Source organism: Petromyzon marinus, chromosome 41, assembly GCF_048934315.1.
Source record: "Petromyzon marinus isolate PM22_M1 ecotype Great Lakes invasive population chromosome 41, UKy_Petmar_22M1.pri1.0, whole genome shotgun sequence".
Taxonomy (NCBI): Eukaryota; Metazoa; Chordata; class Hyperoartia; order Petromyzontiformes; family Petromyzontidae; genus Petromyzon; species Petromyzon marinus.
Window position 1 is genome coordinate 3937739 of NC_133707.1, and position 52224 is coordinate 3989962.

At 54.4% G+C, this 52224-nt stretch overlaps 1 protein-coding gene and 1 long non-coding RNA gene across 4 annotated transcripts; one reads left to right on the top strand and one right to left on the bottom strand.

Moving 5' to 3' along the window:
• Window positions 1–9346: 9346 nt before the first annotated feature.
• LOC116950907 (uncharacterized) lies at window positions 9347–26300 on the bottom strand. The gene is made up of 3 exons (XM_032969073.2): window positions 25733–26300; window positions 19606–20741; window positions 9347–12451 (listed from the first exon to the last, which is right to left on the bottom strand). The coding sequence occupies exons 1-3, from the start codon at window positions 25998–26000 to the stop codon at window positions 12260–12262; spliced, it is 1596 nt and encodes a 531-aa protein (XP_032824964.2). The 5' UTR covers window positions 26001–26300; the 3' UTR covers window positions 9347–12259.
• On the top strand, window positions 19803–45896 carry LOC116950908 (uncharacterized). Of its 3 annotated transcripts, none has more exons than XR_012946504.1 (4): window positions 19803–19925; window positions 20126–20403; window positions 44149–44367; window positions 45193–45896. It is a non-coding gene; the product is annotated as an uncharacterized LOC116950908 (long non-coding RNA). The 3 variants fall into 3 exon arrangements; XR_004404088.2 differs by having other exon boundaries at window positions 19809–19925; window positions 20176–20403; XR_004404087.2 differs by having other exon boundaries at window positions 19842–19961; window positions 20176–20403.
• The last annotated feature ends 6328 nt before the right edge of the window (window positions 45897–52224 follow it).

Below are 52224 nucleotides of genomic sequence, written 5' to 3' on the forward strand. Positions count from 1 at the left end.
ATGCACACGTACACACGTACACACATGCACACATACATACACACGTACACACGTACACACGTACACATATACACACGTACACACATACACACGTACACACGTTCACACACATACACGTACACACGTACACACATACACACGTAAACACATACACACATACACACGTACACACATACACACGTATACACGTACACACGTTCACACATACACACGTACACACGTACACACATACACACATACACACGTGTACACACATTCACACGTATACATGTACACACGTAGACACATACACACGTACACATGTACACACGTACACATACACACGTACACGTACACACGTACACACATACACACATACACACATACATGCACACGTACACACGTACACACATGCACACATACATACACACGTACACACGTACACACGTACACATATACACACGTACACACATACACACGTACACATGTTCACACATATACACGTACACACGTACACACATACACACGTAAACACATACACACATACACACGTACACACATACACACGTATACACGTACACACGTTCACACATACACACGTACACACGTACACACATACACACGTATACACGTACACACATTCACACGTATACACGTACACACGTACACACATACACACGTACACATGTACACACGTATACACATACACACGTACACACGTACACGTACACGCGTACACACATACATACACACATACACACGTACACATGTACACACATGCACACATACACACGTACACACGTACACACGTACACACATACACACGTACACATGTACACACGTATACACATACACACGTACACACGTACACGTACACGCGTACACACATACATACACACATACACACGTACACATGTACACACATGCACACATACACACGTACACACGTACACACATACACACATACACACGTGTACACACATTCACACGTATACATGTACACACGTAGACACATACACACGTACACATGTACACACGTACACATACACACGTACACGTACACACGTACACACATACACACATACACACATACATGCACACGTACACACGTACACACATGCACACATACATACACACGTACACACGTACACACGTACACATATACACACGTACACACATACACACGTACACATGTTCACACATATACACGTACACACGTACACACATACACACGTAAACACATACACACATACACACGTACACACATACACACGTATACACGTACACACGTTCACACATACACACGTACACACGTACACACATACACACGTATACACGTACACACATTCACACGTATACACGTACACACGTACACACATACACACGTACACATGTACACACGTATACACATACACACGTACACACGTACACGTACACGCGTACACACATACATACACACATACACACGTACACATGTACACACATGCACACGTACACACGTACACACGTACACACGTACACACATACATACACACATACACACGTACACATGTACACACATGCACACGTACACACGTACACACGTACACACGTACACACATACATACACACATACACACGTACACACGTACACACATACACACGTACACACGTACACACGTACACACATACACACGTACACAGGTACACATATACAAACGTACACACATACACACGTATACACATACAAACGTACACACGTACACACATACACCCGTACACACATACACACGTATACACATACACACGTACACAGGCACACACATACACACGTACACAGGTACACACGTACACACATACATACACACATATACATATACACACATACACACGTACACCCATACACACGTACACACGTCCTCAACGTACGTCTGGAGCTGAGCTGGAGCGTGCCGTCTGCGATGAGGACCCCTGCGAGGGATCCAGGGGGTCCGCTCCTTCCCTCCAGGGCCCCCGCTCCTCGCCTCTCCCCGGCCCCCCTGCACGCAATCACGTGATCAATTATGACCCCCCGACCTAAGAGTTCCGTGACCCCAGTGACCCCTGCAGGGCCCACACAGAGGCCACCACGTGCCCAGTGGGGGTCACCCTTACCGGGATACCCCGCAACTTGAAGCACCCCCCCCCAACTCCTTCTTCATGAGCCTCATCGTCCCCAGCACCCGGGATGAAGGGTCAAGGTTCAAGTCGCATCAGGGTTAGGACTCGAGTCAGAGATTTGTACTGGGGTCAGAGTCATGATCCGCGTTTGGTACTCGGGTCAGGCTTAGACTTGAGTCAGGGTCAGAGATGTGAACTGGGGTCAGGGTCATAGGTTAGGCATGGGTCAGGGTTAGGGGTTAGCGCTGGAGTCAGGGTTAGAGGTTAGGAGTGGAGTTAGGATCTGGTTTAGAGATTTGAACTAGGGTAATGGTTAGGGGTTAGGGCTGGAGTCAGGGTCAAGGTTAGGGGTTAAGGCTGGAGTCAGGGTCAGGGGTTAGGGCTGGAGTCAGGGTCAGGGGTTAAGGCTGGAGTCAAGGTCATACTTAAGAGGTTTTGACTGGAGTCAGGGTCAGGGTTAGGGGTTAGGACTGGGGTCTGGGTCAGGGTTAGGGGTTAGGACTGGAGTCAGGGTCAGGGTTAGGGGTTAAGGCTGGAGTCAAGGTCATACTCAAGAGGTTTTGACTGGAGTCAGGGGTTAGGACTGGGGTCAGGGTCAGGGTTAGGGGTTAGGGCTGGAGTCAGGGTCAGGGTTAGGTGTTAAGGCTGGAGTCAAGGTCATACTTAAGAGGTTTTGGCTGGAGTCAGGGTCAGGGTTAGGGGTTAGGACTGCGGTCAGGGTCAGGGTTAGGAGTTAGGGCTGGAGTCAGGGTCAGGGTCAAGGGTTAAGGCTGGAGTCAGGGTCAAGGGTTAGTGCTGGAGTCAAGGTCATACTTAAGAGGTTTTGGCTGGAGTCAGGGTCAGGGTTAGGGGTTAAGGCTGGAGTCAGGGTCAGGGGTTAAGGCTGGAGTCAAGGTCATACTTAAGAGGTTATGACTGAGTCAGGGTGAGAGTCAGGGTCGTTTGAAAGATGTAAAAGCAGTATCGGTTCCTGTCGCGAACGCCACTGGCTGGGCGGAGTTTACTCTGCAGCGTCTCGCAGTCGGAAGGTCGCGAGTTCAACTCCTGGATGGGGGGTTGACTCAGCCCCATCGTCTCTCTGGGGTCGATACAATAAATACCACTTTGTGTGGAAGTCAACAGCGGTTGTCCTATGGGTAGACTCGCTCCTGCCATAGCAATGTGGAATTTCCACCGCTGGCTCTGCAGGGGTGTAAACAGGAGATGAGCACCAATCCCTCGATGCTCTTTAGAGCTGAATTAGCACTCTGACTAATCTTGATTTGAAGCTTGCGTGACCGCAAGAATACATACTCTCTGGTTCTTTCGGTAAAGTCACGTAGATAGAAAAATCATAATAATAATACCAGAACACGACGTTTCGGTCGCAACACAAGCGTCCGTCATCAGGCGTGAAATGACGGACGCTGGTGTTGCGGCCGAAACATCGTGCAAGCACTCTGACTTTGAATCATGCCGAAGCTCCAATAAATTTTCATCACGATGAATGATCACCCTCGTTGTGGTTAAATTATAATCATGATCATCATCGTCATCATGATCCTTGCAATCATCAACATATCGTATTCACTATTATTACCAGCATCATCTTTGTAATCACGAGATCATCATAATCGTCAGCATATCTTCAGCCATAGGATTACAGGAGTATAAGTCTGCCTTGTTAATCTCGTGGTACATTGCATTCGGCTAATTGCATCCGTTACAGATTTAAAATGTTGTATAGGTGTCGCTACGTGTTACCTTTGTATGCACGTGCGCGCACGTGCGTGTGTGTGTATAGTGCACCTAGCATGGTACAAAGCGCCGCGGTGACGTCACGGCAGTGCAGTGGTTAACGCAGTGCCCGACGAACCCAGCGTTTCCGCGAGTTCGATCCCACCTCGCGGCCAACTCCGCAGACAAACACACTCGAACCGGTCGTGAGCCTCCGCCAAGGTCGACTCAGCCTTAAATAATGCGGCGCGTAAAAAAACATCGCCACGTGGGGTGAGACAAAGGTCGGCCCTGGCTCGGTGCTAGCTAGCCGCACCGCCTCTTCGGTTTTGCTCGCTAAAAACGACTTTCCCCAACAGTCCGCTGAGACTACAGGGCGGACCCTTTGCATGTACGTCGTGTGTGGGTGCGTGTGGTGTGCGCGTGCATGTTTGTATTTGGGGAGCGGCAGTGTAGGGGGTGAGCGCGCTGCGCCACGAACGAACCCGGCGACCCGAGTTCGATTCCCGCTCACGGCCACCGCCGACAGCCGGGGACGATTGTCTGAAACGGTCCTGGGCCTCCCCTAGGTTGACTCAGCCCCGAATGAATACAGTCCCTGGTGCGCTAGGTAAACATCGCCACACACCGCTGTGCGTGCCGTGGCGACCCTCGTTGGGGTCGCAGCACTTACCCCAAAGCTCTGTTCAGGCTATACGGGCGACCTTTGTGTGTATGCAGAGTGCACGCGCGTGCTATGCAAATGCCACCTGCTGCTGCGTGAGCATCAAGGCGCACTGCAGGTGAGATATCAAATGCGTCGTAAAATAAACCCACGAGCTGCTCACCTGTGCGGTTTCCTCCTCCTCCTGCCCCTCCTGCTGCCCCTCCTGCTCCACCTCCTGCTCCACCTCCACCTGGCGCGCTAATCCCAGGTCCCACGTGAGGAGCCCCGCGGGGTTCCGCGTCGCTCCACGACACCGCCAGCGCGACCAGAAGCAGCAGCGGCAGCAGCGGCAGCAGCGGCGGGGGTCCTTGAAGGGTCCCCATAGCTCCCCTTAATCCCCTCGGTCCGGGTCCAGACCCGGTCCCTCGTGCTCCGTCTCCCGCGCCACCATGGCCGACGGCTCGCGGCGAGGGGATCGGGATCGCTTGGGTCCCCGAGAGGGGGTGGTGGGGGGGGGTTAAGTGAAGGGGACACGAGGGACGGGGAGGGGGGGTCAGAAGAGAGGCTGGGGGGCGGTGTGGTGGTCGTGAATCGCAGGGATTAGAAAAAAGTTACAAAAAGGGGTTCGGAAAAAATGGGGGGGGGGGGGGAGGGTGGAGGGGGTGGGGGTCCCCTCGCCCTCGAGTCAGAAGAGGGACACAGGGGGTCTGGGTCACAGAAAGGGGAGACACGGAGCAAGGGACTGGACGAGACGCCACCGGCTCCCTCACTGCGCCGAGTATTTGGAGACAAATTCAGAAATGCCTGCAGCCCAGCCGATGAATTTAGCACCCGGGCGCTCCGGCCAATGAGACCCCGTGCCCCTTGTCCCTACCCCCACCACACTCCTCCTCCCTCGTTGCCCCCCAACCCCTATCCCCCACGTCTTCCCCGTCTCTCACTCCCGGCTCTCTCCCATCATGCCCCCCCGTCCGTCTCCGACTCCGTCGATTCTCTATCCACGTCTCCCACGCAATATCTCCCACCCCACGTCTCCCACCCCCACGTCGCCCACCCCCACGTCTCCCACCCCCACGTCTCCCACCCCACGTCTCCCACCCCCACGTCTCACACCCCCACGTCTCCCACCCCCACGTCTCCCACCCCACGTCTCACACCCCCACGTCTCCCACCCCACGTCTCACACCCCCACGTCTCACACCCCCACGTCTCCCACCCCACGTCCCCCACCCCACGTCTCCCACCCCCACGTCTCCCACCCCCACGTCTCCCACTCACTGACTCCCACCCCCACGTCTCCACCCACCCCCCCCCCCCCCCCCCCCCGCGAAGCCTGGTTCAGTTCGGCACCTGTGTAGCTGCACGGGATGATGATGAGATGATGATGATGTTGTTGATGATCATTCGAATTTTGTATCATCAGCAGCCATGGTCAATCCACGCCACTGCTGGATGAAGACATCGCCAAGCCGGTTCCATAATTCACGATCCTGCGACGGAGCCAACAACAACAACACCACCACCCCTGCCATTCGCCACGAAGCAACGGTGCCAGGCCAGGTGCACTTTGAGGAGCAATCCGCTTGTCACCTGCAACACGACGAGCTGCTCTCGTCGCTGTATCTCCTCCACGGGGGGCGTCCTCTTTGACGCGTTCCACCCCTTTGGCTGCCGCTCCGTTATCGCTCTTGACCATCGTCACCCACCCACCCATCGCCCCCTTCTCGTTAACGACGCCTCCTCTGTCCCAGGCCGCTCACCCCTCTCCACTTTACGTTTCTTGAAGTGCGTACGCTGTCTTAAACCCCGCGCGTGTCTCTCTCTCTCTCTCTATAATCCGCGTGCTCGGGGCCTTCTCTCCAGCCTCTCGAAGGGAATTGCAGTCCTTATCCACGTCACCACCAATGTGTGTCATCACGACGATCATCAACACGTTAACATCATCACCGCCATCATCATTTTCACACCCAAATCGCACAGTGTCACCGTGCCATGTGGCTCGGGTCACGAGTTCCATTGTAAGGTTACGTGGGAGTTGACCCAGCCCGTGCATCATCTTCTCCCACTGGGGGTCGCTTAAACGAGAACCGAAATCGTGGAATTTACACCCACTGCCTCTGCAGATCATCCGTGTAACAACTAAACACCAACCAACACGATTGACGCCACTAAGCTCTTTGGGGTTTGCGTAACCTCGACCCCTCCGCCCCACCCCTCATTCCCCCGCTCCCCCCGCCCCTCGCTTCCCAACACAGCCCCAGGTAGACAATCCAGACACACGTTGATTCGACAGATTAACTCGGGACGCGTGCCACGCAGTTTAACGCGTCAGTAAGTTAAGTGATGACATCGTCACATCGGCCAGAGCGAGGCTCCAACAGTGCGCGTGGATTTAGCATTATCGAGATATTTAATAAATTAGTTAACGGACTTCATCAGCGCTCCCTTTGCACCCTCTATGCATTTGTGGTTGTGTCTGTATTCGTGCGCGTGTGTGTGTATAGTGCTCGCTAACAGCACTTGCCCCTACAGTCTGTTAAGGCTATATGGGGGATCTGTATCTTTGTGTGTGTGTAGGTGTGGGGAGCGGGAGCGCAGTGGTTAGCTCACTGCGCCGCGAACCAGGCAGGATCGAGTTACATTCCGGTTCACGGCTCAATGTCACTGGCGGATATCTCAACAGGTCGTGAACATCCACCTCAAAATGAGTACCTGGTGCGGTGTGTAGTAGACATCGCTACTGGGGAGACAAAGGCGGCCGGGCGTGGTGCTGGCCATTCTTCATTCTGGCCTTCATTAGGGGCTCACGTGAGCTCTTTGTCTTTATTGCGTGTGTGTGTGTGTAATGTATATGACGACCGTTTGTGTTATGGTCGAAACGTCGTGAGAATTTTTTTTATTGTTTTATATATATTTTATTATCTTATTGTTTCCCTTCAACGTGAATTTACCGAAAGAGCTAAGAATATAGGCTGTATATATGTTTATGCTTAGGTATGCATAGCACTGAGTAGAGTATGAGGCATTCATCCAAGCTCATTCATCCAAGCTCTCGCAAGCCAAGTCCTTAATTAAAAATAAATATTTAAAATCACTACACAAAAAAATATTTACCAAAATATAACAGCCACAACACTGAGCTCACGTAATAACAGTGCCAGCGTGCGTGTAGGCAGGGAGGGGGGGGGGTGATTTATAAATTAATTTCCTTTGGGGTAGATCGTGTAGGGGGTATAAAATGTCAATTAAACATTTGTCTTGCATGGGCCTCCCACCACCCACGGGGCAAATAAAAAGGAATTGATTTTTAACTTTCAGCAACTCCCGAGAAGGAGAAAGAGAATAATTTTTAAATTTCGATTTAAAGCTTTCGTGACTGCAGGGATTCATAGTCTTGGTTCTTTCGGTAAAGTCACCACGTAGAAGGGAAATATAATTATTTTATTTTTTCCCTTCCACGTGACTTCACCGAAAGAACCAAGATAGAGAGGAATGTGCAAGAGCTCTCTCACGTGGAGACATGATGATGATGATGCTGCTGGATGTTATATCCAGCGAAACGTCGTTGGGTGGGGGGGGGGAGGGGTGGGAGAGGGAGTCAGACCAGGCCCCACGCTTTCTCCAAAACGTATTCACAGCCAAGCGAGACGATATTTTTCAGCAAATTGTATTCGACACGGACGTCAGCGACAGACAAAGGCATGGATATTCACGCGAGATCCCATCGTGAAAACGTCTCGGATTCTCTGACCGCGCACCGTCACATCGCGTTGCAAGCTGCGAGCTCCTCGGCCGCGCTGATGAGCGCCAATGAGGGCTACGCTAAAGCCCGGCCGCCGCTTTCCGCTGCCAGCGAATCGCCGATCGTCTCATCAGACTCGATGATGGTTCTTTCGGTCAAGTCACGGAGATAGAAAAGCACTTAGCAGGAGAACTGCTGACGTTTGTCTCGCCTGACAACGGTTGCCCGTGTTGCGATCGCAACGTCGTGATCTATTAATTTTCCTATCGACGCGACTTTACCGAGATGACCAAATAGCATTGGATTCCTGGCAGTCACGAGAGCTTTAAATCAAGCTCGACGTTTCTATGACGGGGACCTCAGGCAGAACGAGAGGGGCCTAGAGCGGTGGGTTTCGAGACTGCGCGTGAGTGTGCGACCGTGCCGCGGTTCGTCCACCGAACCATCAACCTGGCGACCCGGGGTTCGATTCCCGCTCACGGCCAACACCAACAGTGACGATTATCTGTAACCGGTCCTGGGACTCCCCCTAGGTCGACTCAAGTCTCGAACGAGTAGCTGGTGCGGCGCGTAAAGAGCGCCACTGGGGGAGACAAAGGCGGCCGGGCGTGGTTGCTGGCCACCCACCGCCCCGTCGCGTACCGTGCCGGCCTTCACAGGTGCTGCTACTCGTTAACAGCACTTGCCCCAACAGTCTGTTCAGGCTATAGGGGGGGATCTTTGTCTTTGTAGTCCCACGCGCATCGCCTGTTGACTATGAGACGCGGCCATCGCTGTGACGTCACAAAGGCAATGAACACGGCAGGGACGAATGTGAGGGCGACACGGAGAGCCGTAGACTCGGGTTACGGCGAATCGGGGCGGCTGCCCCAGACCCCGCGCCTTTGGGGGGTGGTCCTGGGGGGGGGGGGAGGTGACGGGTGGCCCCGGGGAGGGGGGAGTGGTCCTGGGGGGGGAGGTGACGGGTGGCCCCGGGGAGGGGGGAGTGGTCCTGGGGGGAGGGGGGTGACGGGTGGCCCCGGGGAGGGGGGGGGGTGGTCCTGGGGGGGGGGGAGGTGACGGGTGGCCCCGGGGAGGGGGGGTGGTCCTGGGGGGGGGGGAGGTGACGGGTGGCCCCAGGGAGGGGGGGGGGGGTGGTCCCGTGCTTTGGCGTCACGGAGTCAGATGTTAAATATTCCCCCTTTAGTTTGAAGGCGTTGGGGGGCCCCCCACGGTTTGTGAGTTGCCCCGGGCTCCTGCACCCCTCCCCTCCCCCCACCCCACCCCACTTACTATGGACGGGCCTGGCAATACGAAGGTCACGTGACAACGAGTTCGCTTAAGGGATCTCGGAAACATCGGTCAGTAAGAGCGTGGGGAAGAGAGACAGGACTGGGAAACGCAGTGGAATATTTGCACCAAGGAGAGAGAGCAATGTGTAATATATACGTGTGTATGTGTGTGTATATATATACGTGTGTATATATATACGTGTGTATGTGTGTATATATATACGTGTGTGTGTGTGTATATAAGGCTAGCGGCGGTGTAGCGGTTAGCACGCCGTGCAACGAACCCGGCCACCCGAGTTCGATTCCCGCTCACGGCCAACACCGGTGACGATCACTTGAACCGGTCGTGGGCCTCTCTCCCCTAGGTCGACTCAACCTCAAACGAGTACCTGGTGCGATGTGTGAATGTCGCCACTAGGGAGACAAATGTGCCCGGGAGAGGTGCTGGCCACCCACCCCTACGTGTGCCGTTCCAGCCTTCATAGGTGCTACTCGCTAATAGCACTTGCTCCTATCGTCCGTTAAGGCTATACGGGGGTTCTTTGTCTTGTGTATATATGCGTGTACTGTATGCACTGCGTGTATTCTGTCCGTAAGACAAACACTCTGAGACTAACCCGCTATGTTATCCTATCCGATTATAATTATTAGTTGACGCTCTATGTGATTTTTCCGTCATAACCACGCGGTCACGATATAAAAAAATAGCCTTGGCCAAAAATATAATCGATTCACGGATCGATTATCGGGCGCGACGCGTGACAATTAATCTAATCGTTAGCGGGTGACTCGATCTCACGCCGAACTGACACACGACGTCGCTTTACAAATGCTAAGTAATAACAATAATGCAACGTAGCCCATGAACGATATCATAACAGAGATAACGGCGTTAATAACAAACAAAATATAATAGTAACAACAATATTCATAATCATAATTATTTTCTATCATTAATAATTAGCGTCGACGCCACGTGCGCGCGTGCGACATAGCACGCGGTTTGTTGTCGACGTCACTGACCCCCCCCCACCTACTATCGCAGGGACGAATCAGCGCGCGCCGTGTGACGTCACCCTCCAGCTGGCAGGACGTGGTTCCTTTAATGATCCGTCCTTAATTATCTGAGCGGAGGATGCAGTTACGCGTGACGCTGATGCTGCTGATGAGCCTGCTGATGATGCTGCTGATGAGACTGTAAGAACAGACCCTGAAGGTACGTTCTTTGGGTCGACTGTTCGACGACTGTTGAGACCTGGCAGAAGGAAGGAAGCGATGGCGAGGTCCGTTGATAGTGGTAGATAGATCCACGTGACCCTTGCTGAATAGTTCACCCACGTGGAAGGTTAGGTTGGGAAGGGGGTGGAGGGTGAAGGTGGAGAGGCTGGGCTCGCATCCTCCTCCCCTCTCCACCAACTCTCCATCATCGAGCCCATCACCACTGTCAACCTCCCATCATCGCACGTCGGATAAAGCGAGCGGGGAGTACTCTTAAGTGTCACACACGTCCACGTGGCGGCGCTATTGGTCCGTGAGCTTGAGCGGCCGCGATCCATCGGCGCCCGTGCTGCTGATGATGCTGCTGATGCTGCTGATGATGCTCCTGTCGATGACGATGCTGATCCTCGTGCTGCTGCTGAGTCATCCATCATCATCATCACCACCACGAGTTCTTAATGAGGGTGACGACCACACAGCGTGGAACGATGCTCATCAAGACGTCCTCAAGAGACTCATCATCATCATCAGTTGTAAGAGCCCCCACCCCCCAGCCCCGCCCCCACCCCCCGGGTGGGTGATGAGTAAGCGACTTAATTCGCTGCACGTGTTTATCCCTTGCGGGGGGTCCTGGCGTCTCCCGCTACCCAAGGCCCCCACCCTTGTGGGGGGGGGGGGGTCTCGGGCCTCGGGCCCCAATGAGCGGATCTTGGAGGCGCGGTCTGAGCGGAAGATCTCCCCTTGTCTCTCCCTCCCCTCCCCTTGCCTCTCCCTCCCCTCCCCTTGCCTCTCCCTCCTCTCCCCTTGCCTCTCCCTCCTCTCCCCTTGCCTCTCCCTCCTCTCCCCTTGCCTCTCCCTCCCCTCCCCTTGCCTCTCCCTCCTCTCCCCTCTTCTCTACCTCCCCCTTCCCCCTCCTCTTATCCTCACTTACTCCTTCCCCACCCATCTTGTTTACTCACTCTTCTCGACCCACTCCACTCTCCTTCCCTCTTCCTCCTCTCCCCTCTCATCCCCACACCATCCCCTCTCCCGTCATCCCGTCGACTCCCCGCACCCTTTCCCTCTCTCGCACCTCCCTCCTGAGTGTCCCTCTCGCCGTATCGTTCCACTGACACGCCTCGCCACTACACAAGCTGACGCTGCTGCTGCTGTTTGTCTCGTGAGTTGGGCCCTCTAACACGGGGCGCAGCGCGAGGATCAGATCCGAAGAGATGCAGCAACGCCCCCCGGTGTCCGCGTGGCCTCACCACGTGGACCCCCCCCCACCACCACGCCCCCCTTTACTACCCGTGCCCCCTACTGCTCACCCCCCCTTCTTCCACCTGCTGGCCGTCTCGCGTCTCCCCCTGAGAGGTGCCGATGTGAAGCGCTGTCAGAGAGAGCGAGAGATGTTTGGGAAAGTCCAAGGGTGTGCCCCCCACCACACTTCGTATCCCCTCCCCCCCCGCCACTTCTCTGACCCCCTAGAATATAGACTCCCCCTTCGCTCCCCCCCCCACCCCCCCCCACATCTCCCTCTGTGTTGTCGCCGGGGCGTCGAAGGCCCGGCTATCTGCAGGCGCACGACTCAACGGACATGTTGGGGTAGAGTTTGAGGACCACGCTGTCTGCCTGGTCCACGTAGAGGATGCTGAGCGGGGTCATCTTGTCCGGCACGCAGCACGGCCCCGGCAGACCCGGCACGAGCCCCACGGCACGCATCACGCTCTGGATGGTCGCGTGGTTCGTGGGACGCACGGCCTACGGAGGGGTGGGTGAGTGGAGTGGGGGGGGAGGAGCGGTGGCGCAGTGGTTAGGACGCTGAGTGGGGGTTATCTTGTCCGGCACCAGCCCCCACGGCACGAACCACGATCCGGATGGTCGCGTGCTTCGCGAGACGCACGGCCCGTGGAGGGTGTGGGGTGGGTGAGTCGGGGGAGCGGTGGCGCAGTGGTTGACGCACCGCGCTACCGTAACCAACCGGGCGACCCGAGTTCGATTCGCGCTCACGGTCACACGAAACACGCGTACACATGATTTCGATGATTTTCACATTGACGATAAGCCACTTCGTGGTGCTGTCATTTGTGGCCAGGTCGCTCCTGAAAAAGAAGCTCATGGCTCAGTTGATCTTACCTAGTAAGATGAAAAAAAAAACATAGATTAGTTTTACTTGTGTATATTTTTTAAAGTGATTTGTTTATCTTACTTGTGATTTGTACTCCTACCTTGTTGTTGTGTTATTTGTCGCGCTACATTCTGACAGCTTGCCCCTGCTGGACAGCTGTAGCAAAAACCAGCTTCATAGCTCATCGGATTCCTCCGGTTTTTATTAATATTTAGATTCACCAACACCAGTGACGATTTATCCGAATCTGTCCTGCTGGGCCTTCCCGCTAGGTCGACTCAGACTCAAATTACTACCTGGTGCAATGCGTAAACAGTGGCACGGGGGGAGACAAAGGCGGCCGGGCGTGGTGTTGGCCACTCACACCCTTTAATTTTGAACGTCCAGTAGATAATTGACCCTTGCCGATGACGATGATGATAATTTTAGACTGACGCGTGCTTGAGAATCGATGGGAGTTTTAATTCCGATTCCATCTCACGGAGTATTGCAGTCACCTCTACAGCCACTATAGGCACTACCATCACAACCCAATGTACAGGCTGCTTCAAAAAAATATTAACACTCAAGATCATTTGTATCAACACCACGAGAAAATGTGCAGCAGCCTCCAGGCTCTGGAGATCGCCTGCAGAAGATTCCAGCGTGCGTTGACAAGAATGGCGAACAAGTGGAGACTAAATTTTGATTTAAAGCTTTCGTGACTGCAGTAATTCATATCCTCAGTTTTTTCGGTAAAGTCACGTTGAAGAGAAACAACAAAACAATATAATATATATAAAACAATAAAAATTCTCACGACGTTTCGACCATAACTCAAACGGTCATCTTCAGGTGTGTTGGTTTGCATAAATTTATTTTTAAACGGCGCATTTATTTATTTATAAAAAACGTTTGCGTCACGCGCAGCGATTTGGCAGTTTGCCCAGGACTAGTCCATCTATATTTTGAAAAGAGGAGGGGGGAGACGAAATTTTTTATAATGTATGCTGTCTGAAAGCCACTGTAAGCGTGAACCAAGATTATACGGCTTACCAAAAATACATAAAGTTGATACACCTCTTCGTCCCATAGTCTCTACTATCAGCTCCCCCACCTACAAACTAGCTCGTTTTTTGTCTGAAATCCTGCGTCCCTTCACTGGAAAGACCACCTCTGCGGTACAAAATTCTACTCACCTGGTATCGACAATCAAGGGTATTTCCCTGTCCCCAGACGACACCATTGCAATCATTGAAGACTTGGTTCATCAAGGACTAAACACTGAGGTACCCCCCCTGTTACGCTCAAATATAGACGAAGGTTCCCCGTATAGCCTAAAGAGACGGTCACGGGCAAGTGCTGTTGGCGAGCACCTATGAAGGCCGTGACGGCACACGAGGGGGAGGTGGGGCAGCACCACGCTTGGCCGCTAACATACACATACACACATATACACAAACACACATGTACACATACACACATAAACATACACACATATACACATACACACATATACACATACACACATAAACATACACACATATACACATACACACATATACACATACACACATAAACATACACACATATACACATGCACACATACACACATATACACATACACACATGAACATCCACACATAAACATACACACATAACAACAACAACAACCGCCACTCGCCACTAAGTGGCACCACGACGCTTGTGCCAGGCCATGTGCACCTTGAGGCCACGTGAAGTGTCGAACGCCCGCTGGCAGGAGGTCACGGGGCAGACCCAAGTGCCACGGGTCGACTGACTAAGATGACTGAGATGGCTGGCTGATTTACCACCTGTGCCCCCTACTGTGCCAACCTGCTGTGCCCTAGCCACCCGGCGCTCCGCTCGTTATTGTGAGCGTCGCTCCTCCACCCTCCGTTGTTGTTGGAGGGCGACTGCCTCCAACTGCCCAGTAGCGTCCTTCACGAGCCTCCTCCACAGAGGCCGATCTTGACACCGCTGGTACCAGTCATCGGCAAGTCCACTCAGCTCCACGTCCTCCCGTACCACATCACTCCATGTCTTCTCTAGCCCGTGCCGCGCCCGTTTAGCCCCCTCGATCCGGCCGAACAAAAGCTGTTTCGGCATGCGGTGGCTGGGCCTTCGGGCTGCATGACCCAGCCATCGCAGCCTTGCCTGCCGGAGGAGATCACCGATGGGACCTTACCCAGATCTTTCAAGGATTTGTGAGCTCCTCACACAATCTAGTCTGGTTAAACCCAGGATGGATCGTAGGCAGGCCAGCCTAAATGTTTCTAACTGGTGAAGATGTTCCATTAGGGGGGTGGGGGTCCACGTTTCGCAAGCGTAGAGAAGGGAGGGAATGACCGTGGCCGAGAAGACCTGAAGCTTAGTGCGGAGCGACAGACCAGGTAGCTTCCACACAGCGTTACGCAACCGATGAAAAGATATTGCCGCTCGACTGATTCGGAGTGAGACCTCTGCTGTTAAACTGGAGCCGGTCATAAGCACACTGCCCAGGTATGGGAAACTCTCCACTCTCTCCACAACTGCCCCATCACCGATTGGAGTTGTGGGGGTGGAGTGTCCGATGGTACAAAATACCCAGGCAGGTGCTTAATTTTGGTGGGGCTGATGGTAAGGCCCCACCTCTTAGTGGCACGCTTCAGTCTCAGAAGCAGTCTCCAATTCCTCCTCTGAATGAGCAGCTATTACCAAATCATCGGCATACGTAACGTGGTTGAGCAATAGGGAGCCATCTCTTGACCGCACCCGGGCATCGCATTGTATCTGTACCAGATGGAAATTACCAGATGGAAATTACAGCCATCGAAGGCTTCACGAACTACGTGGTCAAAATAGATGTTAAATAAATAAACATACACACACACACACACGTAAACATACACACATAAACATAATGCACATATAAACATACATACATAAACATACACATAATACATACATATAATACATACAAATACTACGCACATACATACACACAGAAACATACACACATAATGCATACACACATATACATACACGCAGACATATACACAGAAACATACACACATGATACATACATACACACAAAAACATCCGCACATAATACAAGCACACAATACAAACTCACATAATATATACAAAATACACACACCATACATACACACATAATACATACACAATACACACACATAATACACACATAATACATACACACATAATACATACACACATTACAGGCACAATGCTAACAGCGACAGGCAAACGGTGACACAAAAAAACACTACTGCCGCCGTTTGCCACTAAGCGATGGTGACGTGACCACAGCGCGTGTGCCAGGCTCGGTGCACTTTGATGCCATCACGTGAATTATGGAAGGCTTTCACTGCTTGCGGGTTACAAGACACAGACCCAGGTGCCATGGGTTGACTTGCTGAAATGACCGGCAGATGCGCTACCTATGTCCCGCACTATACCAACTTGCTGCGTTTTAAACGCCCGGCGCTCCGTTCGTTGTTGTGAGCGTCGCTCTTCCACCCTTTGTTGTTGCTGAAGGTCGACTGCCTCCAACTGCCCAGTAGCGTCCTTGACGAGTCTCCTCCGCAGAGGCCGATCTTGACATCGCTGGTCAAGTCATCAGCGAGTCCACTCAGCTCCACAACCTCCCGTAGCCGCATCAGCTCCATCTCTTCTCCAGCCCATGCCGCGACCGATTTATGCGGCCAAACAGAAGCTGCGTGGGCATGCAGTGGCTGGGCATGCGGGCTACGTGACCCAGCCAATGCGGCCTCGTCTGCCGGAGGAGCTCACCGATGGGAACTGTGTTCAGATCTTTAAAGGCTTTGTGAGCTCCTCACACAATGCAATGTTGTTAAACCCAGGATGGATCGTAGGCAGACCAGCCGAAATATTCCAAACCGTTTCGTAAATTATCGAGAACGGAGGGCCTAACTGGCCGAGAAGACCCGAAGCTTCTTATGGAGCGACAGGCCAGCTAGCTTCCACACAGCGTTAGGCAGCATGACAAACCGGAATTGGTCATAAACACACTGCCCAGGTAGAGAAACTTCTGCACTCTCTCCACATCTCACCCATTGCTCATGGAGACTTTGAGGGGTAGAGTATTTCATGAAATAAACTACCCGGGCAGGTGCTTTGTTTTTTTGGGGGACTGATGGGTTCAGCAGCAGCAGTTATGACACGGTTGACCAAGAGAGAGACTCCTTGACCGCACCCGGACATCGATCAGCTGTCCATTGTATCTGTATCAGATGGAAATTCCACCGGTACATCCATGGGAAGCTTCTCGAAGGACATGCCTGTCGCACGCCACGGCGAACAGGGAATGGCTCTGACTCGTGGCCTGCCCACCATCACGAAGGTCCTCAATGATCGTGAGCAGAGGGCCAGGGACCACTAAAGATCTCTGGCCTATTGGTGGTATCATGGCCCAGGTCAATAAAGCAGAGCTGTAGGTGCTGTTGGAATTCTATACACCTCTGATGCAGCAGACAGAGAGAGAATATGGCGTCTGTGCCTAAAACCACGTTGGGTTTCGCAAGCCTCTCCTCGGCGTGCTGCCTGGTAAGGCGATGTTGAATAATCCCGATCATGACCTTTCTCAGTATTTTGTTAGTTTGCTACAATCACACAAATAAACTCACACAGTGACACACACATATAAAAAAGATCAAGATCCCCCATATAGCCTGAACAGACTGTTGGGGCAAGTGCTGTTAGCGAGCACCTATGAAGGCCGGCACGTCGCACGAGGGGTGGGTGGCCAGCACCACGCCCGGCCGCCTTTGTCTCCCCAGTGGCGATGTTTACACCGCACCAGGTATTCATTTGAGGCTGAATCGACCTAGGGGAGTCCCAGGACCGGTTCAGATAATCGCCACTGGGTGTTGGCCGTGAGCAAGAATCGAACCCGGGTCGCCAAGTTCGTAGCGCAGCGCGCTAACCGCTACACCACCGCTCCCCACAACATATACACACAATGACACACACATTGACAGACACGTGTGTTACAGTCCCAATGAACTTCACTCGCTGACTCCTCCACCCGTGTTGAGGACTTGGTCCGTTCGACATTCACCGTTTCGTCTCATCCACATTGTGCAACCACCAGCGCACTGGAGGTCACAACAACTCACTCAACCACTCACTCAGCCACTCACTCACCCACTCACCAATTCACTCACTCACTACGCTGCAGATCACTTCACTTCTCTCTCTCTTTGCTTTTTCCCGTCACTTTGCCAAACATTGGAACTCCCTCTCCCATCACCACAGTCTCTTGTTCCCAAGCTCTTAAAATAACAACAACAATAATAATAATAACCTCGCTCAAATCAAGAGACGCGTTGCAGTGCTGTTTGTCGCTGGCCTGCTTGGCGTTTTGGGATTCTGGGCCTTCACTCAGTAACCGTCTTTTTTTTTATTGACTTCCGAGACCACCACGATACGATGTCTGAATTTAAATGATGATGGTGATGATGACTTTCTGATGATGTTAAGATCATCATGCTCTTTGCATTACGATGATGGTTTATAGATGATGATTGTGTTTTTTTTTATGATGGACTGTTAAGAATGAAGACGACGATCTATAAATCAGGATGATTATATTTTGTACGATGATGATCTTGAAATAAGGACGATGACATATTATTGTTAATGAAGGGCGAAGGCTGATGGATTATTCATGAGGATGGTGGACCATTTATGATGATGACGACGATGGATTATTATCGATTATTTCGTGACGATTACGCTACTGCAATGGCAGTAACGAAACTCAACTTATCCAGGAATCACACTGTGCGTGGTCCTCTATATGTCACGGTGTTATTGGGCCAATTGATTGAATGCTCTACACGTGAGACGAATATCCACGGGGTCCAGACGGGACAGGTTGGAGTCTACAATTGATGTTTTGCTGTACGGCTCCTTCTCGACGCCCACCCACGTGTTACAATTTGGCCGCTGCTTTACATTTCTCACGTGATAAGCCACTTTGTGGAGCCATCGCTTGCGGTGGGCAGGTCGCTTCTGGAAAAGAACTATATAGCTCAGTTGGCCTTTCCTGGGTTAAACAAAAAAAAGGTGAATTTAGTTTAGTTTAGGAGAGTTGTGCATTGGGGGGGGGCGGGGTTGCGGGTCCCAGGGCAACTCACAGACCCTGTGGACCCCCCGACGCCTTCACGCCCTCTCCGCCGTAGCCTGGCATCGCAACATCAGTGCGGTGGTCCACCAACCCCTCCCCCTCGCTGCTAGCTACCCCCGCAGCGTTTGAAGCACGCGGAGTTGCCCACGCCACGTGCCGAGTAGCTACGGCAAAGCAACGCGTCTACTACGGCGTTAGCTATAATTGTGCATTTTTTTTTATTTCTCCAGGTAAGGCCTACTGAGCTATATATATACATAGTTCTTTTTCAGAAGCGACCTGGTCACAAATGATGAAGTGACTTATGACGTGGAAATGACCAGGAACCCGGAGGGTCCGGAGAAAATGCACGCGACCACGGGGCGAGAGGCACGCAGACTCCAAATATACAGCAGCAGCAGCAGGCGTCAGGGTCGGGATCGAACCCACAACCTCCTGCATACCAGGCGAGGTAGTTAACATCTCATAGCCACCGTGATGATGATGAGAGAGAGACACGCAAACTCCAAATATACAGCAGCAGCAGGCGTCAGGGTCGAGATCGAAGCCACGACCCCCTGCATACCAGGCGAGGTAGTTAACATCTCCTAGCCACCGCGGCGCTGCCTCGATGCCTCCTCCCGCGCCCCGTACCTTGGACATGGGGAAGTCGCAGGTGCCGGCGCAGTAGTGCGCGAGGTACGCTTTAGGGGAGATGATCCACTTGTCCCAGCCGATGTCGGCAAAGTCCACCGTGAGGTGGCGTCGTGCGCACGGCGAGAGGGAGGGCCCCCCCCCCGCCGCGGGACCCCCGCCCGGGGGACGCCGCTTGTCCGCCCTGCGCCTCCGTTCCGCCTCGGTCTTCCCGCGACCCCGGCCGCCGCCGCCGTGGCTGCTGCTGTTGGCTCCTCCCTGATCTCTCTGCCTCTGCGCGTCTCTGGGACGAGATCTGCGCTGGGATGACGATGAAGCTGGTGAATATGCTGCTGATGCAGCTGATGATGAAGATGGTGAATATGCTGCTGCTGCTACTGCTGCTGATGATGCTGATGACGATGATGCTGCTGACGATGATGCTGCTGCTGATGATCTTCTTTCCTGTGCCATCTCTTCATCGTCATCACCATCACTGCCATCGTCATCGTCATCATGACCATCATCACCGTCCTCGTAGGAGGGGGAGGGAGCCAGGAGACGCGACCCGGGCAGTTCATTTGTCCGCAGGGACGCGTCGCGCCTCTGCCGCACCCCTTCTCCAACGTCCCCTTCGGGTTCGATCCCGACCCCGGCTCCCCTGTCCGACACGCCCTGCTCATCGTCCCCATCGGCGAGGGGCTCGGGTCCCCGCGTCCCGCGAGACTCCCCACGCGCCTGGTGCAGGGCCCGCAGGTGCAGGACGCTCGCGACGCCGCCGTCCCCCGCTAGGGCCGAGTCGAATGCGAAGACGAGGAGGTAAGGGACCTCCTCGGCACCCCTGGGGCCCGTCCGAATGTCCGCGTGGAGCCAGGGCATCCCTCGGGACCGCGCCTCGCCCAGCGGCTCCGTGACGTCCCGCGCGTGCCAGTGCGCGTAGCTCGAGGGGATGAACGAGAACGTGCGGCGAGGGCGCCCCGCGCCGGGGTCGCCGCGGGGGTGCGCCGAGCCCCACAGCGACACGGAGACGCGCTGGGGCCCACGTCCCTGTCGCCTCGGGGCGCCCGGGGGGAAGTGGAGAGACGCGGCGATGAGCGACTCGGACGCTGGGATGAGGGAGAGGTTGAAGGAGAAGTGGGGTCCTGGCGGCGAGTCTCCTGGGGGAGGGGCGGGGGGTGTGAGAGAGAGGGAGACGCGGGTCACGGGGGGATGAGGTCCTATAACTCGGATGTTTGACCAACTCCAAGAATGATACGAGCCTGGGTCAAGCGAGGGGATAGCAGGGGTCTAGAGTGTGAAAGGGGTCGCGTTTGGCCTCCCTGTGTCGGGGTTACCATCCACCCCCCCCCCCCCCGGGGCCCCCCTCTCGCCGCGCCACGCGATTCCCAAACTGCACGCCAGGGGGCGCCACTCGACCACGGTGGCGGAAGAGAGGAGGCGAGGTGCTTGTTCTTGTTTGTTTAGACAGCCACGGTTGCCGAGCACGCAAGTAGGTAGGGCTCGAATCGCCAAGCGGTCAGCAACAAACGGTACTGTTAAAGTTGTCAATGCGCTTGAGCGAGCGCGCCTCTTGAATTGGCATCAAGGTTTTTTTAAAGATCTTTGGAGAAGAGACGATGGTGTCAGAGCGAAGCAACAGGATGAGAAGTGACGTGGGCTGCAGTGTGGTGAGCGGGTGGATGGATGGGTGAGTAAGTGAGTGGGTGAGTAAGTGGGTGAGTGAATGAGTGGGTGAGTGAGTGGGTGATTGTTTGGCGAGTGAGTGGGTGAGTGAGTGGGTGAGTAAGTGGGTGAGTGAGTGGATGATTTAGTGGGTGATTGTTTGTCGAGTGAGTGGGTGAGTGAGTGAGTGGGTGAGTGAGTGGGTGAGTAAGTGGGTGAGTGAGTGGGTGAGTGAGTGGGTGATTGTTTGGCGAGTGAGTGGGCGAGTGAGCGAGTGAGTGAGTGGGTGAGTGAGTGGGTGAGTAAGTGGGTGAGTGAGTGGGTGAGTGAGTGGGTGATTGTTTGGCGAATGAGTGACGAGTGAGCGGGTGAGTGAAGTGAGTCGGTGAGTGAGTGGGTGAGTAAGTGGGTGAGTGAGTGGGTGAGTGAGTGGGTGATTGTTTGGCGAGTGAGTGGGCGAGTGAGCGGGTGAGTGGGTGAGTGGGTGGGTGAGTGGGTGAGTGGGTGAGTGAGTGAGTGGGTGATTTATTGGCGAGTGAGTGTATGAGTGAATGTTGACGGACTGACGAACCTAACTACACTACCCCTTAATGTCAGCGTATAACGCGCACACCGAACATCGTCATCTCGATCTCGTAGAGAGAGAGGACGACTCAGAGGCGCCAGGAGGAGGAGGAACCACAGACAGAATCAGAATATTAATTTTATACTGGAGGACTCCGATGAGCTATAAAGCATATTTTGTTCACAGATGTCCAGACAAGGAGCAGGAAGGCAGTAGCCACGCCGTGAAGAGCCGGCGCTACCAACAATTGTCCAAACTCTGCGGTCCTCTGTATACGAAGACGTTATCGGCTAACTAATGAATGTATGTGGGATGAAACCAGCGCGCGTGGAGATACGCCACGCGTGCGAGGGGACAACACTCTATCCCATACCGATGGAACAGGTGGATTTCCACATTTGTTTGCTGGCGAGCAGGGGTAATCGCTCCACCTCGACGCCCAAGACAGTTTCGCCAACATCTGCGTGCGATCCACCAACCCCTCGCTGCTGCTGCTGCTGCCGCTGCCTCCCCAGCACTGCGTCACAGGCAGCCAGGTGCAGCGTCGCCACGATCAGTACCTGAATGAGATCTGCCCGTATCCATTTTGCCGAACTGCACATGCGCTTCCGTGCAACACACGGAATGGGATCGATCAAATTCCACTACGCAGCTCGATGGAAGGGGGAGGGGGGGAGTGGGGGAGTGGGGGAGTGGGGGAGGGGGTGGGAGCCCCCCCCCCAAGGCCCCCACCTCGCCAGGTGCGCGCTCTACCCAGGTGGAGGAGCCCGAGGGGCACCGCCGCCGCAGCCACGCGGAGCCCACGGGGAGCCCGGGGCGGGAGGGGTCCCAGCGTCCCAGGCACGGCCAATAAAGTCTACAGCTGTGAGGTCTACATCAATACAGTCTACAGCTGTGAGGTCTACATCAATACAGTCTACAGCTGTGAGGTCTACATCAATACAGTCTACAGCTGTGAGGTCTACATCAATACAGTCTACAGCTGTGAGGTCTACATCAATACAGTCTACAGCTGTGAGGTCTACATCAATACAGTCTACAGCTGTGAGGTCTACATCAATACAGTCTACAGCTGTGAGGTCTACATCAATACAGTCTAGAGCTGTGAGGTCTACATCAATAAAGTCTACAGCTGTGAGGTCTACATCAATACAGTCTACAGCTGTGAGGTCTACATCAATACAGTCTACAGCTGTGAGGTCTACATCAATACAGTCTACAGCTGTGAGGTCTACATCAATACAGTCTACAGATGTGAGGTCTACATCAATACAGTCTACAGCTGTGAGGTCTACATCAATACAGTCTACAGCTGTGAGGTCTACATCAATACAGTCTACAGCTGTGAGGTCTACATCAATACAGTCTACAGCTGTGAGGTCTACATCAATACAGTCTAGAGCTGTGAGGTCTACATCAATACAGTCTAGAGCTGTGAGGTCTACATAAATACAGTCTACAGCTGTGAGGTCTACATCAATACAGTCTACAGCTGTGAGGTCTACATCAATACAGTCTACAGCTGTGAGGTCTACATCAATACAGTCTACAGCTGTGAGGTCTACATAAATACAGTCTACAGCTGTGAGGTCTACATCAATACAGTCTACAGCTGTGAGGTCTACATCAATACAGTCTACAGCTGTGAGGTCTACATCAATACAGTCTAGAGCTGTGAGGTCTACATCAATACAGTCTAGAGCTGTGAGGTCTACATCAATACAGTCTACAGCTGTGAGGTCTACATCAATACAGTCTACAGCTGTGAGGTCTACATCAATACAGTCTACAGCTGTGAGGTCTACATCAATACAGCCTAGAGTTTTGCTGTCCCACAGCAATAACGTCTAGAGCAATTTCGTCTCGGGAAATCCGGTCCAGCCAACTCTAGCCCAGTAGAGTCCAGAGGAATACTCTGTGGAGAAATGCATCCTTCAAGAGCACAGTCTAGCTGAACCCATCCAAGTCTCTTTGACTAACCTAGCCCTTGCGCGACAGGGTCTAGACGAGTCTAGATGACACCGGCAAACCCTATGGGTCAGATGCGGCGTGGCAGGTGAGTACAGCAAGCGGGATCGTGAACCCGTGTGTGTTGCCCGCAGCTTGTGAGTGTGACCCCCCACACACACACAGTCGTCTATAGCAGTGAGTCGCTGGGGTTTTATTTTAAACTCAAATCAACTCCTGCGACATCCTCCCACGTGGAGCCAGACTCTCATCCATCACTCATGGAGTTATTCACGGGAATTAATTGATTCTATTTGGTTACGCGCAGATGCGGGGCGCAGCCCCAAACGTCCCAAAAAAACCGTCAAGCGGCCAGCAACACCCAGCACTATCAGTCGAGTCGCAATAGACAGGAGTTCAACGCGTTTTTTTTTTATTGAGCGAGGTTATAACGGAATCGGTCAAACATCTCGAGGGATCAAGACCCTCCTGCACATGTGCCTCGAGACTCGGTGAGGATTTATGCGAATCCGTGGCATATGGGGTTAGGCGAGGGGCGGGGTCAAAAGGGGGGCGGGGGGACGCTGCACCCCTCCCCTCCCCTCAAATCCTTCCCACCTTAGACGCGCGTGTTTGGTGGCGATTGCAGATAATGCCGCTGCTGCTGATGATGATGATAATGAATATGTCATTTGTAACTCATGATGATTGATGATGGTCATCATGACCATCATCACCATCACATCCCTGCAGGAACTACACGCAGGACGGTGGTGATGTCAGGATAGGACAGGGTGGGGGTCACGTGGTGAGCGAGGGGTGGGGGTCACGTGGTGAGGGAGGGGTGGGGGTCACGTCTCGTGGTGAGCGAGGGGGTGGGAGTCACGTGGTAAGCGAGGGGTGGGGGTCACGTGGTGAGTGAGTGAGTGGGGGTCACGTGGTAAGTGAAGGGTGGGGGTTACGTCTCGTGGTGAGAGAGGGGTGGGGGTCACGTGGTGATTGAGGGGTGGGGGTCACGTGGTGAGTGAGTGAGTGGGGATCACGTGGTGAGTGAAGGGTGGGGGTTACGTCTCGTGATGAGCGAGGGGGTGGGGGTCACGTGGTGAGTGAGTGAGTGGGGGTCACGTCTCGTGGTGAGTGAGTGAGTGGGGGTCACGTGGTGAGTGAGTGAGTGGGGGTCACGTGGTGAGTGAGGGGGTGGGGGTCACGTGGTGAGTGAGGGGGTGGGGGTCACGTGGTGAGTGAGTGAGTGGGGATCACGTGGTGAGTGAGGGGTGGGGGTCACGTCTCGTGGTGAGTAAGGGGTGGGGGTCACGTGGTGAGTGAGTGAGTGAGTGGGGGTCACGTGGTGAGTGAGGGGGTGGGGGTCACGTGGTGAGCGAGGGGGTGGGGGTCACGTCTCGTGGTGAGTAAGGGGTGGGGGTCACGTGGTGAGTGAGGGATGGGGGTCACGTGGTAAGCGAGGGGTGGGGGTCACGTGGTGAGTGAGTGAGTGGGGGTCACGTGGTGAGTGAGGGGGTGGGGGTCACGTGGTGAGCGAGGGGGTGGGGGTCACGTCTCGTGGTGAGTGAGTGAGTGGGGGTTACGTGGTGAGTGAGTGAGTGGGGGTCACGTGGTGAGTGAAGGGTGGGCGCCACGTCTCGTGGTGAGTGAGAGGTGGGGGTCACGTGGTGAGTTAGTGGGGGTCACGTGGTGAGGGAGGGGGTGGGGGTCACGTGGTGAGTGAGTGAGTGGGGGTCACGTGGTGAGTGAGTGAGTAGGGGTCACGTGGTGAGTGAGGGGGTGGGGGTCACGTGGTGAGTGAGTGGGGCTCACGTGGTGAGTGAGTGAGTGGGGGTCACGTGGTGAGCGAGGAGGTGGGGGTCACGTGGTGAGTGAGTGAGTGGGGGTCACGTGGTGAGCGAGGAGGTGGGGGTCACGTGGTGAGTGAGTGGGGGTCACGTGGTGAGCGAGGAGGTGGGGGTCACGTCTCGCCTGGGCTCAGTGCCGCGATGCTCCGCACGCTGTTGCCACGGATTCGCGCTCCTCCCTCGCGGCGGCACCGCTCGTAGAGGGCGCGCATGCGGGTAGCCAGCTCGCCGCCCTGATGCTGATGGTGGTGGTGCTGCTGATGGTGGTGGTGCTGCTGATGGTGGTGGTGCTGCTGATGACGATGATGATGCTGCTGCTGCTGGGGGTCGGTTGCCACCCCAGTGAATAGCAGCAGCAGCAGCATCAGCCGCAGCCTCCGCTCGCTGCTCATGGTTGCGCGGAGTCCCCTACACGCACCCCGGTGGGAGGCCCCTTCTGGGACGGGGCGACCCCGCGGGGGTCGGCGCGGCCATCCCCTCTCCCTGATCCCCTCTCCCTGATCTTCCCTCCCTGATCCCCTCTCCCTGATCCCCTCTCCCTGATCCCCTCTCTCTGATCCCCTCTCCCTGATCGCCTCTCCCTGATCCTCCCTCCCTGATCCCCCTTCTCTGATCCCCTCTCCCTGATCCCCCTTCTATGATCCCCTCTCCCTGATCTGCTCTCCCTGATCCCCCCTGTCTGATCCCCTCTCCCTGATCCCTTCTCCCTGATCCCCTCTCCCCGATGCCCCCTGTCTGATCTCCTCTCCCTGATCCCCTCTCCCTTCTCCCTGATCTGCTCTCCCTGATCCCCCCCTGTCTGATCTCCTCTCCCTGATCCCCTCTCCCTGATCCCCTCTCGTCGGCTTGGCTCTATGCCCCCCCTCTCATTTCCCCTCTCGCTAATCCCCACTTTGTGCTCCTCAATCACATCTCCTCCCCTCTCGCCCTACTCCTTGATCCCGCCGGTCCACTCCCTCGCCGCTTCTCACTGCACGACGTTTCCTTTGGGGGTAGAGTCCTGGGTGGAGTTGTGGGCTCTGGGTTCGAGTCTCCCCGGTTCAGAATTCCCGAGTTAGAGTCCTGGGTTCGAGTGCTGGGTTCTGGGGAAAAGTCCTCGATGAGAGAGAGAGTCCCGGCTGGAGTCCCGGGGTTTGGAGATGCTCACACGAACTCCTCGGCTCAGAGATTCGCACGCCAACACGCGTGCATCGCTCCGCGCGTTCAGTCCCTCTCTCCTCTCTCGCTCCTTCCTCGAGGCTCCGCGGGGAACCCGTTGAGAGGGATCGAACCGGGGGTCCCTTTGACGGCGGGAGCCCTCGTGCGCGGTGATGTCTTCCGTCACTCAGGTGTCACTCGAGCGGAGCGTTATCCCAGCGACTCCACGTGCCTCCCAGCGACTCCACTTGTCTCCTTCTCGCTCCGCGTGTCTCCGGCGTCTTGCCGTATCTCCTCGTGGCTTCTTTGGCGACCTCCACTGTGATCCTCGCGTCTCCGTGTTCCTCCCGATGTCTCCAGGTGCCTCCGGTTTCTTCACGATGCCTCCTTACGCCGTCGACTTTGTCTCCGTGTCCCGGTGTCTCCCCGTGTCTCCGCGACGTCGCCTCGTGGTGTCTCTGTGTGTCTCCGCCGTCTCTCCGCGTCTCCTGTCCGCACTCCGCTACACTTTGCGCGCTCGACTCTGCAGTGGGGCGGTTATAAGGTAGAGGGGGGTGGAGGGGGTGGAGGAGGAGGGGGGGGGGGTAGTTTAGGGGAGGTTACACACACAACGACAAAGATCCCCCCCGTAGGCTTGACAGACACGTGGGGCAAGTGCTGTTAGCGAGCACCCGTGAAGGCTCGCACGGTACGCAAGGGGGTGGGGTGGCCAACACTACGCCCGGCCGCCTTTGTCTCCCCAGTGGCGATGTTACCACATCGCACCAGGTACTCATAAGAGGCTGAGTCGACCTAGGGGAGGTGCAGGAGCGGTGCAGATAATGGTCACTGGTGTTGGCCGTGGGCAGTAAGCGACCTCGGGTCGCCGGGTTCGTAGCGCGGCGCGCTAACCGCTGCACCACCGCTCCCCAGAAACCGCAAACACAACACAACAACCGACATTCACCACTAAGTGGCGGTGACGTCACCACGACGCTTGTGCCAGGCCATGTGCACCTTGAGGTCACGTGAAGTGTCGAACGCCCGCTGGCAGGAGGTCACGGGGCAGACCCAGGTGTCACGGTTCACTGACTAAGATGACTGCCTGATGCACCACCTGTGCCCCCTACTGTGCCAACCTGCTGTGCTTTAGCCACCCGGCGCTCCGCTCGTTGTTGTGAGCGTCGCTCCTCCGCCCTCCGTTGTTGTTGGAGGGCGACTGCCTCCAACTGCCCAGCAGCGTCCTTCACGAGCCTCCTCCACAGAGGCCGATCTTGACACCGCTGGTACCAGTCACCGGCAAGTCCACTCCGCTCCACATCCTCCTGTACCACGTCACTCCATCTCTTCTCTAGCCCGTGCCGCGCCCGTTTAGCCCCCTCGATCCGGCCGAACAAAAGCTGTTTCGGCATGCGGTGGCTGGGCATGTGGGCTACATGACCCAGCCAACGCAGCCTTGCCTGCCGGAGGAGCTCACCGATGGGACTTTGCCCAGATCTTTCAAGGATTTGTGAGCTCCTCACACAATCCAGCCTAGTTAAACCCAGGATGGATCGTAGGCAAGCCAGCCTAAATGTTTCTAACCGGCGAAGATGTTCCATTAGGGGGGAGGGGGGGGTCCACGTTTCGCAAGCGTAGAGAAGGGAGGGAATGACCGTGGCCGAGAAGACCCGAAGCTTAGTGCGATGCGAAAGACCAGGTAGCTTCCACACAGCGTTACGCAACCGATGAAAACACACACACGCACACAAACATCCCCCATGTAGACATACAGACGCTTCAGTCACGTGCTGTTTCAGCAAGCACCAATTAAGGCCGCGTGGTCAGTTACCCCGCCCGGCATTTGATTTCGATTCGCTCTAGGGGCGAGTCCCGCTACTGCACAGGCGATCGCGAATATCCCGGGAGATTCAAGGATGCACCTTGAGTCGGTGTGGTAAGAGGGGCGACAGCCAGCAACCAACGACGCCTCGGGCGTGCGTGGTTCGACTGCCGCTCTGGGCGTGAGCGGTTAAGCGGCGACGTCTGGTGACGGGGTACAGGTGGCGCCGTCACGTGGCTCGCGGACTCGGACTCGCACCTGAGCGGTTGGGGCGAGGGGGGGGCAGGGAGCGAGAGGGGGGGGCGAGGGGTGGGGAGACGCAAGTGGAGCCACCTGAACGCCGGCTCAGCGGCGATGCCCTGGTGGAGGGAGAGTGGGTTGGAGCGATTGAGTGAAAGTGAGTGAGTGTGTGTTAGTGTGTTTGAGTACACGCTGTTCGGCATCGGTGCATCCACACAACTACATGGATGCATGCCGGGTCCAAGCAAGAACATCTGCTGGACTACATAGTGACGGACCAGCGGATGCGAGCCCATGTCCTTGACACCAGGACCTACCGTGGAGTTGATCTGCCCTCTGACCATCAACTTGTCATCTATAAGATGCACCTGCCATTCTCCCACTCCAGTGGTGGGTGTACACCCAGGACCCCATTCCAACCTAAAGTGGCCTGGTCTCAGTTATCTGATGAAAGTTGCAAGCGAGAATTTCATCATCGCTTGCCGCTGGGGTTGGCATCGTCCCACACTACTCCTGATGTCGAGGGTAAATGGGCGAGGTTTAGGACTGTGACTCATGCAGCTGCATTGGCTAATTTGGGTACGCGGTCCAGACCTCCCCAGAGACCTTGGCTGACAGAGGAGGTGTTCAGGATAGTTGAGAAAAAGCGACAGGCCCACCGTCATCGGCTACAGAATCCCACGTCAGAGAATGAGGAGGCTTACCGCAGCCTTCGCTCGGAGGTTCGGAGAGCCATGAGGCGCTGCAAGGATGGGTGGTGGTCGCGGGTTGCTGAGGAGATGGAGTCTGCCTCAGTGGCCCGCGATCACAAATCTCTATTTAACTCCATCAAAAAAATAACTTGTAGCGCCACACCTATTACCATCATTAGGGGAAAAAACGGTGATCCAATCTCCGACCCCCAGGAACAGGTTTGCAGATTTGCTGAGCATTTCTGTGAGGTCCTGGGGGAGGGGAAATCCCTCAGCCAGGAAAACATCTTGGCACAAAGTGGGGATGACCCTGCTGAGGCTGCGGTGCCTCAAATATTGGAAGAAGTCACCCCCTGTGAGTGGCTGGTTGAGGTGCCATCTGTTGAGGAAGTACTGAAGGCGATCCGGAGTCTGAGACCAGGAAAGGCACCGGGCAGAGATGATTTCCCAAGTGAAATGCTGGGGGAGGGTGGCGTTTGTGCACAGACTGCCCTATATGACATCATAACAACAATCTGGACCACTGGACGGGTTCCGCAAGATTGGAAGGATGCCCTGGTGGTCCCCCTCTTTAAGAAGAAGGGGGACCGCACAGACTGTAAAAACTACAGGGGCATCTCACTCCTCAGTGTGCCGGGAAAGGTCCTGGCAAGGATTATTCACAATCGCCTTGCCAAGCACGCTGAGGAGAGGCTTGCGGAGCCCCAATGCGGTTTCAGGAAAGGGCGGTCGTGCACAGATGCCATATTTTCTGTCCGTCTGCTACAGCAGAGTTGTAGGGAATTCCAGCAAGACCTACATCTCTGCTTTATTGACCTGGTCAAGGCCTATGATACCATCAGTAGGCCTGGGCTCTGGGTTGTTCTTCGTACTTTTGGAGTCCCTGACCCTCTGCTCACGATCATTAAGGACCTTCATGATGGTGAGCGGGCCCGGGTAAAACTACGTGGCCGGGAGTCAGAGCCATTCTCTGTACACCTTGGGGTGCGACAGGGAAGTCCTCTGGCTCCCACATTATTTAACATCTATTTTGACCACGTAGTTCATGAAGCTTTCAATAGCTGTACTGGGGGAATCTCCATTTGGTACAGATATAATGGGAGGCTGATCGATGCACGGGTGCGTTCAAGGGATGGCTCCCTATTGCTCAACCACGTTATGTATGCCGATGATTTGGTAATAGCTGCTCATTCAGAGGAAAAGTTGGAGACGCTGCTGCTGAGACTGGAGCGTGCCACTAAGAGATGGGGCCTTACCATCAGCCCCACCAAAACTAAGCACCTGCCGTAGTATTTTGTACCATCGGACACTCCACCCCCACAATTCCCAATCGGTGATGGGGCAGTTGTGGAGAGAGTGGAGAGTTTCCCATACCTGGGCAGTGTGCTTATGACCGGCTCCAGTTTAACAGCAGATGTCTCACTCCGAATCAGTCGAGCGGCAATATCTTTTCATCGGTTGCGTAACGCTGAGTGGAAGCTACCTGGTCTGTCGCTCCGCACTAAGCTTCAGGTCTTCTCTGCCACGGTCATTCCCTCCCTTGTCTACGCTTGCGACACGTGGACCCCCCTAATGGAACACCTTCGCCGGTTAGAAACATTTAGGCTAGCCTGCCTATGATCCATCCTGGGTTTAACCAAGCTGGATTGTGTGAGGAGCTCACAAATCCTTGAAAGATCTGGGCAAGGTCCCATCGGTGAGCTCCTCCGGCAGGCAAGGCTGCGTTGGCTGGGTCATGTAGCCCGCATGCCCAGCCACCGCATGCCGAAACAGCTTTTGTTCGGCCGGATCGAGGGGGATAAACGGGCGCGTTACGGGCTAGAGAAGAGATGGAGTGATGTGGTACAGGAGGACGTGGAGCGGAGTGGACTTGCTGATGACTGGTACCAGCGGTGTCAAGATCGGCCTCTGTGGAGGAGGCTCGTGAAGGACGCTACTGGGCAGTTGGAGGTAGTCACCTTCCAACAACAACGGAGGGCGGAGGAGCGACGCTCACAACAACGAGCGGAGCGCCGGGTGGCTAAAGCACAGCAGATTGGCACAGTAGGGAGCACAGGTGGTGCATCAGCCAGCCATCTCAGTCATCTTAGCCAGTCAACCCGTGGCACTTGTGTCTGCCCCGTGACCTCTTGCCAGCGGGCGTTCGACACTTCACGTGGCCTCAAGGTGCACATGGCCTGGCACAAGCGTCGTGGTGACGTCACCGCCACTTAGTGGCGAATGATGTTGAGGCTGAGGTTGACTCAGCCTCAACATCAGTACATGGTGTGGTGTGTAAACATCGCCACTAGGGAGACAAAGGCGGCCGGGCGTGGTGTGGCCACCCACCCCCTCGTGTACCGTGCCAGCCTTCAAAGGTGCTACTCATGAACAGCACTTGCTCCTACAATCTGTTAAAGCTATACCGGGAACCTTTGTCTGTGCTTGCGTAGGGGTCTGTGTGAGTGAGCTGTCAAATCTCCGTGCGCGGGCCTCTCTCCACAGTTGACGTTGGCACAAAGTGACCGCTTGTGCGACCTCTGGAAGAGAAACAACATTGCGAGGTGGGGAATATTGGGGGGGGGGGGCGGGGGGAGCGGGGGGGGGCGGGTGTGGAAGTGGGGGCTGGAGGGGAGGCGGGGAGCGACTCCGCTACTCAGGAAGCCGAGACCGCATCCTCGTCCCCGGCAAAACACGACCCGGGCCTGATGCCCGCTCGGGACCGTTCCATGATGGCCTGTTTTTTGTTTTTACAAATCACTCCTCTGCGCAAACACGCGACTCCAGCTTCTCCCGTGCGGGGTTCCGATGTTTTTTTTTCACGCGCCTCCCCCACGGGACGCGCCGAACTGCGAGTGCGCTGGCTGTAGAAGTGAACTGCCCCCCTCCCCCCGCCCCCCGCATTTCACTCCTTGCACCAGAGCCCATTGCCAACTTCGCTCGTGCCACCACCGGCACCACCAACATCGCCCCCCTTACCAGGCAGCGCGCAGAGGAGAGGTTTGCGGAGCTCCAAATGGGAGTTCGCCCCAGGTGTGTCCTCCACAGATGTCGTAGGGAATTCCAACAGGGCCTACAGCTCTGCTGTATTGACTTGGTCATGGGCTATGATACCAACAATATGCCTGGGCTCTGGGTTATTTTTCGGACTTTCGGAGTCCCTGACCCTCTTTCTCATGATCATTAAGGGCCTTCATGATGGTGGGCATGCTCGGGTAAAGCTGTAGGGCCGGGAGTCAGAGCCAGTCCCTGTTCACCTTGGGGTGCAACATGGATGTCCTCTGGTCACTACATTATTGAACATATTTTTTGAGTACTTTGTTCGAAAGACTTTCCATTTATGTAACCGGGGAATCTCCATCTGGTACAGATACAATGGGAGTCTGATCGATGCTCGGGTGCGGTCAAGAGATAGCTAATAAGGAGAAAGCTCCTTATTCGCCAACCATGCTATGTATGCAGATGATTTGCTAATTGCTGCCCACTGAGAATATGCTACTGAAATCCTGATTTGAAGTTTTCGTGACTGCAGGGATCCATACTCTTTGTTTTTTTCGGTAAAGTCACGTAGTAGGTATAAAATAAAATAAATTAAATCACGACGTTTCGGGCGCAACACAAGCGTTCGTCATATGTTACAGCAGCCCTTCAGCAATTGTTTCTTACTGTGATTGTCCCACCTGATGACGGACGCTTGTGTTGCGCCCGAAACGTCGTGATTAATTTATTTTGTTTTCTTTTATACCTACGTGACTTTACCGAAAGAACCAAAAAGAGATGGGGCCTTACCATCAGACCCACAAAAACAAAGTACCTGCCTGGGTATTTTGTGATCGAATGCTCCGCTCGATCCACTCCGCATGAGTGATGGGGCCGGTTGTGGAGAGAGTGGAGAAGTTTCCGTACCTTGGCAGTCTGCTTATGACCAGCTCTGGTTTGGCAGCTCAGGTCTCACTCGGAATCAGTCGAGCGGCATTATCTTATCATCGGCTGCGTAACGCTGTGTGGAAGCTAGCTGACCTATCGCTCCATTCGAAGCTATGGGTCTTCTTGGCGACAATTATGCCCTCTATTCTCTATGCTTGTGAAACGTAGAGTCCTCTAACGGAGCGTCTGCGCCCAGTTTGAAACATTCAAGCTGGCCTGCCTACCATCTGCCCTGGGTTTAACCAGACATGATTGTGTGAGGAGCTCACAGACCCATGGAAGATCTGGACACAGTTCCCATCAGTGAGCTCCTCCTGGAGGCGAGGCTGCGGTGATCGGGTCATGCAGGACGCATTTCCAGCCACCCACCCCCTCGTGTGCCATTCCGGCCTTCCTAGGTGTTGCTCGTTAACAGCACTTGCCCCAACAGTCTGTTAAGGCTACAGGGGGATCTTTGCTTTGTGTGTGTATATATGTATGAGTATGTGCATATATGCGTGTGTGTGTGTATGAACGCGTGTGTATGTATGCACGTGTGTTATTTGTGCAAACGCGTCCGGCCGTAACCAGAGAAGAGAGGAGAGGGAGGGGCGGGGTGGGTGGGGGGGGCGAGGGGAGGGGTGGAATCCTCCTCGCTCCGCTGCCCGCACCTGGGCCTTTCACAGAAGCCGCCACAGGGTTCGCAGGTGGAGGGAGGAGAGGAGAGGGCCTCGGGGGTGGGGGGGGGTTAGGGGAGGGGCAGCTCGGGAAGGTGGGGGGGGGGCACAATGTCAGGTCCGATGCGTGGGGTCCCAAGTGAAACCTCGGAACCTTACAAATGCTGAGGTGAGTAATCCTCACCACCCTGGTGAGTGTGTGTGTACTATGCAGGTGAGAGTTACTTTAATAGTATACACACACTCACCTGGGTGGTGAGGGTTACTCACCTGGATAACACACTCACCTGGGTGATGAGGGTTATTTACCTGGATAACACACTCACACTCACCTGGGTGGTGAGGGTTACTCACCTGGATGACTCACTCACACTCACCTGGGTGGTGAGGGTTACTCACCTGGATAACACACTCACCTGGGTGGTGAGGGTTACTCACCTGGATAACACACACACTCACACTCATCTGGGTGGTGAGGGTTACTCACCTGGATAACGCACACACACCTGGGTGGTGAGGGTTACTCACCTGGAAAACACACTCACACTCACCTGGGTGGTGAGGGTTACTCACCTGGATAACACACACAGCCTCACCTGGGTGGTGAGGGTTACTCACCTGGATAACCCACTCACACTCACCTGGGTGGTGAGGGTTACTCACCTGGATAACACACTCACACTCACCTGGGTGGTGAGGGTTACTCACCTGGATAACACACACAGACTCACCTGGGTGGTGAGGGTTACTCACCTGGATAACTCACTCACACTCACCTGGGTGGTGAGGGTTACTCACCACTCACCTGGGTGGTGAGGGTTACTCACCTGGATAATACACACACTCACACTCACCTGGGTGGTGAGGGTTACTCACCTGGATAACACACTCACCTGGGTGGTGAGGGTTATTCACCTGGATAACACACTCACACTCACCTGGGTGGTGAGGGTTACTCACCTGGATAGCTCACTCACACTCACCTGGGTGGTGAGGGTTACTGACCTGGATAACACACTCACACTCACCTGGGTGGTGAGGGTTACTCACCTGGATAACACACTCACACTCACCTGGGTAGTGAGGGTTACTCACCTGGATAACGCACACACACCTGGGTGGTGAGGGTTACTGACCTGGATAACCAACTCACACCCACCTGGGTGGTGAGCGTTACTCACCTGGATAACTCACTCAGGCTCACCTGGGTGGTGAGGGTTACTCACCTGGGTAGTGAGGGTTACTCACCTGGATAACACACTCACACTCACCTGGGTGGTGAGGGTTACTCACCTGGATAACTCACTCACACTCACCTGTAGGGTGAGGGTTACTCACCTGGATAACACAATCACACTCACCTGGGTGGTGAGGGTTACTCACCTGGATAACACACACACTCACCTGGGTGCTGAGGGTTACTCACCTGGATAACACACTCACACTCACCTGGGTGATGAGGGTTACTCATCTGGATAACACACTCACACTCACCTGGGTGATGAGGGTTACTCACCTGGATAACACACTCACACTCACCTGGGTGGTGAGGGTTACTCACCTGGATAACTCACTCACACTCACCTGTAGGGTGAGGGTTACTCACCTGGATAACACAATCACACTCACCTGGGTGGTGAGGGTTACTCACCTGGGTGGTGAGGGTTACTCACCTGGATAGCACACTCCCACTCACCTGGGTGGTGAGGGTTACTCACCTGGATAACACACTCACACTCACCTGGGTGGTGAGGGTTACTCACCTGGATAACACACTCACACTCATCTGGGTGATGAGGGTTACTCATCTGGATAACACACTCACACTCACCTGGGTGATGAGGGTTACTCACCTGGATAACACACTCACACTCACCTGGGTGGTGAGGGTTACTCACCTGGATAACTCACTCACACTCACCTGTAGGGTGAGGGTTACTCACCTGGATAACACAATCACACTCACCTGGGTGGTGAGGGTTACTCACCTGGGTGGTGAGGGTTACTCACCTGGATAGCACACTCCCACTCACCTGGGTGGTGAGGGTTACTCACCTGGATAACACACTCACACTCACCTGGGTGGTGAGGGTTACTCACCTGGATAACACACTCACACTCACCTGGGTGGTGAGGGTTACTCACCTGGATAACACACTCACCTGGGTGGTGAGGATCACTCACCTGGATCCTGTACACGCGAGTGAGGGCTGGCAGCGGGGGGGGGGGTGTGGCGGGGGGGGGTTTAGGGGGATTCGGGGGGGTAGGGGCGAGGGGTGTGCACGGAGCCGGATGAACGCGCTTCGAGGCATTCATTCCTCGACTCGCAGTCCCCAGTGATGTTCGCTTCTTTTTTAATAAAATCTCGGCCCCCCCCGCCCCCCCCCCCCATAGCCCGATACCCCAGACGCGCGCGGTGCAACGCGACCCGGGCGCGGGACCTTTTTTTCGTCCGGCGCGAGAACCACAAACCCGACACAAATAATGCGGGGGAGGAGGATGAGGAGGGGGATGAGGAGGGGGATGAGGAGGAGGGAGGAGGGAGATGTCTCGGCTCGCGTTACCGCGCGGAGCAGTCGCCTTTGATTTGGAGGGGATTTTTTATTAAAGTTATGGGGGGGGGGTGTAGCGTTTGTAGGTCATATCCTCGCATAAAAGCGGCCCGCGCACGTGGCTCAAAGGCAGAGAGATGTCTGTGAGCGTGCGTGTGTGGGTGTGGGTGTGTCTGTCTGTGGGGGGGGGAGGAGCGGTGGCGCAGTGGTTAGCGCGCTGCGCTACGAATCCGGCGGCGAACCCGAGTTCGATTCCCGCTCGCGGCCAACACCGGTGACGATTATCTGAAGCGGTCTTGGGCCTCCCCTAGGTTGACTCAGCCTAAAATGAGAACCCGATGCGGTGTGTAAAACATCGCCACTGGGGAGACAAAGGCGGCCGGGCGTGGTGCTGGCCACCCACAAGCCTCCCGTGCCGTGCCGGCCTTCATAGGTGCCGCTCGCTCACGGCACTTGCCCCTACAGTCTGTTGCAGGCTGCACGGGGGGTGGGATGTTGACTGGGATGGAGGGGGTGGGCAGGTGGTTAGCCCTCTGCGCTACGAACCCGGCGACTCGAGTTCGATTCCGCTCACGGCCACCACCAACACCGGTGAACGATGATCTGAACCGGTTCTGGGCCTCCGCTAGGTAGACTCAGCCTTAAATTAGTACCTTATGCCGTGTGTGTGTGTAGAAATCGCCACTAGAGAGACAAAGGCGGCCGGCCATGGTGTTAGGCACAGCACTCCCTAGTGTGCCGTGCCGGCCTTCATAGGTGCTCGCTAACAACTCCCGCACCAAAAGTATGTTAAGGCTATTCGGGGGATCTTTGTATTTTTCTTTGATGTGTCTCTGTGTGTGTGTGTGCACACGTGCAGTCGCGCATATAAACACGCACACGTGGCTCACACACACACGAGCACACATATATACACACACAAGCGCATATATATAAACAAATATATACAAAAGCATTCACACGCTCAGACAAAAAAAGACAAAGATCCCCCGTATAGCCTCAACAGACTGTTGGGGCAAGTGCTGTTAGCGAGCAGGACCTATGAAGGCCGGAACGGTACACGGAGGAGGTGAGTTGCCAGAACCACGCACCGCCGCCTTTGTCTTCCTCGTGGCAATGTTTTTACACACTGCACCAGGTACACATGTGAGACTGAGTCGACCTAGGGAAGGCCCATGACCGGCTCAGATAACTGTCACCGGTGTAGATCGTGAGCAGTCATCGAAATCTGGTCGCCGGGTTCGTAGCGCAGCGCGCAAACCGCTACACTCCCGCTCCCCTTGGCGACACACATACACAACAACACTCACACACAACAACACTCACACACAACAACACTCACACACAACAACACTCACACACAACAACACTCACACACAACACTCACACACAACAACACTCACACACAACAACACTCACACACAACAACACTCACACACAACAACACTCACACACAAAAACACTCACACACAACAACACTCACACACAATCACTCACACACAAAAAACACTCACACACAACAACACTCACACACAACAACACTCACACACAACAACACTCACACACACAACACTCACACACAACAACACTCAAACACAACAACACTCACACACAACAACACTCACACACAACAACACTCACACACAACAACACTCACACACAACAACACTCACACACAACAACACTCACACACAACAACACACACACACCAACACTCACACACAACAACACTCACACCCAACAACACTCACACACAACAACACTCACACACAACAACACTCACACACAACAACACTCACACACAACAACGCTCACACAACAACAACACTCACACTCACTCGCAATCAATAATAATACACGTTTTTGGGTAGACCGCGTTATTTATAAATATGTCGTAACCCTCCACCACCCGACACGGCCAAACAGTAAAAAAAATGTGTCACGTTTACAAAAGACAAATAGTTCACTACCTTAGCCCACCGGTGTGTTATTTAAAACATCATTTACAATTTTTGAGTACGACGTTTCGCTGGTAATTACATCCAGCATCTTTGGGCAACTTACTGTTTCGCCGTGTCGGGTGGTGGAGGGTTACGACACATTCATAAATAACGCGATCTAACCCAAAAACGTCTATTATGAATAATATTGGTCAGCGAAAGCCTACTACGTGTTCAACTCGCAATCACTCACTGGCACAACACGCCCCGTGTCTTCCACATCTCACGCCTCGCTCTGTTGGGTGCCCAAACTTCTGGTGCCACGTGTTCTCCCATGCCCCCACGTGGCCCCCTACGCCGTCACCGCAGACCCGTGAGCTCGTGACGACTCTATGGCCATCCAGACCTCCTCACTTGGCATACCGAGTGAGTGTGCTGGCGGTGCATCTGCACATGTACCAAAGGACCCGGACGGGAGGGGAGTGGGGTAGGTGAGCAGGTAGCGGGTTGACGCGGAGAGCGGAAGGATTGGACAGAGGGCGGAGCGGGATTGGGGAGGCGGGAATGGCTTTTCGTCCCTGCACCACAGAGCCCAAAGTTAGACGTCTCTACCAGACACACTGCTGCAGTCGAACCTCGTGATCCACTACCTGTCAGACCACGTGAGACGACTGTCCCCCCACCCCCCTTGCCTCAATCCCACCTTGTTTCCAAATCCGCTTTTGGTAGAGTCAGCTTCTGAAACGGAACTCGAATTGACAAAGGGACAAATAGTCGACTCAACACATCTCACCGAGTCGATTTTCTCTCGGGTTGCTCGCGACGCCTGGCTCCGCTGATGTCCTCCTGCCCCCGTCTCTCCATCCTCCACTCCTCGTCCTCCCCTTCACCTCCCCGTTGCACTCCCCTTTCTCTCTGCTCCGCGGATGAACCGCGGACGCGTGTCGCGCCGAGTCCGTTGACGGATGCCGACTCGGCACCCGGGCCGCGTGCAATCTCCCATCGCGACTCCGCGTGTCGATAGCAGCAGCAGCAGCCGCCTTCGACGCAGTCTTGACGACTCAATGCACGCGCAGAAATCTGCGGCTCCGAGCGAGAATATAAAGATCTCTTCCCAGTTACGTGTGCCAACGTCGAGCCAACGACGGGTTAACGTGTTTTTTTTTTCTTCCCCCGTGCCGACGCTAGGGTCAACTTTGTGTACATCCCAAAGTGTGGGCCAACGTTGGGTTCACGTTTTTTACGTTCCAACGTCGAGCCAACGTTGGGTTAACGTATTCATTACAACGTTGCGCCAACGTTGGGTCAACGTTGTATACATTCCAACGTTGGGCCAACGTTGGGTCAACGATTCCAACCACATGCGAATGTTGGTCCAACGTTGCCATGTGGGTGGAACCGTTAGACCAACGTTGGTCCAACCTTCCATATTGACTAGTTTGGGACACTTCCCCGTTCCTTGGGGGAGGTTGAAGGAAACGGGGGAAGTGGCGACCCCACTATTTTCGTTACAATTTTTTTAGATATTCTCCAAACTGTTATCGCGTCCCCATTGTTCTATCGGCGTCGCGAGACGAAGAATCCATTCGGAAATCTCGCCGTTGACCAGCGCAGCAAGCCATTCGCGTTCGAGAACGCCCCACGGAAGTGGATACTGCAGAACTGCCTCTGAGATCCCACCCAAGTGACTTCTAGGACAAAAGGTAGAGAGCAGCACTTCTCACTCGCCCTGCACACGAGAGTAATAATGTTCGTCTCGCGACGTTCAAATCGATCGTTTTTATTCGTAGAGCCGAGATTTCGCCACATTAAGTGCGGAACAAACATAAAAGGAATTATTAGAGTTGCCATGTGTCCGGATTTGACCCGATATAAGTTCGGTGGCAGGGATCGAATTGTACGGAACATCTGGTGGCATCTAGATGAACTTTATTAAAGTTACTGCACATGTTTTATGATCGACCTCGTGCTGACTGAGAAATATGTTCGCGTTTTGGCTACAGTCTCTAGACGGTTGGTAATTATTGCAGCCATTGGTGACCGGGCTGAGATTATCAACTCGCTGTACTGGAGAACCCAGTTCAAATCGCAGGCGATAGCTGCCTGGATTCGAACCCAGGTTGTCTGGGGAGCCTGCTCAGCGAATGTGACCTCCACGCCACCGGGCTGCCTAATTCCCCGCCACTCTTTATTGCGTTGCCTGAAAGAAGCCTTTGTAGCCAGGCCGCCCCCCCCACGCCACCGTTGGCAGTCGCCATGGTGACGCGCGCGTGTCCATGGAGACGGCGCGGGGGCCGTTTAACAAATAAAATGGCAGCGGTAGCCATGGCAATGCTGGGGCCGTTTAAAAAAAATGGCAGCGGTCGCCATGGCGACGCGCGCGTTTCCATGGAGATGGCACGGCGGCCGTTTTTTGTTTAAAAATGGCAGCGATCACCATGGCGACGCGAGGCCGTTAAAGAGTGAAATGTAAACGCCATCTTCATTAACACTTGCTTTCTGCGCGTGGCCCTCCCGCCAGGCCAGGCTTCAGCCACGTTGCTTGCACAGCTGTGAGGCCTTAGTGGACGATTATTCACACAGCGGCACAGACAGGGGCCATTGGCAGCCTCGGATTCACGGTGAGGGTCAAGTAGTTGAGAGGATAGCCTCTTGCCACCTCTTCCAGTGTAGAACCAAACCCAGACGTGTGTATGTATGTTTAACTTCTTTCGTTTTGTACGTAGCTAACCGTGCTAATCGAAGGTGCGGGGAAGGACAACAATCTAAAGGCAAAAAGTGGTTCTGAAGAAATGAGCTTTCAATTGATATTTTTAAAGTGCATGGCTCCAGTGGCGTACTAATATCGGAAGGAAGAGCGTTCCAGACGGCCGCAGAAGCGCACCTGAAAGCGCACGATGCGGTGACCACTGTCGTTGTTCGACAGCTGATCCAAAAAGCCGGCTGCGACGATGACCGGAGTTCGCTTGACGGTGTCTGCTCCTTGACGAGATCAGCAAGGTATTGTGGTTCATTTGTGGAAGAACTTTTGTGCGTGTAATGAGCGCGACCCTTATAGTGTATTCGTTCGGGCAACCGAAAGCCAATGCAGCTCGGCCGGCCACTGGGCGGAACATGGTCGGATATTGCAGTGCCCGTCACGGACGTTGAATCTCGATCAACACGAGGTCGATCATGAAACCCTCGCAGTCCGTCTACCGCCGTGAAGTTCAACGCAGCAGCAGCAGCAACAGCAGCAGCGACGACGCTTTTGGGGCAAGCAACGCCGCTGCCAGCCTGGGTATACAATCGATGCCTGCTGCCACCAAAACGCAGACGCCAGTTGCTGGACTCTCCAGATCAAACCCGGACAGGTGGTTACTCTCATTTAGAATCACCACTGATTTATGCTGATGGAGTTTTGGATCACCGTGGATGTACGATCATTGATTTTGGATCATGCATGTGTAGCAGTGTTCTTCATTGCAAAGGCCCAAGGGCTACTAGTGGCTTTTAGTGCGGGCCCCTGACGTACGGCCCCCGACAATCCACAAATAGTGAAGACAACCCCTTGCAGGCGGTGTGGCGGCCCTCACGCTGATGATGTCTTATCGGCGAAAGTGGCCCCCCTCTGAATTGTATGGAATAACACTGATTTATAGGATCGTAGTGGATGTAGGATCATTGATGTGGGGTCATTGATTTCAGATCACTGGGTGGAGTTCCATTGATTAAGACCATTGGTATGGGTTCATGGATTTAGGGTGAGATTGGAGGTAGGATTATAGATTTAGGATCCTGAATTTGAATCGCCATGGATGTAAGATAATTGATGGAGGAATATGCATTTAGAATCATGGATTTGAAAACACTCTGTGTATAGAATCATGAATTTATGACCACGAAGAGATTGTAATTTTAACAGCGCTGATGTAGGATCAATTATAGTTTTTGAATTTGCTGAATTTAATATTAGCGTGGGGCTCAAAAAATGGGGGGACGGTGGGGGATAGCCTCCATTGCCCCCTCCATCCCTCCCGCTTGGACCCTCCACTGATATTACACCACCTCCATGTTACAACACCTCACGAGGAGGCTTTCATCCACAGCTGCGGATTTCGACAGTTATAATTGTGTAATTGTTCTACTGGCAATTGTTAACCAGGCCAAACCCAGACACACCTCAGGCCCCACCCAGTAGACGGAGAGCTTTAGTTCAGCCAGGGTAGCTAGCGGGGCGAGGGGAGGCGGGGGTGGAAAGAGTGGTGGGGGAGCTGTGGAAGGTGGTGGGGGGGGGCTGCCCAAGGGGGCCTCGTGTCTGGCGTGGCTCCACCTCGTGACGCGGCGTGGCCCTCTAAGCGCCGCGCCTGCGCCTGCCAACGAGACTCAGCGCCGCGAGTCTGTGGTCTCCGTGCGGGCTCGGGGCACGCGACCACACACACCTGGGCTGCTCCCCGTGATGCCACACCTGGGGATCAACACGACAGCCCACACACACACACTCGCTCACCTTACTCACCCTCTCTACACACCACACACCATCACTCACCTTCCCTCCGCACCCCACACATCACACACACACACATGATCAACTCAACAACTTCATGGACACTTCGCATGATAAAAACAAAGATCCCCCAATATTGCCTTAACTGACTTTTGGGCAAGTTCTGTTGACGAGCGCCTATGAAGGCCGACGCGGCACAAGGGGTGGGGGGAAACTTCACGCCCGTCCACCTTTGTCTCCCTAGTGGCGATGATTACACCGTACCAGGTACTCATTTGAGGCCGCGTTGACCTACTGGAGGCACAGGACCGATCCAGATAATCGTCACCGTTGTGGCCGTGAGCAGGAATCCAACTGGGGTCTCCGAGTTCGCAACGCGGGGCGCTAACCGCTGCGCCACCGCTCACCACATTGCACCGTGAATAGAGTGCAGCTGTAAAGGTTAGCATGCCGGGAAAAACCGTTGCAAATGTTTTTATTTTTAAATCCCAAATTTGACACAGATGTACTTTTAATAAATACTTTTCATTAGGGAATGGCATATACTCTATCCTAATAACGTAACGGGATCTGTAACGTCTGCTGTGAAGCAGACGGTGCGTAGCACTGACGTTTCATGATACACACGCCGCGGCATTCACTCGGGCGGCCGCTCGGACTCGAACCGCGAGCCTCTGAAACAAGGAGCGGGGAAGAAACGCGCTGGCGCTCGACCGTGACACTGCGCGCCAGAGTCACTCACGGTCATCGGTGCCATGGAAACTTCGCGCGCGTTACAGATCGCATTATTATTATAACAGTTAGATGTGCACTGCATTTATTCGTGAAAAGGCCTCCCAGAGGTACCTACAGAGGCCCTGGGCATAATGCCACGTGGCGGGCCCATTATTTCACGTGGCGGGGCCCCATAATGTCACAAGGTGGGGCCCCATAGTGCCACGTAGTGGGCCCCATTATGCCACGTGGCGGGCCCCGTATTTATTAGCAACAACAACAACACCCCAGGACGGTAGTTGTGGAGTCCTCTTTTGTGCGAGATCCAGAAAATGTTTTCATGTTTCCCTCCCACCCCCCACCCCCATCTACTCCCCCCTCTCCCGCCTACCCCCCTCCCTCCCTCCGCATGGAAGATCCAGCTTGCGATCAGAGGACATCTCTGTCGTGCGCGGGCTCCACGTCTCCGTCTCTCACCACGAGACCGAGCCCTCAAGTCTCAGGCGTCATCGCCGAACTGCAATCGTGCTCGTCCGGTCGTTGTCGGGTCACCGTCCGTGCTGCGTTGCCAGCGTCGAGTTTCCACAAACCCGTCCACGCAACGCGCTGTGCGACCTGGGCCATTCCACACACGGGTGGGTGGGTGGGGGGTCCCTCCGTTAACTCGCCGATCTGACGTTGTCATCATCATCATCATCGCCCCCACCACCCAGCATCATTGTCAAGTCCTTTCTGTTCTCTCCTCTCTCTGTCGTCTCCTGCTCATCTCTCCCTCCACTCATTCCTGACAAAGGGGGGGGGGGGTGGGGGGAAGGCCTGAGTTGGGAATCGAACCCAGGTAGTTTTTTTTAGTTTTGCTGTGAGGCCTACGAGTGTGCCACTGCGTAGTCACCATGCCGCCCTGGCAGTGGTCTGCATGTGCTGGGTGTACGGCGGTGTATCACGAACCGGCAACTTTACAGAACAACGCCGAATATAAACCGGGCACTCAGTGGCGAATCTTGAAACTTCACAAGAGGTGGGGGGGGGGGGGGAGGTGGGGGGGGGGAGGGTGGGGGGGGAGGTGGGGGCGCTGCTATGAAAGTTTAGGGTTTTTGAATCGTACCCCACACTAATCAAACACACATTCGGTGTACATTCTCTGGTAAACATCAATAATATACCGATATCCAGGGTCACAAGGGGGAAGCGGAGGGGGGGTGGGGAGTAGTTGGTGATAGACCCCAATAGCCCCCACGACCTCCCCCCTCCGCCCGGATCCAGCAATGGACTCAACTCGCTGCACCAGAGAGACCCGACTCAGTTGCGACTCGACAAGGCTTGACTCCAATCATCATGATTCATCTCATTACACACGCGTTACATGAACCGGCTCAACCCATATTCGTTGTCATGAAACTCCATTGCCAATAACATCTGGTAATGGCTAACGCCCCATGCCTCTCCCCACCTCCCCCCAGCCGAGTCCCCTTTGGGTGGACCACTGCGGCCCTCTTCCAGAACGGTTCCTGTTCCTCGTCTGCGATGTCTCCGCAGAGGAGAGACTGCAGTGAACTCATGGATGGGCCGAAGCCCATTCTGACTTCTGAAGTCGCATTCCGACACTCCGTGCTGTACAAGGTGCTCTACTCTCATCCCCAGTTGATGGGTCAGTCGATCAGTCAACTGCGTATGCGTCTGACACTAATTCGGTTCTATGCCTTGGAGACTTAGGAATTGGACGTATTCGTCCCGGTGAGCCAGGCTGAGCCGCACGACTCAGCCTGGGTGCTGCTGCCGCTACAATGGGGGTTTTGTTGTTGTCGTTATTTGCAAAATGTTTTCCGCCAATTAATGAGTCGTGTTAATTATTCACGTGGGAGGAAAACGGAGCACCCCGAGAAAACCCACGCAATGCCGCGAGGGGGCAACACCCTATCCCCGTACAGATGTAATGAACAAATGGCGATTAGTCCACACTTTTGTACACTTTTCTGTACCGCCTTCTGCTGGCAGAGCGAGTGCGTGTGATTCACCAACCTCCACGGTTGTGGGTTACAGCGGCTCCAGCATGCACCCTGTATTTATATCCACTGTTGGGGACTTCCTGAATGGCTGTCTACTCTTCAAGCTGTTGTCGCTGTTGGCTGTTGGATTTTCATTTTAAAATTGTTTCGCTGTAATATTCGTTGCCTCTTTTTCGAGGGAAAGTTCACCCGGACCCTACCACGGGTGGCGAGATGTCTGCCGTGGCGCCGTGGTGGCTATGAGATGTTAACTACATCGCCTGGTATGCGGGAGGTCGTGGGTTCGATCCTGACCCTGACGCCTGCTGCTGTATATTTGGAGTTTGCGTGTCTCTCATCATCATCACGGTGGCTATGAGACGTTAACTACCTCGCCTGGTATGCAGAAGGTTCGTGGGTTCGATCCCGACCCTGACGCCTGCTGCTGTATATTTTGAGTTTGCGTGTCTCTCATCATCATCACGGTGGCTATGAAATGTTAACTACCTCGCCCGGTATGCAGGGAGGTCGTGGGTTCGATTCCGACCCTGACGCCAGCTGTACATTTGGGGCTTGCATGCCTCTCAGTCTCCCCGTGGTCGCGTGGATTTTTCTCTGGGTCCTCCGATTTCCCCCTCCACATTAAGAATCAACATCACGCGCGCTGACAATATTTGGCTGCTGTACATCTCCACACGAGAAGCCACTTCGCTGAGCGATCATTCACGATAGACACAGGGCGCTCCTTAAAAAAGAGCTATAGCTCAGTGGGCCTTACCTGGCGAGATAAACTAAAAAGTTTAGTTTAGGGTGAACAAGAGTCGCGAAACTCAGGCAAATTAAAAGCAATAGGCCGATTTCCGAGCCTGATTTAAAAAAAAAAATAAGAAATCCACCAACTACGGACTCGGGAGCCGCCCGAGGAAAGAACGCGACGCGGTTTTGGCCACGGCTTGATCCCGTGCACACCACTAGTGATGTTCCCGAGTCAGAAATCAGAATGGTTAGAATATTGATTTACTGCAGAAGGAATCCGATGAGCTATAAAAGTGATTGTTTCTCTTCACAGATGTGCAGTAGGAGAAGGTCAGAACGTTACAACAACAAATACAAAAAGGCCACGATTGGAGTACAAGGTAAACGAATCGCTCAAAAAATATCTACAATAAAACTAAACTGCTTTTTTTTCCATGTTAGTCACCGGTGCCCTCCCATGCAAAACGTCCGGCCAGTGTGGAACAAAAGACCAATTACACCCTAGAGGTGTGGGGGGGGGGTGGTTCTAAGGAGTTCCCTTTATTTGAAAACCACAAACACACTCGCCAATAACCATTGTGGCCTTGAAATAAAAATATATATTTAAAAATCGGCGACGTTTGGGTAATGGCACCTGCTCAGCGGGCTCTGCACAACTTCAGCACCATCACTCGCGGACCCAGGGTGGAGCGGGCAGGGTGCCGAGGGGCGGGTGGAGCGGCCGCCCAGGGATTGTTGGGTGGGTAGGGAGGGGGCGTGTGAACGTATGTATGTTGAACTTATTTCGCACCGTACGTAGTGAACCGCGCTAATCGGAGGTGCGAGTGCCAAGGATGGAAAGTTGATGTCGAAAATGTCGAGCAATGCGAAGAAAGAAGCAGATTGTTTGTGACGTACAGTGTGGTGAGTGACTGGGTGAGTGAGTGGGTTGAGTGGGTGGGTGAGTTGGTGAGTAAAATGCACACCTGTTCACCTATACAATTTACCCCGCATTCTTGTACAGGGAATTTTGTTTTCAAGTACATACGGCGTACAGCCGTTTCAATTCGGGCAATTTTTTTTTCGTCTATTTGTGTTTTTCTCCATTGTGATTGGACTTTGTAGGATGGACGTTGAAATTTCTAAGGGCACGCGGTGACCAATAAGGTCTGAATTGGTCTGTAATAAGGTAGGGCACCGATAAGGGGTTGACAGGTTTGTGAATGGGTGAGTGAATGGGTGAGTGATTGGGTGGGTGAGCAGGTGAGTGTGTTACGAACTGCAGCATGGTGGTTGAACGTGTGAGCGAGTGGGTGAATGGGTGAGTGAGTAGGTTAGTGAGTGAGTGTGTAGTTGTGATCGGCAGTGTCGGTGGTGGTTGAACACACTGTGAACGAGACGCAACAGTCAGTCTCGTAAACTTGAGTAATGCACACGGTTTCCACCTGAAGACGGAAGCTTGTGTTGCTTTCATTTATTTTATTTTACCTACGTGACTTTACCGAAAAAAAAACAAAGAGTATGAATCCTTGCAAGTCACGAAAGCTTCAAATCTAGAAATAATGCACATATGTGGAGGTGATATTGTTCATCTAAGGCATGAGGGGAAGGGAACCTACAGCCCGCGAGTCATATGCGGCTCACAACTTCATGTCAGATGACCCTCAACCACCTTACCACTTAAAAACGTCCCGAAAACAATATTTATAATCTGTTAAATACAGCTTTTGTGGAACAGTGATGGCCAGGGAACGTCGCTAGAAGCGATGATGGTTCCCAAGCTATCACGATAACAAATACCGAACGGGCCGATGGACACACACACACACACACCGGACGGACGTGGAAATACGGCCAACCCAAAAAGTGACACGAGAGCTGTGCCGTGATATCCAGTGTCCTATTACTCAAATAATTACCGTGCCATTTTACCCAAATTCTATCTCCGATTGTGTTCTCCGCGTCGCGCCATTCGCCTCTCTCGCGCAGAGCCGGGCATCCATTCCGTGGTGGATAACGGCCCACGGAATTGGATAAGATAGAGCTACCCCCCGAGGACCTTTCAAGTGACTCCCCCCCCCCCTCCTGGTCCAGACGGTAGAGAGCAGCAACTTCCCCACTAGGCTCTGCCAATGACGGTTGAGGTTCGTCGCATCCGCAAGTCAGCGTGACGTTTTAATTCTCGCGGCTGGAATTTTTGCCAAATTAACATAGGACTCGGATTGAATTGGCTTGTGTTGTTGTTGTTGTAGTTCAAGCATTGGCGCCCGGGCTGAGGCCATCAACTCAACCGCCACAGTTGTCAGAGACCCGGTGTTTAAAATCACAAGCGGTGGCCGAAACGTGGATTCGAACGCAAGGTTCTCAATGACGCCGGCTCAGCGACTCTGACCCCTTAGTCACCCCCCCACCCACCCACCCCCTCGCCTTGCCTCATCCCTGATTGAGTTTCTTCTTAAAGTCGGCCAGCAGGAAATAACCTCTGTGGCATCGCCTGTTGTCTTTGACAGGCGCCCCTCCATCGCCACTTCCCATCCTGAGTGACGCCCTCCGCGCGACGCTGAGAAATGTTACGCTGCGCATCCCCCCCCTCCCCCCCCCACGCATATCCTGTGGAATGAACCGTTTATCTCGTCGACGACATCGCCACCAAAAAAATAATAATTTGTCTGCCTCGATCACATGCCGAGCGAACGTTCTGCCCTGTGCAGCTGTGCCCGCCGCACGCCCTGGCTCCACGGTGGAGACACTGGCTCCATGCTGGAGGGACTGGTTTCCATGGTAAATAAACTGGCTCCACGGAGGAGAAACTGGCTCCATGGTGGGGACACTGGTTTCCACGGTGGAGACACTGGCTCCACCGTGGAGACACTGGTTCCACGGTGGCCAGACTGGCTCCACCGTGGAGACACCGGTTCCACGGTGGACAGACTGGCTCCACCGTGGAGACACTAGTTCCACGGTGGAGACACTGGCTCCATGTTGGAGAAACTGGCCCCACAGTGGAGATACTGGCTCCACGTTGGAGACACTGGTTTCCACAGTGGAGAAATTGGCTCCACAGTGGAGACACTGGCCCCACAGTGGAGACACTGGCTCCACGTTGGAGACACTGGCTCCACGGTGGAGTAAAACAAATAAAAATATATATATATGAAAAGGTAAAGGCGCAGCCCTGCAGGTTGCCTGCTCCACTGCTGGCACCACTAATGGAGCAAGAGAGTGAGAGGTGGAAAGGGGGATGAGGGAGAGGGTGGGGACGTGGGGGGCTGTTGGGACCACTGCGGTGGTCGGGGCGGGTAAAATGCTTTGAAGATTCCCGGCCCCAGGTGCGCGGGACTTCCTGCAGCGCCGCGATTCCATCCCCGCTCTCGGCTTCGCATCTGCCAGTGTGGCTTGGGCTCCCACTTGGTCGTCTCGACACGAAACCATCACGGGTGTGCTTGTTTGCCGGCTGCGTGCCGCGCGCGATGCACGCGCCCGGCTGTCACGTGGGTTGCGCGCGCCGCCTCCACATCCACCTGGTGGGGGGGCGGGGGTGGAGGGGTTGGGGGGGGTGGGGGGCGGGGGGGGATCAGAGCGGCCCTACGGGTGAAATGGTGCAGGTGTGCGTGACGCGGTCACGTGTAAGAGAGACGGAGTGTGTCAGGGAGTGTTTGTGTGTGCGCGCGTGTGCGTGTGTGTGTGTGACGACTCAGCCTCAAATTAATACCTGGTGCGGTAGGTAAACATCGCCACTGGGGAGACAAAGGCGGTCGGGTGTGGTCCTTGGCCACCCGCCACCTCGTCTGCCGTGCCAACCTTCATAAATGCTACTCGCTAACGGCACTTGCCCCAACAGTGTGTAACAGGCTATACGGGGGATCTTTGTCTTTGTTTTATTTTGTAAGTGGGGAGCGGTAGTGTAGCGGTTAGCGCGCTGCGCTGCGAACCTGGCGATCCGAGTTCGATCCTCGCTCACGGCCAAAATGAGTGACGATTATCTGAACCGGTCCCCGCCCCCTAGGTTGACTCAGCCTTAAATGATTACCTGCTGCGGTGCGTAAAAAAAATCGCCACTAGGGAGACAAAGGCGGCCGGGCGTGGTGCTAGCCACCCACCTCCTCGAGTGCCGTTCTGGCCTTCATAGGTGCTCGCTAACAGCACTTGCCTCAACAGTTTACGGCTATACGGGGGGACTTTGTCTTGTAGGGGTGTGTAAGGGTGCGAGTGGTATCATCGGGAGCGGTGGCGCAGTGGTTTATGCGCTGCGACCCGAGTATGATTCCCCCCTTACAGCCAACGTCAGTGACGGATACCTGAACCGGTTCTAGGCCTCCCCTAAGTCGACTCAGCCTTAAATTAATATCTGTCTCGGCGTGTAAGCATCAGCATTGGGGAGACAAAGGCGACCGGGCGTGGTGTTGGCCGCCTCGTATGCCGTGCCGGTCTTCATAGGAGCTCGCGAACAGCACTTGTCCCCAACAGTCTGTTAGAAGGGCTACACGGGGAATCTCTTTCTTTGTTGGGTAGAGTGTGTGAATGATGGCGTGTGTGTGTTTGCACACAAAGCCCTATATACACACAGCCCCCCCCACACAGGTGCGTGTGTGTGTGTATGGGCATGTGTGCTCCTGCACAGGGATGTTGAGAAACGCGTGCGTGTTTATACCTACGCGGGTGTGTGCGTGTGTGCTGGAGTGTACGCAACACGTGTGCGTGCGTGTGTGCGTGTGTGTTTTATTGGTGTTTGTATAAGTGTGTGGGGGGGGGGAGGGTAGCGGTAGTGTAGCGGTTAGCGCGCTGCGCTACCAACCTGGCGACCCGAGTTCGATTCCCGCTCACCGCCAATATCAGTGACGATTGTCTCTGTACTGGTCATAGCCCCTCCCCCTAAGTGAGTACCTGGTGTGGTGTGTAAACATCACCACTGGGGAGACAAAGGCGGCCGGGCGTGGTGTTGGCCACCCCACTACCTCGTGTGTGTCGTGTCAGCCTTCATAGGTGCTCGCTAACAGCACTTGCCGCAACAGTCAGTTCAGGCTACACGGGGGATCTAATGGGGGGAGCGGTGGTGGAGCGGTTAGCGCGCTGCGCGACGAACCCGGCCACCCGAGTTCTATTCCCGTTCACGACCAACATCAGTGATGATTATCTGAACCGGTACTGGCCTCCCCTAGGTCGGCTCAGCCTCAAATGAGTACCTGGTGCGGTGTGAATGCATCGCCACTCGGAAGACAAAGGCGGTCGGGCGTGGTTCCGGCCACCCACCGCGGGGTCGTGGGTAGTTTCAACCTTCATTGGTGCTTCCAGCTCACAGCACTTGCCCCAAAAGTAGGTTACAGGCTATATGGGGGATCTTTGTCTGTGTGAGAGTGTGCTTGTGCGCGCACACGCCACGTGTTCGCGTGTCGCCGTTCATGTCCCAGCTCGTCCTCGCTTGAGCGTTGCTTTTGCAATCCCTCCTGCACCCCCATGGGGGTTTGAGTCTCCTACTCCTCCATGCAGCCACCGCCAACTAGAATATCTCGCTCGTGGTGAGAGCGTGCGCGCTGTGTGTGCGTCTGTAAGAAATCACTGGGTTCCTCAAAGACAAAGATCCCCCGTACAGCCTTAGCAGATTGTTGGCAAAAGCGCTGTCAGCGAGCACCTACGAAGGCCGGCCGCCTTTGTCTCCCGAGTGGCGATGTTTACACACCGCGCGAGTTACTCGTGTGAGTCGACCGAGGGGAGGGCCAGGACCGATTCAGATAATCGTCACTGGTGTGAGCCGTGAGCATCAATCGAACTCGG

Excerpts from the sequence above, each read along its gene's own strand:
- LOC116950907 (XM_032969073.2), bottom strand. The coding sequence starts at position 26,000 with ATGAGCAGCGAGCGGAGGCTGCGGCTGATGCTGCTGCTGCTGCTATTC. Across the intron at positions 20,742-25,732 it reads CATCGCGGCACTGAGCCCAG|GAGACTCGCCGCCAGGACCC; the intron begins GCGAGACGTGAC and ends CCCCTCCCCCAG. Across the intron at positions 12,452-19,605 it reads GCGACTTCCCCATGTCCAAG|GCCGTGCGTCCCACGAACCA; the intron begins GTACGGGGCGCG and ends ACCCCTCCGTAG.